Below are 72,089 nucleotides of genomic sequence, written 5' to 3'. Positions count from 1 at the left end.
GGTCCTTGAATCCTGAGCATACCTTGCTTAATGATTTGGACCGCACGTTCCGCCTGGCCATTGGAGGCCGGCTTGAACGGCGCAGTCCTGACGTAGTTGATGCCATTGTCTGACATAAACTCTCGGAATTCGTAGCTTGTGAAACATGGGCCATTATCACTAACCAGGATATCCGGCAAGCCATGGGTTGCAAAGATCGCACGTAGGCTTTCCACGATGGTGGATGACGTGCATGAATTCAGAATGGTGCACTCGATCCATTTCGAGTACGCATCTGCCACAATAAGGAACATCTTACCCATAAACAGGCCCGCGTAGTCAACATGAATGCGTGACCATGGCCTGGTGGGCCAGGGTCACGGGCTGAGCGGGGCCTCCCCGGGGACATTACTCAGCTGGACACACGTCGTGCACCTGCGAACAGTGTTCCAGGTCTGAATCAATTCCAGGCCCACAAACATGTGACCAGGCAATGGCCTTCATCAGCAAATGCCTGAGTACTTGCTGTGGAGTTCCTTGATGAATGCCTCCCTGCCCTTCTGGGGCATAACTACCCGGCTGCCCCATAGTAGGCAGTCGGCTTGGATGGAGAGCTCATCCATCCGTCTGTGGAATGGTCTGACCTCCTCAGAGCATGCTCCGTGTGCGGGCGCCCAATCCCCAGTTAGGATACATTTTTTAATCAGGGATAGGAGGGGATCTCTGTTTGTCCAGATTTTGATCTGGCGGGCTGTGATGGGGGAGCCTGCGCTGTCAAAGGCATCGACAGCCATGACCACCTCAGCGCTTTGCTCCGCTGCCCGCTCAGTGGTGGCCAGTGGAAGCCTGCTGAGCGCGTCAGCGCAATTTTCAGTGCCAGGCCGGTGCCGGATGGAGTAGTCATAAGCAGCCAGCGTGAGAGCCCATCACTGTATGTGAGCTGATGTGTTGGCATTGATAGCCTTGCTGTCTGACAACAGGGATGTTAATGGCTTGTGGTCCGTCTCTAATTCAAACTTCCTACCAAAGAGGTACTGATGAATTATTTTTTACACCATAGACACATGCAAGCGCTTCCTTCTCGACCATCCCATATCCCCGTTCTGCTTGAGAGAGTGACCTGGAGGCATAAGCCACAGGTTGTAGTTGACCCTCAGCATTGCCCTGTTGCAACACGCACCCAACTCCATAGGACGATGCATCACATGTCAGAACCAATTTTTTTCAGGGGTTGTACAGGGTCAACAACTTGTTTGAACACAGTAGGTTTCACGCCCGATCAAAAGCCCGTTCCTGACAGTCCCCCCAAAACCAATCGCAACCATTATGCAGGAGCACGTGTAGCGGCTCCAACAACGTGCTCAAGCTCGGCAGAAAGTTCCCGAAATAGTTCAACAGTCCCAGGAATGAACTCAACTCCGATGTGTTCTAGGGCCTGGGTGCTCGTCGAATCGTCTCTGTTTTGGATTCGGTGGGCCGAATCCCATCTGCAGCAACCCTCCTGCCCAGAAACTCAACCTCAGGAGCTAAGAACACACATTTAGACTTCTTGAGTCGCAGGCCTACCCGGTCCAGTCAGCGTAGCACCTCCTCCAGGTTTTGGAGGTGTTCCTCGGTGTCTCGACCCGTGATGAGGATGTCATCTTGGAATACGATCATTCCAGGAATGGATTTAAGCAGGCTTTCCATGTTTCGTTGAAAAATCACGGCCGCTGATCGAATGCCAAATGGGCACCTGTTATAAACGAACAGTCCCTTGTGCGTGGTGATGGTGGTCAGTAGTTTGGATTCGTCGGCCAATTCCTGGGTCATATCGGCTGAAGTGAGGTCCAACTTGGTGAACAGCATGCCGCCTGTCAGCATGGCGAAGAGGTCCTCTGCTCTCGGGAACGGTTATTGATCTTGTAGGGACACCCGATTGATGGTGGCCTTGTAGTCGCCACAGATCCTGACAGAGCCATCCGCTTTTAGGACGGGAACGATGGGGCTCGCCCAGTCGCTGAATTCAACAGGCAAGATGATGCCCTCTTTCAACAGCTGGTCCAATTCACTCTCGATTTTTTCCCGCATCACATACGGCACCTCTCTGGCTTTGTGGTGCACTGGCTTGGCGTCCGGGGTGATGTGTATCACTACTTTAGTGCCTTTGAAAGTCCTGACGCCAGGTTGGAATAGTGAATCCAATTGTTGTAAGACTTGTGAGCACGAACTTCGCTCCACAGATGACATTGCGTGAACATCCCCCCATTTCCAGTTCATCTCGGCTAACCAGCTCCTCCCCAACAGTGCGGGACCATTTCCTGGGACAATCCAGAGCAGCAGCCGATTCACTAACCCATTGTATGTGACAACCAACATTGCACTGCCTAGCACCGGAATGATTTCTTTAGTGTAAGTCTGTAATTGTTTCTCAAAACGTTCTAATTTGGGTCTACTGGTTTTAAGTGGCCATAGCTTCTCAAATTGCTGAACGCCCATGAGTGACTGGCTGGCCCCAGTGTCCAGCTCCATGCATACAGGGATACCGTTTAATAAAACCCTCATCATCATTGGTGGCGTTCTGGTGTATGAACTGTGAATATTCGGCACATGGACCCACTGAACCTCGGCGTCCATCGATTTGCCCCAAAAGTCATCCTGCCTCAAAAAACCCTCTTCTGGTCCATCCGCCTCATATCTTAGTCTGGTTGCAGACTTCCTGCACATTCGAGCTAAGTGGCCACTGAGATTGCAGCTCCTGCAGACAAACTGTTGAAATCTGCAAGATCTAGCTGAGTGTTTTCCCCCACACCTCCAGCATGAGTTAAAGTTTCCATTGTTGGGAACAAAGGGACTATGGCCAGGCATTCCGCGCTGACTGTCCCTTTGACTGCTCTTAAGTACCCTATTAGTGGGTGTCAATGGCCCCATCCCGGGCCGCATTGTCCACTGTGATGGCGTGAATGTCCGTTCAGCCTGCCATTGTCTCTGTTGAAGTCCTGCCTGGAGAATGTCAGACTGCCCCTGCCTGCCTGCGGGGCTCTGAGTCGCATTGATGATGTTGACTCCCTGATCCATCGCCGCATTAGAGGCAGAATTGCGCGCGTTTATTATTTTCGTCTCTTCCTCCCCCGCCATGAAAGTTTGAACCATCAACGCCGCCGCTTCCAAGGTTAATCCTTGGTCTCAATTAATTTGCAGAAAATTCCCGCTTGACCGATGCCCTCGATAAAGGTGAGTGGATGGAGTTAGGATACAAGTCAGCCGTGAGCTCATTGAATGGTGGAGGGGCTCGAGGGGCTGATCCTGGTCTTTCAGAGCAATGACATGATTGGGGGGGGCTAGCTGTAGATTCGAAACAGTAAAGGAAGAAAAAATGATTGTGGGAAATCACAGGCCAGGTGCCCCATGTTCTGATAAATTGTACAGACGCCCTCCTGTATGGCTCAGAGACGTGGGCCATATACAGTAGACACCTCAAATCGCTGGAGAAATACCAGCAACGTTGTCTCCGCAAGATCCTGCAAATCCCCTGGGAGGACAGGCACATCAATGTCAGTGTTCTCGATCAGGCCAACAACCCCAGCACCGAAGCACTGACCACACTCGACCAGCTCCGCTGGGCGGGCCACATTGTCCGCATGCCCGACACAAGACTCCCAAAGCAAGCGCTCTACTCGGAACTCCTACATGGCAAGTGAGCCCCAGGTGGGCAGAGGAAACGTTTCAAGGACACCCTCAAAGCCGCCTTGATAAAATGCAACATCCCCACCGATACCTGGGAGTCCCTGGCCAAAGACCGCCCTAAGTGGAAGAAGAGCATCCGGGAGGGCGCTGAGCACCTCGAGTCTCATCGCCGCTTGGTAGACTGACCAGTTGAACCAGTTTTCTGGCTTTCCCTCACTGCCGCGTGACAAAAACAAATTGTTTGTCCATCCAGCACGACTAACTAAATCAAATGTTCATTCTCGGGATGTGGGCGTCGCTGGCAAGGCTGGCATTTATTGCCCATTCCCCAAACTGCCCCGGAGAAGGTGGTGGTGAGCCGCCTTCTGCGCAATTGGCTGCCACGTTTCCTACATTACAACAGCGACGACACTTCAAAAGTAATTCATTGGCTGAAAAGTGCTTTGGGACGTCCTGTGGTCGTGAACGGCGCTATATAAATGCAAGCCTTTCTTTTTTTCTTTGATCCCTGATTTGATACAACTGAATGTATTGCTAGGCCACTACAGGGGGTAGTTAAGAGTCAACCACGTTGCTGTGGGTCTGGAGTCACAAATAGGCTCAGACCGAGTAAGGACATAACAACATAAGAAACAATAGCTGGTGTAGGCCATTCGGCCCCTCGAGCCTGCTCCACCATTCAATGAGAACATGGCTGATCCTCTACCTCAACTCCACCTTCCCGCCCGATCCCCATATCCCTTAATTCCCTTAGTTCCCAAAAATTTAGCGATCACTGTCTTAAATATACTCAAGGACTGAGCATCCACAGCCCTCTGAGGTAGAGAATTCCAAAGATTCACCACCCTCTGAGTGAAGAAATTTCTCCTCATCTCAGTCCTAAATGGACGACCCCTTATTCTTACTGCAGTTGTACAGGGCCTTGGTGAGGCCTCACCTGGAATATTGTGTTCAGTTTTGGTCTCCTAATCTGAGGAAGGACGTTCTTGCTCTTGAGGGAGTGTAGCGAAGGTTCACCAGACTGATTCCAAGGATGGCTGGACTGACATATGAGGAGAGACTGGATCGACTGGGCCTTTATTCACTGGAGTTTAGAAGGATGAGAGGGGATCTCATAGAAACATATAAGATTCTGACGGGACTGGACAGGTTAGATGCAGGAAGAATGTTCCCGGTGTTGGGGAAGTCCAGAACCAGGGGACCCAGTCTTAGGATAAGGGGCAGGCCATTTAGGACTGAGATGAGGAGAAACTTCTTCACTCAGAGAGTTGTTAACCTGTGGAATTCCCTACCACAGAGAGTTGTTGATGCTAGTTCATTGGATATATTCAAGAGGGAGTTAGATATGGCCCTTATGGCTAAAGGGATCAAGGGGTATGGAGAGAAAGCATGAAATGGGTACTGAGGTCAGCCATGATATTATTGAATGGTGGTGCAGGCTCGAAGGGCTGAATGGCCAGCTCCTGCACCTATTTTCTATGTTTCTATGTTTCTGAGACTGTGACCCCCGGTTCTAGACTCCCCAGCCAGGGGAAAGCATTTTCTCACCATTAACCCTATCAAGCCCCTTAAGAATTTTATGTTTCAATTAGATTACCTCTGATTCTTCTAAAATCTAAGGAGTATAGGCCTAGTCTGCTCAATCTCTCCTCATAGGACAATCCCCTCATCTTAGGAATCAGTCTGGTGAACCTTTGTTGCCCTTCCTCGGGTAAGACCAGAACTGTACACAGCACTCCAGGTGTGGCCTCACCAATGCCCTGTATAATTGTAGTAAGACTTCTTTACTCTTGTACTCTAATCCCTTTGTAACAAAAGCTAATCTACCATCTGCTTACCTAATTACTTGCTGTATCTGCATGTTACCTTTCTGTGATTCATGTACAAGGACACCCAGGTCCCTCTGAATGTAAACATTTCCCAGTCTCTCACCATACAAACAATATTCTGCTTTTTTGTTTTTGCTACCAAAGCGGATAACTTCACACTTCCTCACATTATATTCCATTTGCCATGTTCTTGCCGACTCAGTCAACCTGTCTATATCTCTCTGCAGCCTCCTTGTGTCCTCCTCACAGATTACTTTCCCACCTAACTTTGTATCGTCAGCAAACTTGGATATGTTACACTCAGTCCCTTCATCTAAATCATTAATATAGATTGTAAATAGTTGGGGCCCCAGCTCTAATCCCTGTGGTACCCCGATCGCTACAGCCTGCCAAGCTGAAAAAGATCCATTTATTCCTACTCTCTCTTTTCTGTCCGTTAACCAATCCTCAATCCATGCTAATATATTACCCCCAATCCCATGCATCCTAATTTTGTGTAATAACCTCTTATTGAATGCTTTTTGAAAATCCAAATACACCACATCCACTGGTTCCCCCTTATCCATCCTACTAGTCACATCTTCAAACAATTCTAATAGATTTGTCAAACACGATTTCCCTTTCATAAAGTGGGAGAGGGCAGGTTTCCTTCCCGAAGCGGCATTAATGAATCAGTTGTTCTTTTTAACAACACTCCGACAGTTTTATGGTCACTTTTACTGAATTTCCAAATTAAAAAATATATAAATTCAAATTCTCCCCCACACCCCCTCCACCTTCCCGTGCAAGTGCAGGAGATGCAACACCTGCCCTTTTACCTCCTCCCTTCCCACTGTCCAGGGCCCCAAATACTCCTTCCAGGTGAAACAGTGATTTACTTGTACTTCTCTCAATTTAGTATACTGTATTCGCTGCTCACGATGTCTCCTCTACATTGGGGAGACCAAGCGTAGATTGGGTGACCGCTTTGCGGAGCACCTCCGTTCAGTCCGCAAGTGTGACCCAGAGCTTCCGGTCGCCTGTCACTTTGATTCTCCGCTCCTCTCTGACCTTGGCCTCTTACACTGTTCCAAGGAGGCTTGAGGAACAGCACCTCATCCTTCGATTCGGCACTTTACAACCTTCTACACTCAACATCGAGTTCAACAATTTCAGATCATAACCTCTGCTCCTATTTTTTCAGACGACAGCTTTTGATGATTCTGCCATTCCCATTTACACCTCTTCTAAACTCATCTTTTGTTTCTTTGCTTGTCCCATTACCATCTCCTTTCACCCTGCACCATACCTTTTGTCATCTAATCACTCCTGTCTCATCATCATCATCATAGACAGTCCCTCGGAATCGAGGAAGACTTGCTTCCACTCCTGAAGTGAGTTCTTTGGTGACTGAACAGTCCGGCACGAGAGCCACAGACTCTAGTCGCAGGTGGGACAGACAGTCGTTGAGGGAAGGGGTGGGTGGGGAGTCTGGTTTGCCGCACGCTCCTTCCGCTGCCTGCGTTTGATTTCTGCATGCTCTCGGCGACGAGACTCGAGGTGCTCAGCGCCCTCCCGGATGCACTTCCTCCACTTAGGGCGGTCTTGGACCAGGGACTCCCGGGTGTCAGTGGGGATGTTGCACTTTATCAGGGAGGCTTTGAGGATGTCCTTGTAACGTTTCCGCTGCCCACCTTTGGCTCGTTTGGCTCCTGTCTACCACCCTAATCACACACTTTACTTCCCTGTCCCCTTTCCCTGCCTCTGCACTTACTTAAAACCAGTTATATCTCGAACTTTGTTCCAGTGCTGATGATGGGTCACCGATCTGAAATGTTAACTCTGTTTCTCCCTACACAGTGCTGCCTGACCCGCTGAGTATTTCCAGGGGTCACAGTCTAAGGATAATGGGTAAGCCATTTAGGACCGAGATGAGGAGAAACTTCTTCACCCAGAGAGTGGTGAACCTGTGGAATTCTCTACCACAGAAAGTAGTTGAGGCCAATTCACTAAATATATTCAAAATGGAGTTAGATATAATCCTTACTACTAGGGGGATCAAGGGGTATGACGAGAAAGCAGGAATGGAGTACTGAGGTTGCATGTTCAGCCATGAACTCATTGAATGGCGGTGCAGGCTCGAAGGGCCGAATGGCCTACTCCTGCACCTATTTTCTATGTTTCTATGTTTTCTATGTTTCCAGCATTTTCGGTGCTTATTTAAAATTCTCCAACTATTGTGGTGGGATTTGACCCCCTGCTCGTTTAGATTATTAGTCCCGGCCTCTGGTTTACTGGTCCAGTAAGATAACCACTCGGCTACCGTACCTTCAGCAAGTCAAATAAACATAAAAACATAAGAAATAGGAGCAGGAGTAGGCCATACGGCCCCTCGAGCCTGCTCCGCCATTCAATAAGATCATGGCTGATCTGATCATGGACTCAGGTCCACTTACCCGCTCGCTCCCCATAACCCCTTATCCACTTATCATTTAAGAAACTTTCTATCTCTGCCTTAAATTTATTCAATGACCCAGCTTCCACAGCTCCCTGAGGCAGCGAATTCCACAGATTTACAACCCTCTGAGAGAAGAATTTTCTCCTCATCTCTGTTTAAAATGGGCGCCCCCTTATTCAGCCATAGTCTTATTGAATGGCGGAGCAGGCTTGAGGGGCCGTATGGCCTACTCCTCCTCCGAGTTCTTATGTGCCATGGGATGTTTTACGTCCACTGGAGAGCAGACGGGACCTCAGTTTAACGTCTCATTCGAAAGATGGCACCTCGGTCTGAAGGTCGTGGGTACCACTCCAGAGACTTGTACACATAAATAAGGCTGACACTCCAGTGCACTCCCTCCGCACTGCACTGGAGTGTCAGCCTTGCTTATGTGTACAAGTCTCTGGAGTGGTACCCACGACCTTTAGACGCCAAGGTGAGAGCACTACCCACTGAGCCACGGCTTGTATTGAGTCGCTGCAGTCAGCCACTGGACTTCTGCTTTTTCTCAACACTTCAGTCTCCGTTCGAGCGGAATCTGCAGCGAAGTTGTGGTTTGGTGAGAGATATCGTACGATACGGCCCGCGTTAGGAAGGACTTCCTGCAGCTAACTGAAATTAAAAGTTGTCATAAAAAGTCTCTCCGCAGACACTCCAAAAAGTATTGTGGAAACTTTACAAATGCAAAAGGCTGTGTTTGCCATTTTTATTTTAGCAGCAGTCTCCTGAAGACAAGTGAAATTTTGCATTTTTTTAGCATCTTTAACTTAGTATCCCACTACGCCGCACTTAAAAGAGAATCAGCATCAAGCAATAGTAAGAATTAGAAGACATAACTAGAAGCATGGCCCAGACAATGGGCATTGAGAAGAGAAGTATCAAGGCAGAGGTACCAGAGATTTAGTACTTGGATGTGCACTTGAAGTGCCGTAACCTACAGGGCTACTACGGACCAAGAGCTGGAAAGTGGGATTAGGCTGGATAGCTCTTTTTTGGCTGGCGCGCACACGATGGGCTCCTTCCGTGTTGTAAATTGCTATGATCCCATGATTAAAGCCAATTTATCATTTAAAAACAAATTGGTTGATTATTTGGAAAGGAAGAGTATAAAGGGATATGGGGAAAGGATTCGAGTAGATAGCTTCAGTTGGAGTGGCCTGCTCCGTGCTGTATTTTCCATTACTGTAAGAACATTAACCTTTCGACTTATGATATAATTGGGATTACGGAGACATGGCTCCAGGGTGACCAAGGCTGGGAACTCAACATCCAGGGGTATTCAACATTCAGGAAGGATAGACAGAAAGGAAAAGGAGGTGGGGTAGCGTTGCTGGTTAAAGAGGAAATTAACGCAATAGTAAGGAAGGACATTAGCTTGGATGATGTGGAATCTGTATGGGTGGAGCTGCGGAATACCAAAGGGCAGGAAACGCTAGTGGGAGTTGTATACAGACCACAAAATATTAGTAGTGAAATATTAATACTGGGGACAGCATCAAACAAGAAATTAGGGATGCATGCAATAAGGGTACACAGCAGTTATCATGGGCGACTTTAATTTACATATAGATTGGGCTAACCAAACTGGTAGCAATACGGTGGAGGAGGATTTCCTGGAGTGTGTTAGGGATGGTTTTCAAGACCAATATGTCGAGGAACTGGCCATCCTAGACTGGGTGATGTATAACGAGAAAGGACTAATTAGCAATCTTGTTGTCGGCGGCAGTCGGGAGCAGCGTCGAGGAGGTCCGTTGGTGAGGCCTATAAAAGGCTGCCGGTGCAGCTACAGGGAGAAGGCAAAAAAGAAGTAGAAAGAAACAGAAGGGTGACGTCACAGCCAAGGGGGGTTAAGTCATGGCAGGACAGCTCGGTCACGTGTTATGCTCCTCCTGTACCATGTGGGAACTCAGGGACGACACCAGTGTTCCTGACGACTACGTGTGCGGGAAGTGTATCCGCCTCCAGCTCCTAATGGACCGCGTTGCAGAGTTGGAGCTGAGGGTGGATTCACTCTGGAGCATCCACGATGCTGAGAATGACGTGAATAGCACGTTTAGTGAGTTGGTCTTACCGCAGGTGAAGGGTCCACAGCCAGATAGGGAATGGAAGACCAGCAGGAAGAGCAGTGCAAGGAAGGTAGTGCAGGGGTCCCCTGTGGTCATCCCCCTGCAAAACAGATACACTGCTTTGGGTACTGTTGGGGGGATGACTCATCAGGGGAGGGCAGTAGCAGCCAAGTTCATGGCACCATGGCTGGCTCTGTTGCACAGGAGGGCAGGAAAAAGAGTGGGAGAGCGATAGTGATAGGGGATTCAATTGTAAGGGGAATAGATAGGCGTTTCTGCGGTCGCAACCGAGACTCCAGGATGGTATGTTGCCTCCCTGGTGCAAGGGTCAAGGATGTCTCGGAGCGGGTGCAGGACATTCTAAAAAGGGAGGGAGAACAGCCAGTTGTCGTGGTGCACATTGGTACCAACGACATAGGTAAAAAAAGGGATGAGGTCCTACGAAACGAATTTAAGGAGCTAGGAACTAAATTAAAAAGTAGGACCTCAAAAATAGTAATCTCGGGATTGCTACCAGTGCCACGTGCTAGTCAGAGTAGGAATCGCAGGATAGCGCAGATGAATACGTGGCTTGAGCAGTGATGCAGCAGGGAGGGATTCAAATTCCTGGGGCATTGGAACCGGTTCTGGGGGAGGTGGGACCAGTACAAACCGGACGGTCTGCACCTGGGCAGGACCGGAACCAGTGTCCTAGGGGGAGTGTTTGCTAGTGCTGTTGGGGAGGAGTTAAACTAATATGGCAGGGGGATGGGAACCAATGCAGGGAGACAGAGGGAAACAAAAAGGAGACAAAAGCAAAAGACAGAAAGGAGATGAGTAAAAGTGGAGGGCAGAGAAACCCAAGGCAAAGAACAAAAAGGGCCACTGTACAGCAAAATTCTAAAAGGACAAAGGGTGTTAAAAAAATTGCCTGAAGGCTTTGTGTCTTAATGCAAGGAGTATCTGTAATAAGGTGGATGAATTAACTGTGCATATAGATGTTAACAAATATGATGTGATTGGGATTACAGAGACGTGGCTCCAGGATGAACAGGGCTGGGAACTCAACATCCAGGGGTATTCAACATTCAGGAAGGATAGAATAAAAGGAAAAGGAGGTGGGGTAGCATTGCTGGTTAAGAAGGAGATTAATGCAATAGTTAGGAAGGACATTAGCTTGGATGATGTGGAATCTATATGGGTAGAGCTGCAGAACACCAAAGGGCAAAAAACGTTAGTGGGAGTTGTGTACAGACCTCCAAACAGCAGTAGTGATGTTGGGGAGGGCATCAAACAGGAAATTAGGGGTGCATGCAATAAAGGTACAGCAGTTATAATGGGTGACTTTAATATGCACATAGATTGGGCTAACCAAACTGGAAGCAATACGGTGGAGGAGGATTTCCTGGAGTGCATAAGGGATGGTTTTCTAGACCAATATGTTGAGGAACCAACTAGGGGGGAGGCCATCTTAGACTGGATGTTGTGTAATGAGAGAGGATTAATTAGCAATCTCATTGTGCGAGGCCCCTTGGGGAAGAGTGACCATAATATGGTGGAATTCTGCATTAGGATGGAGAATGAAACAGTTAATTTAGAGACCATGGTCCAGAACTTAAAGAAGGCTAACTTTGAAGGTATGAGGCGTGAATTGGCTAGGATAGATTGGCGAATGATACTTAAGGGGTTGACTGTGGATGGGCAATGGCAGACATTTAGAGACCTCATGGATGAACTACAACAATTGTACATTCCTGTCTGGCGTAAAAATAAAAAAGGGAAGGTGGCTCAACCGTGGCTATCAAGGGAAATCAGGGATAGTATTAAAGCCAAGGAAGTGGCATACAAATTGGTCAGAAATAGCAGTGAACCCGGGGACTGGGAGAAATTTAGAACTCAGCAGAGGAGGACAAAGGGTTTGATTAGGGCAGGGAAAATGGAGTAGGAGAAGAAGCTTGCAGGGAACATTAAGACGGATTGCAAAAGTTTCTATAGATATGTAAAGAGAAAAAGGTTAGTAAAGACAAACGTAGGTCCCCTGCAGTCAGAATCAGGGGAAGTCATAACAGGGAACAAAGAAATGGCGGACCAATTGAACAAGTACTTTGGTTCGGTATTCACTAAGGAGGACACAAACAACCTTCCGGATATAAAAGGGGTCAGAGGGTCTAGTAAGGAGGAGGAACTGAGGGAAATCCTTATTAGTCGGGAAATTGATGGGATTGAAGGCCGATAAATCCCCAGGGCCTGATGGACTGCATCCCAGAGTACTTAAGGAGGTGGCCTTGGAAATAGCGGATGCATTGACAGTCATTTTCCAACATTCCATTGACTCTGGATCAGTTCCTATCGAGTGGAGGGTAGCCAATGTAACCCCACTTTTTAAAAAAGGAGGGAGAGAGAAAACAGGGAATTATAGACCGGTCAGCCTGACATCGGTAGTGGGTAAAATGATGGAACCAATTATTAAGGATGTCATAGCAGCGCATTTGGAAAGAGGTGACATGATAGGTCCAAGTCAGCATGGATTTGTGAAAGGGAAATCATGCTTGACAAATCTTCTGGAATTTTTTGAGGATGTCTCCAGTAGAGTGGACAAGGGAGAACCAGTTGATGTGGTATATTTGGACTTTCAGAAGTCTTTCGACAAGGTCCCACACAAGAGATTAATGTGCAAAGTTAAAGCACTTGGGATTGGGGGAAGTGTGCTGACATGGATTGAGAACTGGTTGTCAGACAGGAAGCAAAGAGTAGGAGTAAATGGGTACTTTTCAGAATGGCAAGCAGTGACTAGTGGGGTACCGCAAGGTTCTGTGCTGGGGCCCCAGCTGTTTACACTGTACATTAATGATTTAGACGAGGGGATTAAATGTAGTATCTCCAAATTTGCGGATGACACTAAGTTGGGTGGCAGTGTGAGCTGCGAGGAGGATGCTATGAGGCTGCAGAGCGACTTGGATAGGCTAGGTGAGTGGGCAAATGCATTGCAGATGAAGTATAATGTGGATAAATGTGAGGTTATCCACTTTGGTGGTAAAAACAGAGACAGACTATTATCTGAATGGTGACAGATTAGGAAAAGGGGAGGTGCAACGAGACCTGGGTGTCATGGTACATCAGTCATTGAAGGTTGGCATGCAGGTACAGCAGGCGGTTAAGAAAGCAAATGGCATGTTGGCCTTCATAGCGAGGGGATTTGAGTACAGGGGCAGGGAGGTGTTGCTACAGTTGTACAGGGCCTTGGTGAGGCCACACCTGGAGTATTGTGTACAGTTTTGGTCTCCTAACCTGAGGAAGGACATTCTTGCTATTGAGGGAGTGCAGTGAAGATTCACCAGACTGATTCCCGGGATGGCGGGACTGACATATCAAGAAAGACTGGATCAACTGGGCTTGTATTCACTGGAGTTCAGAAGAATGAGAGGGGACCTCATAGAAACGTTTAAAATTCTGATGGGTTTAGACAGGTTAGATGCAGGAAGAATGTTCATAATGTTGGGGAAGTCCAGAACCAGGGGTCACAGTCTAAGGATAAGGGGTAAGCCATTTAGGACCGAGATGAGGAGAAACTTCTTCACCCAGTGAGTGGTGAACCTGTGGAATTCTCTACCACAGAAAGTTGTTGAGGCCAATTCACTAAATATATTCAAAAAGGAGTTAGGTGAAGTCCTTACTACTAGGGGGATCAAGGGGTATGGCGAGAAAGCAGGAATGGGGTACTGAAGTTGCATGTTCAGCCATGAACTCATTGAATGGCGGTGCAGGCTAGAAGGGCCAAATGGCCTACTCCTGCACCTATTTTCTATGTTTCTATGTTTTTATGAAAGGCCCCTTGGGGAAGAGTGACCATAATATGGTAGAATTCTTTATTAAGATGGAGATTGACACAGTTAATTCAGACACTAGGGGTCTGAACTTAAGGAAAGGTAACTTCAATGGTATGAGACGTGAATTGGCTAGAATAGACTGGCAAATGATACTTAAAGGGTTAACAGTGGATAAGCAACGGCAAACATTTAAAGATTACTTGGATGAACTTCAACAATTGTACATCCCTGTCTGGAGTGAAAATAAAATGGGGAAGGTGGATCAACCGTGGCTAACAAGGGAACTTAAGGATAGTGTTCCAAGGAAGAGGCATATAAATTGGCCAGAAAAAGAAGCAAACCTGAGGTCTAGGAGAAATTTAGAATTCAGCAGAGGAGGACAAAGGGTTTAATTAGGAGGGGGAAAATGTGAGGAAGCTTGCCAGGAACATAAAAACTGACTGCAAAAGCTTCTATAGATTTGTGAAGAGAAAAAGATTAGTGAAGACAAACGTAGGTCCCTTGCAGTCAGATTCAGGTGAATTTATAATGGGGAACAAAGAAATGGCAGACCAGTTGACCAAGTACTTTGGTTCTGTCTTCACGAAGGAAGACACAAATAACCTTACGGAAGTACAAGGGGACCAAGGGTCCAGTGAGGAGGAACTGAAGGATATCCTCATTAGGCGGGAAACTGTGTTAGGGAAATTGATGGGATTGAAGGCCGATAAATCCCCAGGGCCCAATAGTCTGCATTCCAGAGTATTAAAGGAAGTGGCCATAGAAATAGTGGATGCATTGATGATCATTTTCCAACAGTTTATTGACTCTGGATCAGTTCCTATGGACTGGAGGGTAGCTAATGTAACACCACTTTTTAAGAGGAGGGAGAGAGAAAGCGGGTAATTATAAACCGGTTAGCCTGACATCAGTAGTGGGGAAAATGTTGGAATTAATCATTAAAGATGAAATAGCAGCGCATTTGGAAAGCAGTGACAGGATCGGTCCAAGTCAGCATGGATTTATGAAAGGGAAATTATGCTTGACAAATCTTCTGGAATTTTTTGAGGATGTAACTAGTAGAATGGACAAGGGAGAACCAGTGGATGTGGTGTATTTGGACTTTCAAAATGCTTTTGACAAGGTTCCACACAAGAGATTGGTGTCCAAAATCAAAGCACATGGTATTGGGGGTAATGTACTGACGTAGGTAGAGAACTGGTTGGCAGACAGGAAGCAGAGAGTCGGGATAAATGGGTCCTTCTCAGAATGGCAGGCAGTGATTAGTGGGGTGCCGCAGGGCTCAGTGCTGGGACCCCAGCTATTTACAATATACATTAATGATTTAGATGAAGGAATTGAGTGTAATATCTCCAAGTTTGCAGATGACACTAAACTGGGTGGCGGTGTGAGCTGTGAGGAGGACGCTAAGAGGCTGCAGGGTGACTTGGACAGGTTAGGTGAGTGGGCAAATGCATGGCAGATGCAGTATAATGTAGATAAATGTGAGGTTATCCACTTTGGGGCAAAAACACAAAGGCAGACTATTATCTGAATGGCAGCAGATTAGGAAAAGGAGAGGTACAATGAGACCTGGGTGTCATGGTTCATCAGTCATTGAAAGTTGGCATGCAGGTACAGCAGGCAGCGAAGAAGGCAAATGGTATGTTGGCCTTCATAGCTAGGGGATTTGAGTATAGGAGCAGGGAGGTCTTACTGCAATTGTACAGGGCCTTGGTGAGGCCTCACCTGGAATATTGTGTTCAGTTTTGGTCTCCTAATCTGAGGAAGGACGTTCTTGCTATTGAGGGAGTGCAGCGAAGGTTCACCAGACTGATTCCCGGGATGGCAGGACTGACATATGAGGAGAGACTGGATCGACTGGGCCTTTATACACTGGAGTTTAGAAGGATGAGAGGGGATCTCATAGAAACATATAAGATTCTGACGGGACTGGACAGGTTAGATGCGGGAAGAATGTTCCTGATGTTGGGGAAGTCCAGAACCAGGGGACAATCTAAGGATAAGGGGTAGGCCATTTAGGATTCAGATGAGGAGAAACTTCTTCACTCAGAGAGTTGTTAACCTGTGGAATTCCCTACTGCAGTGAGTTGTTGATGCCAGTTCATTGGATATATTCAAGAGAGTTAGATATGGGCCTTACGGTTAAAGGGATCAAGGGGTATGGAGAGAAAGTGGGAAAGGGGTACTGAGGGAATGATCTGCCATGATCTTATTGAATGGTGGTGCAGGCTCGAAGGGCCGAATGGCCTACTCCTGCACCTATTTTCCACTGTTTCACTTCAGAGTGCAGAGTGACATGATTGGGTCCCAGGAGAGACGTGGGTTCGGGGCCCAGAAGAGCCGAGGGCCCGGGCCAGCACACACTGCGATATATGTGCGCACTAGGTCCGTGCAGCAGAGCTGGTCTCCAATAGTCTTGGTTAATTCTTGCCACTGGAACAAGACCTAGCTCTGTCAAGCCCGTGTGGTGACTGGTGTGCAACGGCCACCACACGTTAAAAAAATCCACACACAGGCATCTTCCACCTTTCAGGATGTAGTTCGGGACCTGGAATATTAGGTCCTTCATTGAAACACCTGTGAACTCATCCCTTTTTGGTATGGAAGCAAGTCATCCTCGATACAGAGGGACTGCCTACGATGATGATGACTCCACTGTACCCGATCCCAGACTCTTTGGGACCAAGAAGGGTGCCTATACAAATATCATGTCATCCCAACTCAATAAAATTGGCAATTTTTTCAATTGGCAAGCTAATTCTTTAATGTCCATTTTTACAGTTTTCCGTTGATTTTATTTATAGTGTTTAAAAAAAGGTGGAGAAAATCCAAGATTGAGGTTCCCAGGGAAATTCAAAGAAAAACAGTAAAAGTCAGTTTTTATTATGAACATTGTTAAAACTTAAGAAAACAAGCAAGGGATTTAAAAAAAAGGTAGTCAGGCTAAACTATAAACCACAATTATTGACATGGTTCAGAGTCTCACCATCAAACTCTCATTTTAATAGTTAAAAAAACTGAAAGATTAAAGAATCTGTTTATTGTAGTGTCTCCAGCCACCAGGATGGTGGAAAAAAAAATTGTTGGGAAATTACGCACTGGGAACATTTGTGATCTTGCTTTTATTGTTGATTGGTTTTGTGTGGAACCTTGGAGGCCTTTGATTGATGACCTCAGCAACAACTTGCGTTTATATAGCGCCTTTAACGTAGTACTGCTCACTATTCCGGGATCATTCTGCAATGCAAGGTAACCTCCAGCTACTATTAACCATCTTCTTAAACTCCTCTCCACCAAGTGTTTGTCTCACAGATTGAGACCATCCAATCAGCTGCCTCCCTTCCTTCCCCTAGCCCACAGGGCCAAACTTCCTCTGAGGCTACCCCCTGCCCTAGCCCTGAACTCGCATCTTTCTCCAGTTTCTCTCCGATCCCCCCTCTGGACCTTTTCATACTCTTCTTGTCCATGAGACCCACATGGTACATCAGTCATTGAAGGTAGGCATGCAGGTACAGCAGGCAGTGAAGGCGGCAAATGGCATGTTGGCCTTCATAGCGAGAGGATGAGTATAGGAGCAGGGAGGTCTTGCTGCAGTTGTACAGGGCCTTAGTGAGATCACACCTTGAGTATTGTGTGCAGTTCGGTCTCCTAATCTGAGGAAGGACATTCTTGCTATTGAGAGAGTGCAGCGAAGGTTCACCAGACTGATTCCTGGGACTGACAAATGAAGAAAGACTGGATCGACTAGGCTTATATTCACTGGAATTTAGAAGAATGAGAGGGGATCTCAGCAGCATATAAAATTCTGATGGGATTGGACAGGTTAGATGCAGGAAGAATGTTCCCAATGTTGGGGAAGTCCAGAACCAGGGGTCACAATCTAAGGATAAGGGGTAAGTCATATAGGACCGAGATGAGGAGAAACCTTTTCACCCAGAGAATTGTGAATCTATGAAATTCTCTACCACAGAAAGTTGTTGAGGCCAGTTCGTTGGATACATTCAAAAGGAAGTTAGATGTGGCCCTTACAGCTAAAGGGATCAGGGGGTATCGAGAGAAGGTAGGATTGGGCTACTGAAGTTCCATGATCAGCCATGCTCCTGCACCTATTTCCTATGTTTCCTGCTCCCTTGACCCTATTCTCACTAAACTGCTGACCACTCAACTTCCTTTCCTGGCTCCCACGTTAGCCAAAATTGTTAACGGTTCTCTCTCCTCAGGTACTACATAAGAAATAGGAGCAAGAATAGGCCATACGGCCCCTCGAGCCTGCTCCACCTTCAATAAGATCATGGCTGATATGATCATGGACTCAGCTCATTCCCTGCCCGCTCCCCATAACCCCTTATTCCCTTATCATATAAAGAAACTGTCTATTTCTGTCTTAAATCTATTCAATGTCCCAGCTTCCACAGCTCTCTGAGGCAGCAATTTCCACAGATTTACAACCCTCGAAGAAATTCCTCCTCAGCTCAGTTTTAAATGGGCGGCCCCTTATTCCAAGATCAGGCCCTCTAGTTCTAGTCTCCCCATCAGTGGAAACATCCTCTCTGCATCCACCTTGTCAAGCCCCCTCATAATCTTATACGTTTCGATAAGATCACCCCTCATTCTTCTGAATTCCAATGAGTAGAGGCCCAACCTACTCAACCTTTCCTCATAAGTCAACCCCCTCATTCCTGGAATCAACCTAGTGAACCTTCTCTCAACTGCCTCCAAAGCAAGTATATCGTTTTGTAAATATGGAAACCAAAACTGCACACAGTATTCTAGGTGTGGCCTCACCAATACCTTGAAGAGCTGTAGCAAGACTTCCCTGCTTTTATACACCATCCCCTTTGCAATAAAGGCCAAGATACCATTGGCCTTCCTGATCACTTGCTGTACCTGCATACTATCCTTTTGTGTTTCATGCACAAGTACCCCCAGGTCCCGCTGTACTGCAGCACTTTGCAATCTTTCTCTATTTAAATAATAACTTGCTCTTTAATTTACTGTCCCCCCCTCTCCTTCAAATCTGCCGACATCACCCCTCACCTTAAAAAACCCACCCTTTATCCCAACCTCCCTTTCCACTCCAAAGTCCTCGAACGTGTTGTTGCCTCCCAAATCCACGGCCATCTATCCCAGAACTCCATGTCGGAAAACCCTTCAATCAGGTTTCCTGCCACAGTACTGAACCAGCGCTCATTAAAGTCACATATGACATCTTTTGTGACTGTGACAAAGGTAAACTATCCCTCCTCATCCTGTCTGAAGCCTTTGACACGGTTGAACACTCCATCCTCCTCCAACGCCTCTCCACCATCGTCCAGCTGGGTGGGACTGCACTCGCCTGGTTCCATTCTTATCTATCTAATCGTAGCCAGAGAATCACCTGCAATGGCTTCTCTTCCCACTCCCGCATCGTTACCTCTGGTGTCCCCCAAGGATCTGTCCTTGGCCCCCTTCCTGTTTCTCATCTATATACTGCCCCTTGGCGATATCATCTGAAAACACGGTGTCAGTTTCCACATGTATGCTGACGATACCCAGCTCTGCCTCACCACTTCTCGACCCCTCCACGGTCTCTAAATTGTCAGACTGCTTGACGGACATCCAATTCTTGAACGAGCAGAAATTTTCTCCAATTAAATATTGGAAAGACCGAAGCCATTGTCTTTGGACCCCACCATAAACTGCATTCCCTAGCCACCAACTCCATCCCTCTCCCTAGCATCTGCCGGAGGCTGAACCAGACTATTCGCAACCTAGGATTCATATCTGATCCTGAAATTAGCTTCTGCCCACATATCCGTGGCATAACCAAAACTACCTATTTGCACCTCCGTAACATCGCCCATCTCCGTCCCTGCCTCAGTTCATCTGCTGCTGAAACCCTCATGCCTTTGATACCTCTAGACTTGACCACTCCAAACACACTTCTGGCTGGCCTCCCACATAAAACTTGAGGCCATCCAAAACTCAGCAGCCTGTGTCCTAACTCGCACCAAGTCCCGCTCACCCATCATCCTTGTGCTCGCTGACATACATTGGCTCCCGGTTGAGCTACTCCTCGATTTCAAAATCATCCTGGTTTACAAATCCCTCCATGGCCTTGCCCCTCCCTTTCTCTGTAATCTCCGACAGCCTCACAACCACCCAAGATCTCTGTGCTCCTCAAATTCTATCCTCGAGCATTCCTGATTATAATCGCTCAACCATTGGTGGCCGTGCCTTCAGCTGCCAAGCCCCAAAGCTCTGGAACTCCCTCCCTAAACCTCTCCGCCTGTCTTTCTTCCTTTAAGATGCTCCTTAAAATCTACCTCTTTGCCAAGCTTTTGGTCATCTGCTGTAATTTCTTCTGATGTGGCTGTCAAATTTATTTTGTGTGTCTTATAACTCTTCTGTGAAGCACCTTGGGACGTTGTACTACGTTAAAGGCGCTATATAAATACAAGTTGTTGTTGTTGCCACCAAGTACGACATTCCAAGGCGCATCATTGAGCCAGGAGATATTAGGACTTTTGATCAAAGAGATAGGTTTCAAGGAGCATCTTAAAAGGAGGAGAGGCAGAGAAGTTTAGGAGGGAGTTCCAGAGCTTGGGGCCCAGGCAGAAGGCACAGCCACCGATGGTGGAGCGATTAAAATTGGCCGTGCGCATGATGCCAGAACTTGAGGAGCGGAGAGATCTCAAAAGGTGTTGCTGGGCTGGAGGAGGTTACTGAGATAGGGAGGGGGCAAGACCATAACAAAAAGGTGAAAACGTTTAAAACGAGGCATTGTCAGACCAGGAGCCAATGTAGGTCAGTGAGCATGGGGGGGGGGGGGGGGGGGGGGGGGAAAAGAGATGGGTTACCTCAGTCTGCAGGGGATTATCGGTGTGCTAACTGTCAGGGCCCAACTCCCTATCGAGGAATGAGGGGCAGATGTTGCCGTAAATAAAAATACTCCTCACTGCAGGACCCAAGGATGATCATGTTCGTTCCCCCTTCAAACAAAACCCGCACCTCTTTAGTGCTGCATGTTGTTCCCAAAGATGAGTGCAGGGAGATTAGTACGGTCCGTATAGCACGCGCCAAGTGCCAAGAGCATGGATGAAAAGCGTTTCATCGCCGGGACTGGTCTATTTTTGGGGTATTTCAGTGGTTGGAGAGACGGGGGAAGCGAGGTGGTGGTGGTTGGGGGAGAAGATGGGAAGGAGTCAGTTTTTATCCACACACTACACAAAAACAATATCCAGGAATTAGCTGGTGGGAATCTGTAAAAAAAAAAAAACATTTTAGTGATTGCTACCAATTTAGGCTTGAAAAGTTAAGAGTTTTCAAACTGGACGTCCAATCAAATGAATGGGTAAGATAGTTGGAGGTAATCCACAACCAATCACAGAAGATACAGGTTTAAGATAATTGGCAAGAGAACCAGAGGCGAGATAAGGAGACTTTTATTTATTACGCAGCGAGTTATGATCGGGAACGCGCTGCCTGAAAGGGCGGTGGAAGCAGATTCAACAGCAACTTTCAAAAGCAAAATGGATATAGATTTGGAGAAAAATTTGCAGCATTGTGGGGAAAGAACATGGGGGGGGGGGGGGGGGGGGGGAAAGAGATTAATTGAATCGCTCTTTCAGAGCTGGCACAAGCACGATGGGCCGAATGGCCTCCCCCTGCGCTGCAGGATTCAATGTACTCTCCCATCCACTATTTTATGCTGCCCCCCCCCCAGCATTCAATTCCCAAACTTGAACACAAGTCACTGCACAGAATATTTGGCCAGTCAGAGGTTTTATGCCACGATAAAACATTTAGTTTTATTTTAGAAAAATGATCTACTCCGACTCTCTTGTCCCATGTTAAATTGAACACTCACGGCATTTAAAGACAAAAAAACCCCAAAAGAATCACACACTCCTACTTTGATTTTGAAGTTTAACAGCTAGTGATCAGCCATGATCTTATTGAATGGTGGTGCAGGCTCGAAGGGCCGAATGGCCTACTCCTGCACCTATTTTCTGTTTCTAGATTAAGTAAAGTAAGCTCATTAACCTCGAAGGCATCCCTCAGCCAAAGCGTAACCGGTCTCCAAGAACAAACCTCCGTTCGAAGAAAGTTATGTTTTATTAGTGTTTGATATGATCACAAACAGGAAGTTAATACAAACAAAAAGGACAACTTTTCCTGATGCAGAAAATATCAACCCTTTCCATTAAAAGAGACCAGTTAAACAGTAAAGTTAATCCAATGCAGAAAAACCCACCCACATAAATACAAATGAATTTAAAAAAACGGAGTGAATGGAGAATTCTGTGGAATAAGTGGTTCTTGTACAATATATATTATAAGACCTCTGGGGTGGGGGAAATCGTAGCCGCGGTCATTGCAGTCTCTTGCAGTAGGTAGAAATGAACCAAACAAGATTTTTCACTGTCTACACTTCAAGGCTTCAACCAACCTGAAGAAAGAAAAGTGCCAAATTAATGTATTAGAAATCTTACAGCTCCGCGCACAACCGGATCAACTTTTCCTCGTTCATAAACCCCCACGTCCACACTTACAATGGAAACTGGCTACGCTGGAACACAATTCCTGCTTAGGGAGGGTGGCTGCAGTGCCACCACTGGCAGGAACATGCAATGACAGTGTGACATGTTTACATACAGTTTATCATAAATATGGACATAGGAATTTAAGATGCAAATGTAAAAATAAGACAGACTTTATGCATCTTTAAATGGGGGCTGAATTTTGTCTGCAAAATCTGCCCCAATTGCCCACCTGCATCTTCTAACCCATTTTACTCGATTATTACAGAGCAACACACACATCCTACGAATTAATAAAAAAATGCTGGAGGTGCCGTCTTTCCAATGAAATATTAAACCGAGGCCTTGTCTGCTCTCAGGTATACATAAAAGATCCCACGGCACTACTTCGAAGCACAGGAGAGTTATCCCTGGTGTCCTTGCCAATATTTATCCCTCAATCAAAAATCATTAAAAAACAGATTATCTGGCCATCATATTGCTGTTCGTGGGAGCTTGCTGTGCGCAAATTGGCTGTCGCATTTCCTACATTACAAAGGTGCTTTGGGACATCCTGAGGTGGTGAAAGGCGCTATAGAAATGCAAGTTCTTTCTTTAATTGGCTGAAAAACTGTGTCAATGCATCAGATCTTGAAAAAGTTTAATCTGTTTCCAACATTGGGGGTGGCAGGGTCAAACCTACGTTTTTACTGACTAGAGTTGACCCACACCTGGAAGTGTGAATGGCCAGACTGAAGTGATCAGTTGCTGGGTGCCAAAAGGACCTCTCTTCAGATCTTCAGCTGGAGAGTGATAATGCGGCTTAAATAGCTCGGGGGTGCGAGGGCAGGTCACAGTATGGCTCACACAAACCGCTGTGACAGTTCTCCCCACGTACAATGGTCCATCATTGCTGCAATAGGCCGGTCCACCCTTTACTGGCTGCTGGATCTTTCCCCGAATAAAATCACTGACGTTTGCATTTCTGCAATACCTCTCGCGTCTTAGCCAATTAATTGTGTGTGTGTGAAACGTAGGTACTGTGGTTTTGTAGCATAAATGTCTAGATAATCTACTTTAGTGGTGCTGGTTATAAGAACAAGAGTGGGCCATTCAGCCCCTCGAGCCTGTTCTGTCATTCAATTGGATCATGAATGATCTGCATCTCAACTAATCCACCTGCCTTGGTTCCGTAACCCTCAATAAAAATCCACCAATCGCAGTTTTGAAATTTTCAATCGGAGGGGGGTGGGAAGAGGAGGGCGGTGGGCAGATTCCGGATTTCCATCACCCTGTGTGTGAAGAAGTGTTTCCAACAGTCTGGCTCTAATTTTAAGGTTCTGCTCCCTTGTTCTGGACTGCCCCCACCAGAGGAAAGTTTCTCTCTATCTACCTTATCGAATCCTTTAATCATCTTAAGCATATCAATTAAATCATCCCATAATCGTCCACTCTCTCAGGAATACAAGTCTAGTCTTGCAATCTATCCTCAAATTTAACCCTTTTAGCACCAGCATCAGGCTCCCCCCTTCAGACCAGTATCTTCTTCCTGAGGTGCAGTTACGGCAGATGAGGTCTCGCCAAAGCTTTTTATATATATAGTTGAGGGATAAATATTGAGAAGACCGCAGGCCATTCACGCAATATTTTATGTCCAACTGAACAGGTAGACGAAGCCTCAGACAGTGCCACACTCCCTCGGTGCCGCACTGGGAGCGCCGGAGCTCAAATCCTGCAGCTTAAACCCATGACCTTTTGACTCAAGAGGCGAGAATGGCACCCTCTGAGCCAGTGCCACTGAAAGGTTTCCTCGTGTGTCCCTGTATTAATTCAATTACCAGTCCATAGCCTCGTCCAGTCCAACACCTTTCGTTGCAGATGTCTTGAATATCTGCCACTTCCGATCCTTCATAGCTGGCAGACCGAGTGCGTTGGCGACCTCTGTGGGAGTCATGGCCAGTTCCATATCCTGCTTATTCGCAAAGACAACGAGAACTGCCTTCTTTAGCTCCTCCTCCTGCAAGCAAACACATCGTCCATGATCAACTACACCTTTTAACGGTCGTGGGGAGAAAAAAAAAAGGCAAATTTCATGGAGGGAAGGATGGTTAAATGTAGCAGAGTAAAACAAAAAGCTACTTCAGTGCTTAGATTCTGAAACAAGGCCAAGTGGTCCTGAACATTTTCAAGGAACTGCTACCTTTCCATGGTTTATGGACCACGGCTATTTGGCACAGCATGATCTGTACGCCCAATGCTGTAGAATGCCTGATGAGAACAAGGTATTCCTAAAGTTCAAGTACCCAAACACCCTCCTCTCAGAGAGAGACACACAGAGAGAGAGAGAGAGAGAGAGAGAGAGAGAGAGAGAGAGAGAGAGAGAGAGAGAGGGAGGAGAGACACACACACACACACACACCAATTTAGCAGGCTCGAAGGGCCGAATGGCCTACTCCTGCACCTATTTTCTATGACACACACACACACACACACACACACACACACACACACACACACAGAGAGAGACAGAGACGAGTTAGAAACATAGAAAATAGGTGCAGGAGTAGGCCATTCGGCCCTTCGAGCCTGCACCGCCATTCAATGAGTTCATGGCTGAACATGCAACTTCAGTACCCCATTCCTGCTTTCTCACCATATCCCTTGATCCCCCTAGTAGTAAGGACTACATCTAACTCCTTTTTGAATATATTTAGTGAATTGGCCTCAACAACTTTCTGTGGTAGAGAATTCCACAGGTTCACCACTCTCTGGGTGAAGAAGTTTCTCCTCATCTCGGTCCTAAATGGCTTACCCTTTAACCCACAAGAACAGGACGCTTTGGTCTGTGGCCATGGTTCCCATTTCATTGGCCAAACAGTTGAAGTGTTAGACCTGTTCTGGGATTCTGACCGTCTATCTTGTTGCAAAATTTGGTAGATTGATTTCGTTTTTAAAACAACTCCAAAATCACATCCGACCCCAGAATTTTGAATTCAGCCAATTAAATCAGCTCACAACAGGAGGTTGGTGGGTCACAGAATCAAGGCAAGACAGCGATCAGCCAGAGTGAAGTTAGAGATCGCCCACTAAAAAACCAGAGTTCCCGATAAGACTTTAAATTCAAAGAATTGCCCAAAATAACCTTTAACGCCAGGCTGACATACATTGTCGATTAATAAATTGGTGCATTGAAAACAATCTGCCAATCTTTTGAAGAGCACAAGATTCTTGCAGTATTAAATAGGGATGGGATTTTCTTTAAAAGTGGGGCAGTTTGTCACAAAGAACGAACTTACTAACTTGCATTTATATAATGCTATTTAAGACCTCAGAATGTCCCAAAGCGATTTACAGCCAATTAAGTACTTTTTGGGAAGTGTAGTCACTGTTGTAATGTAGGAATGCAGCAGCCAATTTGCACACAGCAAACTCCCACAAAATCATCATCATCATAGGCAGTCCCTCAAATCGAGAATGACTTGTTTCCACGTCAAAAAGTTCACAGGTGTTTCAATGAAGGACCTAAAATTCCAGATCCCGAACTAAATCCTGAAGGGTGGAAGATGCCTGTGCGTGGATTTTTTTAATGTGGGGTGACCGTTACACACCAGTCACCACACGGGCTCGACAGAGCTAGGTCTTGGTCCAGTGGCAAGGATTAACCAAGACGACTGGAGACCAGCTCTGCTGCACGGGCCTAGTGCGCACACATATTGCAGTGTGGGCTGGCCCGTGCTGCTCCTGAGCTCTCGCCTCTTCTGGGCCCCGAACTCCCAGTGCAGTGCTGAGGGAACGCCGCACTGCATGAGGTGCCGTCTTTCGGATGGGACGTTAAGCCAATGCTCTCTCGGGTGGATGTAAAAGATCCCATGGCCACTATTTCGAAGAAGAGCAGGGAAGTTTATCCCTGGTGTCCTGGGCCAATATTTATCCCTCAATCAACATAACAAAAAAACATTATCTGTTCATTATCACATTGCTGTTTGTGGGAGCTTGCTGTGCACAAATTGGCTGCTACATTTCCTACATTACAACAGTGACTACATTTCAAAAAGTACTTCATTGGCTGTAAAGCACTTTGGGACATTCAGTGGTTGTGAAAGGCATTATATAAATGCAAGTCTTTTTGTTCTATTGCCAGGCAACTGAAAGTTTCAGCTCCGGGACTCTGCAAACATCCCTCATCAACAGCAATACACCCTCAAGATATTACTTGAGGGGAGATAGAATCGTAGATGATACAACACAGGAGACCATTTGGCCCATGATTTTGAACACCTCTATCAAATCTCCTCATTCTTTTCTGCTCTAAGGAGAACAACCCCAGCTTCTCCACATAGCTGAAGTCCTTCAGCCCTGGTACCGTTTTAGTAAATCTCCTCTGCACCCTCTCCAAGGCCTTGACACCTTCCTAAAAAGGAGTAGAGGAGAATTTTATTTTTCACAGTGAGTTGTTGTGATCTGGAATGAACGACCTGAAAGGGCGGTGGGAGCAGATTCAATAGCAACTTTCCAAAGGGAATTGGATAAATACTTGGAGGGAAAAATTTGAAGGGCTCTGGGGAAAGCGCACGGGTGGGTGGGGTGAAGGGAGTGGGACTAATTGGATCGCTCTTTCAGAGAGCTGTTACAGGCACGATGCGCTGAATGGCCTCCTTCCATGCTGTATCAACTACAACAATTGTACATTCCTGTCTGGCATAAAAATAAAAAAGCAAAGGTGGCTCAACCGTGGCTATCAAGGGAAATCAGGGATAGTATTAAAGCCAAGGAAGTGGCACACAAATTGGTCAGAAATAGCAGCGAACCCAGGGACTGGGAGAAATTTAGAACTCAGCAGAGGAGGACATAGGGTTTGATTAGGGCAGGGAAAATGGTGTACGAGAAGAAGCTTGCAGGGAACATTAAGACGGATTGCAAAAGTTTCTATAGATATGTAAAGAGAAAAAGGTTAGTAAAGACAAATGTAGGTCCCCTGCAGTCAGAATCAGGAGAAGTCATAACTGGAACAAAGAAATGGCGGACCAATTGAACAAGTACTTTGGTTCGGTATTCACTAAGGAGGACACTAACAACATTCCGGATATAAGGGTCAGAGGGTCTAGTAAGGAGGAGGAACTGAGAGAAATCCTTATTAGTCGGGAAATTGTGTTGGGGAAATTGATGGGATTGAAGGCCGATAAATCTCCAGGGCCTGATGGACTGTATCCCAGAGTACTTAAGGAGGTGGCCTTGGAAATAGCGGATGCATTGACAGTCATTTTCCAACATTCCATTGACTCTGGATCAGTTCCTATCGAGTGGAGGGTAGCCAATGTAACCCCACTTTTTAAAAAAGAAGGGAGAGAGATAACAGGGAATTATAGACCGGTCAGCCCGACATCGGTAGTGGGCAAGATCATGGAATCAATTATTAAGGATGTCATAGCAGTACATTTGGAAAGAGGTGACATGATAGGTCCAAGTCAGCATGGATTTGTGAAAGGGAAATCATGCTTGACAAATCTTCTGGAATTTTTTGAGGATGTTTCCAGTAGAGTGGACAAGGGAGAACCATTTGATGTGGTATATTTGGACTTTCAGAAGGCTTTCGACAAGGTTCCACACAAGAGATTAATGTGCAAAGTTAAAGCACATGGGATTGGGGGTAGTGTGCTGACATGGATTGAGAAATGGTTGTCAGACAGGAAGCAAAGAGTAGGAGTAAATGGGTACTTTTCAGAATGGCAGGCGGTGAGTAGTGAGGTACCGCAAGGTTCTGTGCTGGGGCCCCAGCTGTTTACACTGTATATTAATGATTTAGACGAGGGGATTAAATGTAGTATCTCCAAATTTGCGGATGACACTAAGTTAGGTGGCAGTGTGAGCTGCGAGGAGGATGCTATGAGGCTGCAGAGCGACTTGGATAGGTTAGGCGAGTGGGCAAATGCATGGCAGATGAAGTATAATGTGGATAAATGTGAGGTTGTCCACTTTGTTGGTAAAAACAGAGAGACAGACTATTATCTGAATGGTGACAGATTAGGAAAAGGGGAGGTGCAACGAGACCTGGGTGTCATGGTACATCAGTCATTGAAGGTTGGCATGCAGGTACAGCAGGCGGTTAAGAAAGCAAATGGCATGTTGGCCTTCATAGCGAGGGGATTTGAGTACAGGGGCAGGGAGATGTTGCTACAGTTGTACAAGGCCTTGGTGAGGCCACAGCTGGAGTATTGTGTACAGTTTTGGTCTCCTAACCTGAGGAAGGACATTCTTGTTATTGAGGGAGTGCAGCGAAGGTTCACCAGACTGATTCCCGGGATGGCGGGACTGACCTATCAAGAAAGACTGGATCAACTGGGCTTGTATTCACTGGAGTTCAGAAGAATGAGAGGGGACCTTATAGAAACGTTTAAAATTATGATGGGTTTAGACAGGTTAGATGCAGGAAGAATGTTCACAATGTTGGGGAAGTCCAGAACCAGGGGTCACAGTCTAAGGATAAGGGGGAAGCCATTTAGGACCAAGATGAGGAGAAACTTCTTCACCCAGAGAGTGGTGAACCTGTGGAATTCTCTACCACAGAAAGTTGTTGAGGCCAATTCACTAAATATATTCAAAAAGGAGTTAGATGTAGTCCTTACTACTAAGGGGATCAAGGGGTATGGCAAGAAAGCAGGAATGGGGTACTGAAGTTGCATGTTCAGCCATGAATTCATTGAATGGCGGTGCAGGCTAGAAGGGCCGACTGGCCTACTCCTGCACCTATTTTCTATGTTTCTATCATTCTTCAAGTGCCTTTTGACATTCTGAAGCACGGTAAACACTTTATATATTGAGGTCTATAGCACTTACGAACAATAATCTCCCACAGGTGAAAGCTTTTTAAAAAAATATATTTTACAGCGGGTTTTATATTTGCACATTGAGGGTAGGAAGGCTTCTCAACACAAGATAATGCGGGGGTTATATTTATATATGCAGGGATTTACATAATGTAAAAGCGTGGGTTTAGTCGAAGGACAGGCCGTTCAATAAATCAGCCCACTGTTCTGATAAATTCTGCAGGAGTCGACTACCATTTAAAAAAAAAACTTGCTAATTAAAGTGTAGCTGGACAGGGTAACTGATATATCAAGAGAAATGTTTGCTGAATTCTCCAAGGGGGCCAAACTGTTCACAATAAGGATAGAACGCTTGCATTTATACAGCACATTGTGCAAAAATATCTCAAAATGCTTGAAGTGACGAATTACTCCCTGCTCCTTTCCGAGAAATGATTGCAATTATACCGACATAGCAAGTTTCTATATCAACAATTTTTGATCACCATGCTAAAAATACACCAGCCGGTCAGTCAGTATCTGCAATGGGGGGAAAACACAAATCCATGACCTCCACCACCAAAAAGGACCAGGGCAGCAGGCACGTGGGAACACCATCACCTCAGAGTCACATACCATCCTGACTTGGAAATATATCGGCCGTTCCTTCATTGTCGCTGGGTCAAAATCCTGAAACTCCCTCCCGAACAGCACTGTGGGAGCACCTTCACCACACGGACTGCAGCGGTTCAAGGAGGCGGCTCACCACCACCTTCTCAAGGGGCAATTAGTGATTGGCAATAAATGCCGGCCTTGCCAACATCCCATGAACGAATAAAAAGACTTCGGAGTATAACCCACCATCAGTAATATTAACCTGTCTGTTCCCTTTATATATGCTGATAGCCTGGCTGTGTGTATTCTCAGCATTTTAACTTTATGGGTGACCTTTGCACTTGTGCCCTCTAATAACACACATGTATCCACGTTACTACTACAGATCAGTCCTTTGCGTTGCTTAAATACCTTTTAATGAACCATGAACTAATTTACAGATTTTTCGATGAGTCTTCAGGACAGTTTCCCTTACCTCCAGCATGGCAACAAGCTCGGACTTTGAGATTCCCATTCTGTCTTTGTCACAACTGTCCACTACATAGATGACTGCATCGGTGTTGGAGTAGTAACAACGCCAATAAGGCCTGAAAAAGAGAGAGAGCGCAAGAGAGAGAGAAAGAGAGAAAATTTACTTTACAAAACAGAGGTGAAATAATGCCGTCAGTTTTCTAACACAATGGGGTTACTGTACAGGTCCCAGAAATATTTTAAACAATTGACTGCATTCATGGTTTATGCAAACATAATATAAACACTATACCAGGGAGGGGAAAGGAGAGCGAGCAAGAGGGAGGAGGAGATGAGAGCAAGAGGGGGAGAGAACATAATAGGAGGAGTAGGCCATTTGGTCCCTTGAGCCTGCTCTGCCATTCAATAAGATCATGGCTGATCTGATCATGAACTCCGCTCCACTTGCCTGCCCGCTCCCTATAACCCTTATCGCTCAAAAATCTGTCTATCTCCGCCTTAAATATATTCAATGACAATGCCTCCCCTTATTCTGAGCCTATGCACCCTAGCTTTAGTTTCCCCTATGAGTGGAAGTATCCTCTCTGCATCCACCTTGTCGAGCCCCCTCATTATCTTATGTTTCGATAAGACCACCTATCATTCTTCTGAACTCCAATGAATATAGGACCAACCTATCTTCATAAGTCAACCCCCTCATCTCCGGAATCAACCTAGTGAACTTTCTCTGAACAGCCTCCAATGCAAGTATATCCTTCCTTAAATACGGAATCCAAAACTGTACGCAGTATTCTAGGTGTGGTCTCACCAATATCCTGTACAGTTGTAGCTGAACTTCTCTGCTTTTATACTCTATCCCCCTTGCAATAAAGGCCAACATTCCATTTGCCTTCTTGATTACTTGCTGTACCTGCATACTAACTTTGTCTCTCATACACAAGGACCCCCAGGTCCCTCTGTACTGCAGCCCTTTTAAATTATAATTTGCTTTTTTATTTTTCCTGCCAAAGTGGATAACCTCACATTTTCCCACATTATACTCCATCCACCAACTTTTTGCCCACTCACTTAGCCTGTCTATATCCCTTTGCAGATTTTTTGTGTCCTCCTCACAACTTGCTTTCCCACCCATCTTTGTATCAGCAAACTTGGCTACATTACACTCAGTCCCTTCATCCAAGCATTGATATAGATTGTAAATAGTTGAGGCCCCTGCAGCGATCCCTGTGGCACCCCACCAGTTAGTGTGCGAACCGGATAATGGCCCATTAATCCTGACTCTGTGGGGGGGGGTGGGGGGGGGGGGGGGAGGAAGAGAGAGCGAGCGAGCGCAAGAATGCCCCAAAATGTTCTGCAGCCAATGAAGTACTTTTGACGTGTAGTCACTGTTGTAATTTAGGAAATGCAGCAGTCAATTTGCGCACAGCAAATTCCCACAAACAGCAATGTGATAATGACCAGATTATCTGTTTTAATGTTGGTCGAGGGATAAATATTAACCAAGGAAGAAAAAGTGGAGAGAGAGAAGGGGAGGAGGAAGCGGGAAAGGAAAAGCGAGTGAGGAGAGGGAGGGATAGGAAGGGGGAAAGAGAGGGTAGTCGACAGGTAGAAATCTCCATTTCAGGAGGTGACTGAAGATAGCGTGTGGGGGGGTTCTATTAAGGATAAATTAAACCACGTTAAACATGTAATTTAATTTTCAAATTGTCAATAGTTTCAAAAGACTTAAAAACTCACCCAATACTTACCCTTAGCAACAAAGCGAGGAGCCACTCGGTGGCGAGTGTGGAACTGCAAGCTGATGCAAACCAGGCTTCACAAAGGGAACTTGTCGTGACAGATTTGTGTAACTGAAGGGCTGAGCTCTGTACACAGGGAAACCTCACAACAGCCCCACCTACAGGTGACACAGGCTATCACACATAAAAAGGAAGACGTATTTATACAGCGTCTTTCACGACCACCGGATGTCCCAAAGCGCTTTACAGCCAATGAAGCACTTTTGAAGTGTGGTCACTGTTGTAATATAGGAACGTTCGCACAGCAAACTCCCACAAACAGCAATCTGATAATGACCAGATAATCTGTTTTCTTGATTTTGATTGAGGGATAAATATTGGCCCAGGACACCAGGAATAACTCCCCCGCTCCTCTTTGAAACAGTGCCACGGGATCTTTTACATCCACCTGAGGGGGCAGACGGGGCCTCGGTTTGTCTTATCAGAAAGACGCCACCTCCGACAGTGCGGCGCTCCCTCAGCACTGCACTGGGAGTGTCAGCCTAGATTTTTGTGCTCAAGTCTCTGGAGTAGGACTTGAACCCACGACCTTCTGACTCGGGCGAGAGCAGCCCACTGAGCCACGGCACAACAGGGCGTGAACACAATTAACACAGAAATTTCCAGGAGGAATACCGAGAGGGGACAGATTATAATATGCAGATGTATACATTTTTGGAGAAATACCACCAACGATGTCTCCGAAAGATCCTACAAATCCCCTGGGACGCACCAACATCAGCGTCCTCGACCAGCGTCCAACATCCCCAGCATTGAAGCACTGACCACACTTGGATCAGCTCCGCTGGGCAGGCCACACAGTCCGCATGCCAGGCACGAGACTCCCAAAGCAAGCGCTCTACTCGGAGCTCCTTCACGGCAAACGAGCCAAAGGTGGGCAGAGGAAACGTTACAAGGACACCCGCAAAGCCTCCCTGATAAAGTGCAACATCCCCAACGACACCTGGGAGTCCCTGGCCAAAGACCGCCCTAAGTGGAGGAAGAGCATCCCGGAGGGCACTGAGCTCCTCGAGTCTCATCACCGAGAGCATGCAGAAATCAAGCGCAGGCAGCGGAAGGAGCGTGCGGCAAACCAGTCCCACCCTCCCTTTCCCTCAACATCTTTCCCACCTATGACGGAGACTGTGGCTCTCATATTGGACTGTTCAGCCACCTTAGGACTCATTTTAAGAGTGGAAGCAAGTCTTCCTCAATTCCAAGGGACTGCCTATGATGTACATTTTTAGCAGGAAATAATCATACACAAAATCTTGACCCGGAAGGGTAAAAAAAATTAACTTCATTTGTCCTATTATGGTACAGAAGGGTTAGAGCGAAAATTTCATAAGTAACCCGAGAGATTTGTGCCCATTTCTCTCTCTCTCTCTCACAAAGCTTCTTCACTATGCCCCAAGTTGCACAGGGTAATTTTTTAAAAACTGAACACAACATTTCTTGACTGTATGGAGTACGCGATCGGACAAGTGTTACTCGCACCTAGCACCGCAGATTTTGTCGAGATAGTTTCTATTTTCGAACTCGGCAAAATGTACCGTGGTGCACGGAATAATCCTATCGAGTGGTTTGAAATCGGCAAGTAGTTAAGAGGTGTTAAGCCAGATTCGCAGAGCATTGGGGCCAGCAGTTTATCTTTAAAAATGTGTTCCAGGATGTGGGCATCGCTGGCACACCCGGCATTTATTGCCCATCCCTACTAGCCCTCGACAAGGTGGTGGTGAGCCACTGCCTAGCACCGCTGCAGTCCGTGTGGTGAAGGTATTATTGTTTCTCATGGTGGGTTTTTCCAACTGTGGCTTGCTCAGCCATTTCAAGGGGCAGTTAAGAGTCAGAATCAACCACTTTGCTGTGTGGGTCTGGAGTCACATATAGGCCCAAACCAGGTAAGGACAGCAGATTTCCTTCCCTTAAAAAGGACCAGATGGGGTTTTTATGGCAATCCGGTAGTTTCACGGTCACCAGTACTGATACTAGCTTTTTATTCCAGATTTTATTTAATGAACTGAATTTAAATTCCCCAGCTACGTACTGAAGCTCAGCGTTTGGATCTTTGATGCTGGCTGTTTACTGTAGAGACGCGTTATGCTTTCAAATGGCAAAATATCCTGATCATGCCCGTGCTTTGAGCGAGGAACACACACTCAAAAACATCTACATATTCCCTTACAGGAAAGGCTTTTCATAGTGACAGGACTAACGAGTCACGTGGTCCATTTACCCATCTAATTTGGTGCTATTTTACGTAGTATTTACAGCTCAAACAGGCCATTTGCCCAATGGGTCCGTGCCAGTGTTTATACTCCACACCTACCTCCCCCACCATATTCTTCTATTCCTTTCTCCCTCGTGTGCTTATCTAGCTTCCCCTTAAATGCATCGATACTATCCGCCTCAACCACTCCCTGTGGCAGCGAGTTCCACATTCTCACCACTCTCTGGGTAAAGAAGTTTCTTCTGAATTCCCTATTGGATTTATTAGTGACTATCTTATATTGATGGCCCCTAGTTCTGGTCTCCCCCACAAGTGGAAATATCCCAACATCTACCCAACCAAATCCTCCCAATCTTAAAGACCCCTCCCCGCCCCCCCGCTCAGGTTACCAACAGCCTGCTCTGTTCTAGGGAAAAGAGCCCCAGTCTATTCAATCTTTCATTCTAGTACATTTTTTTGTACCTTTGCCAGTGCCTCTGTATTCTTTTTATAATATGGAGACCAGAACTGTTGACAGTACTCAAAGTGTGGTCTAACTAACCAAGGTTCTATACAAGTTTAGCATAACTTCTCTGCTCTTTAATTCTAACCTCTAGAAATGAACCCAGGTGCTTTGTTTGGTTTTTGTTTTAAATGGCGTCGCTACTTGGTGATTTGTGTATCTATACCCCCCTCCAGATCCTGCTGTGCCTCGACCCCATTTAAGACACAAATTTTCGAAGGAGTATGTGGCAATCTTATTCTTCCTACCAAAATGTAGCACCTGACACTTTCTATATTGAAGCTCGTTTGCCAATCAGCTGCCCATTCTGCAGGTTTATTAATGTCTTCCTGTGTTTTGTTGAAGTCCTCCTCTGTATTAACTATACCCCCACGCCCAATTTGGTATTGTCTGCAAATTGTGAATTTGTCCTTCCGATTCCAAATCATGTGTTTAAATCGTGAGCATTGGTCCCGGCACCGATCACTGTGGAACACCACATCCCACCTTTTGCCAGTCTGAGTAACTACCTGCAACAATAATGCGTATTTATATAGCACCTTTAACATAGTGAAACACCCCAAGGTGCTTCACAGGAGTGATAAAAATTTGAGACCGAGCCGCACAAGAAAAAATTAGGGCAGGTGACCAACAGCTTGGTCAAAGAGGTGGGTTTTAAGGAGCATCTTGAAGGAGGAAAGAGAGGTAGAGGCGCAGAGAGGTTTAGGCCCCGAGTTCCAGAGCTTGGGGCCTAGGCGACAGAAGGCACGGCCACCAATGGTTGAGCAGTTATAATCAGGGATGCTCAGGAGGGCAGCATTAGAGGAGCGCAGACAACCCCTACCATCTGTTGCCAGCTTGCTATCCATTCTGCTACTTGTCCTGAAGGAGCAGTGTGGCGGCCCGGCCCAGCAGTCTGCGCGAATCCCGGCCTGCGAGCACCATTGGAGCAGGCCGGGGAGCGAAGGAGCAGCGTGGCGGCGTACCACTCCAGGGAGCAGCGCGTGCTGGAGCAGGAGAGCAACGGCAGTGAAAAGGGACGTCACCAAGGTTTAGGTCAGTGATTGGAGCGCGGGCATATACACAACAGGAGTGGGCGAGGTCAGGGCGAAGGAGCGGCGATCGGAGCCCAGGAAAGGTGCGAGTTTGGGGCCCAGAAGAGGAGCGGGCCCAGGGGCAGCATGGGCCAGCCCACACTGCAATATGTGCGCGCATTAGGTCCATGCAGCAGAACTGGTCTCCAGTCGTCTTGGTTAACCCTTGCTACTGGACCAAGACCAAGTTCTGTCAAGCCCGTGTGGTGGCTGGTGTGCAACGGCCACCACACGTTAAAAAAATCCACGCACAGGCATCTCCCACCCTTCAACATGTAGTTCGAGTCCTGGAATTTTAGGTCCTTCATTGAAACACCTGCGAACTTTTTGATGTGGATCCTTGATTCGAGGGACTGCCTATGATGTCCCCTGACTCCATGTGTTATAAACTGAATCTCGAGGCTACTATCCCGAACCTTATCGAAGGTACTTACTCACAAGTAGACCGCGTGTCTTGTCACAGACCAAAGCTCTTGTTTTTGATCAAGTTTAATTTACAGAACTGTTGATAATACTCAAAATGAACATTTTCATACCGTATACTGGTCTGTCCACCTAAATCCCACACTTGAAACTTAAGGTTCTTGTAGGTCACTGTTTCAACATTGAAACCAATTGCTGTAAAACACAAAATGATTTCACATTCAATGCAATTAATGCAAAAACAGACATCAGCGACTGCAAAGGGAAAGATTTCTGTCCGTTTTCTTTAACCTGATGTTTGTATTCTACTAATATATGATACAAAAAAGGTCAAACAGTTGTCGGACCTACGCATTGGTTTTCGCGACTCGTCAAATTCCCACTCTTACACCCAACATAAAAGCTGGTTTGTAGCATAATTAGCATTTATAAAACAACTTATATTTATATAGCATCTTAAACATAGTAAAACATCTTGGGGCGCTTCACAGTAGCGATTATCAAACAAAATTTGCCTCATAAGGAGACATTAGGACAGGTGACCAAAAGCTTAAGCAGCATCTTTAAAAAGAGGAGAGAGACGGAGAGGTTTAGAGAGGGAATTCCAGAGCTTCAAGCCCAGGAAGCTGAAGGCACGGCCACCAGTGGTGGAGTGATTTAAACTGGGGATGCGCAAGAGGTCAGAATTGGAGGAGTGCAGAGTGACAAAATAGTTCTTAAAAATAATTGCTTAGCATGCCCACTATCGAGCAATGTGCCACTGCTGTAACATGCTGTGCACAGTCACCCTCAGTGAAAAGCAGTTTCATTGTCAAAATTGATACAGAAAAATGTGCAATACTTACTGGTTTCTTTGTTCAGTAGTTACCTTCAAATAATACATTTTTAATTGAAAGGATTTGAGGTAAACTATTTCCTCTGGGGGTGGGGGTTCAGAACAAGGGGACAGAACCTTCAAATTAGAGCTATAATATTTAGGAGTGAAATCAGTAAGCACTAGCTTTTTTAATTCCAGATTTATTTAACGGAATTTAAATTCCCCAGCTGCCGTGGTGGGATTTGAACTCGTGTCCCTGGATCATTAGTCCAGGCCTCTGGATTACTAGTCCAGTAACATAGGGCTCAAGTTTCAGCCTGAGTTGCTCCTATTTTATTGCAGCAACTAGTTTAGAATGGAGCATCTTAGAAATTGCAATTCTCGGCATTTAATTTGTTCCAGTTCTCGTCAGTTAGAATAGTTTCATTTTAGAACAGATTTTTTTCCCCAAAAGGGGGCGTGTCCAGCTACTTTCACCTGTTTTGCAAGTTTAGGTAGCGAAAACGTACTCCAAACTAACTTAGAATGGAGTAAGTGTAGATTTTTATACGCTCAGAAAAAAACTTGCCTAAATTTTATAAAATAGGCATAGGGAACGAGAGATGGGGGTGGGGGAGGGGAAAGGGAAGTTTACAAGCATTAAAATTTTCACTTTTACAAATAGAGACCTCATCAACAATAAATGATAAACAAATCAATAAATCAACCAATAATTTAAAAAAAAAATCAATAAATAATTAAGTTTCTACTCACCTACTGCAGCACCGGGAGCCCTCCAACAGCGTGCTGGGACGGCTCCCCCCCCCCGCAAGGAGATGCCGGTCAGGTGGGCCCCGCCCCCAGCGAGATGCCGGGCAGGCGGGGCCCTGCCGCCAAGGGGACATAACCCCAGTCAATAGCCCCAGCAGAATGTGCAGCTGGACATAATACTTACTGGGTATGGTGGTGACGACTTCACCCACTTGTAGTTTGTAGAGTATTGTGGTCTTGCCTGCTCCATCCAGACCCAGGATCAATATTCTCATTTCCCGTGTCCCGAACAAGCCAGAAACCAAAGTGGACAACCACCCACCTGCAGGAATCAAAAGGTGGCATCAGTACGAGGCGACTCATTCGGTACTCGCGGACGGACAAGCAATACAACTTTAAACGGAGAACTAACTTCTGTAACCAACATCGGGTTCAACAATTTCAGATCGTAACCACTGCTCCTGTTTTTTCCAGACAGCAGGCAGTGGCAACGATTAGGATTAGGCTGGATAGCTCTGTTGGTCGGCATGGACACGATGGGCCAAAATGGCCTCCTTCCGTGCTGTATATTTCTATGATTCAGCTGTTGCCATTTAAGCCTCCTCTAAACCCATCCTTTCTTGTCCCATAACTACCCCTTTAATTATTTAATCACCCCTGACCTTCCTCCCTAACTCAGATTCCCTTTTGTTCTTTCCCAGTCTCTACACTTTAAAACCTGTTGTATCGCTCACATTTTCCAGTTCAGACAAAAGGTCGTCGACATGAAACGTCAACTCAGTTTCTCTCTCCACAGGTGCTGCCCGATCTGCTGCTTATTTTTCCGTAACCAACTTCATTCAAGTTTTCAAACAGCTTTAATTTTTAAACTTTGCGCGTAGTACTAAGACAGTGTTTCATTGCACAAGGATTGCAGCCTATGAATTATAGAATTGCGTACATTAGATGTAATAAATCCAATTTCACTGCACCTTCCCTCAATAATGTTGATTTCAAAATTTGCTCAGTGCAAAAGAGCTCCTAATGAAACCAAACATATTTGAATGTATTTCCTCAAAAGCTTATTTTTGAAAAACAAAGAATTTCCATTTCTTCAGCGCCTTTCGTGACCTCAGGACGTCCCAAAGTGCTTTTTAGACAATGAAGTACTTTTGAAACTTTGTCACTGTCACTAAGAAACACGGTGGCCAATTTGTGCACAGCAAGCTTCTTAAAAACAGCAATGTGATAAAGACCAGATAAACTCTTTGTGTTATGTTGGTTAAGGGATAAATATTGGCCAGGAGGCTGGGGATAACTCCCCTGCTCTTTTTGATAATAGTACCATGGGATGTTTACATCCGCCCGAGGGCAGACAGCCTATCGTGCCTGTGCCGGCAATAGAAATGGAGGCTGACCCAACTCAATTCCACCCATGGCAGGGTTTAAACTCGCAACCTTAGGGTGGGAATTCCGACACCTTAGCCACTACACTACTGCACGCCCCTAACCCACTTTTCTGTTTCTCTAAATATTGGGCCTGAAGTTATGGTGCCGATTGCAGCGTACACACAGCCGACACCGTCGGAAGCCTTGTAAAAAGGCCCTGCAAGCTCCAGGTTTCCACACGCACTGCACGAAAGACCAGAACTTGTGAAAGGTCACGGATCGCCTCGATGGATCGTCCACATGTGCCCAAAAACACTGCCAGAGAGTTGGGCTATTTGTCCAACTACTGCCCAACAAATGCCGCGAAACCTTAACGCCCGATAAAAGTAGGAGTAGGCCCAGCTTTTACCGGTGTAAGGGTTAAAATAAATGTTAAATTTTTTAAAAAGTCAATAATTAAAACATACAAAAACATTTAAAATTAGATTATGTAAATTTTGACTGATTAAAATTCTTTTCCAAAAATTAAAAATGTTATTTTAAGTGCTTAATTAAAGGCACTTTTTAATTAATTTTGAACATGGAAACATTATTTTTATTTCAGTTGTGGTCATTATTTTATTCCGGGGATTCCTCATAAGCTTATGGGAATACCGCTCGTAAATGGAATCCCATAAGCTCATGAGAAATCCCCCTTTCTAATTGGTTGTCCAGGCCCACATGATCCCCTGGACGTTTCCGAAGCACCTGCGCCCCTGGAATGTGGGGGTCTTTACGTAGGCCAGGGACCAGAAGTTGCCGAAGGTTTGGATTTCCCCCCCTGGGTCGGAGGTGTACTTTGGAGATACGCCTCCGACCGCAGATTTCACCCCACTAATGTAGTTTAGAGTTATACAAGCGTCACTCAAATGACTAATAGACAAGAGAACAGCTAGCATCTCATATTTGTACATACAGTCTAAATGCCCAAGGAGCCAGTGTGGAAAGATTTGAGGGTCATTTCCCCCATTGAAGGTCCAGAAAATAAGTGTCAGTGGCTAGCACTCTCGCCTCTGAGTCAGAAGGTTGTGGGTTCAAGTCCCACTCCAGACACGCGAGCACAAAAAATCTAGGCTGACACTTCAGTGCAGTGCTGCACTGTCAGAGGTGCCGTCTTTTGGATGAGACGTTAAACCGAGGCCCCGCCAGCCTTCACAGGTGGACGTAAAAGATCCCATGGCACGATTTCAAAGAAGAGCAGGAGAGTTCTCCCCGGTGTTCTGGCTAAAAGTTATCCCTCAAATCAACATCAGTAAAACAGATGATGTGGTCATTATCACACTGCTGTTTGTAGGGGCTTGCTGTGCGCAAATTGGCTGCTGCATTTCCTACATTACAACAGTGACTGCACTTCAAAAGTACCTCATTGGCTGTAAAACACTTTGGGAAGTCCAACTGTCCTGAAAGGCGCTATATAAATGCAAGTCTTTCTTTTAACAATGCTTTTTATATCCAAGTTTCTCAAGATAATAACCTTTATCAAAACACCATTATTTATAACCTAGTCATGTAGACCATATTGGAACTATATGGTTTTTGAAACTACAATGCACTTTGCTGAAAAATATATTTATTTTAGTTAACAAATGACAACTTACATTATCACTGGGTCAAGGTACAATATTTAGCAATATATTTAGTTTATGCTAGAGCAGATTTTATGGATTTGGTTAAAGCAATAGGCAATTTGCAATAGGTACCAAAATAATGCCATTACCTCAGCTTGGTCCAGCAAATGTGCGCCACTACTGCTGGTCTCTGTGCAGTTAACCACAATATAAATGTTAAGCATTACCAAATTACTGATTAGAAGCGGTTAAAACACTAGGTGCAGTTCTGAGCGCCCTATTTTAGGAAGGATGTCAAGGCCACGGAAAGGGTGCAGAGAGATTCATCGACACACAGGGATGACAGGCTTTGGTGTGAGGAGAGACAAGACAAATTGGGGCTCTTTTCATTAGGGACAAAGAATGTTAAGAGAAGATCGGATACAGTTGTTCAGATGAAGGAGCGGTCTTGATTAGATGAATTTAGAAAAACTATTTTGACTTATCAGAGTATGTAACTAAAGGGGCATTGGTTTAGCACCAAAAGAGGGTGTAGGAAACACGGCAGCCATTTGCACACAGCAAGATCCCATAGACAGCAATGTGATAATGATCAGATATTCTGCTTTTAGTCATTTTGATTGAGGGATAATTATTGGCCAGAACACCGGAGAGAACTCCCCTGCTCTTCTGCGATATAGCGCCATGGGATCTTTTACGTCCCCAGAGGAGGCAGACGGGGCCTCGGTTTAACTTCTCATCCGAAAGACGGCACTTCCGACAGTGCAGCGCTCCCTCAGCCCTGCACTGGAGTGTCAGCCTAGATTTTTGTGCTCAAGTCTCTGGAATGGGACTTGAACCCACAGCCTTCTGACTCAGAGGCGAGAGAGAGTGCCACCCAGTGAATTTTTAAAGAATGAAATGATTTGATATAAAATTAAAATGTTTTAAAAAAAATGGAAAGTGAATGGGATGGGAATTAATCAATCGTTTGACTGTACCAAATTTATTTTCAAACTACTTATTTCTAACCATTAAATGCCTTTATCACAACATTAAAAACTTTCAAGTAAGACATGATTCCCAAATTTTGAAATGTTCCCTGTGGGAAATAGCAGGCTTGAAACTTCCAACCCCCCCCCCCCCCCCCCCACGATCCTAATGAGGCCAAAGGTCCAATTTACCACGGGTGAGAACACTAGCGGCAGGTCGGGGCCATAAAAGGAGCGGAGGTACAGCAGCCCGGGAGCAGCGCGGAGGCCACTTCAGGAAGCAGTGCGAGTTGGCGCAGGAGGGCGACGGCAGCGAAGAGTGACTTCATCAAGGTCCAGGTCAGTGATTGGAGAATAGGCAGATACAGCAGAAGCGGCGAGAGACTGTGGAGGAATGTGATCGGGGTCTAGGAGAGGCGCGAGTTCAGGCCCAGGGGCAGCACGGGCCAGCCCACGCCGTGATGTGTGCGCACTAGGTCCGTGCAGCAGAGCTGATCTCCAGTCGACTTGGATAACCCTTGCCACTGGACCAAGACCTAGCTCTGTCAAGCCCCGTGTGGTGGCTGGTGTGCAACGGCCACCACACGTTAACAAAATCCACGCACAGGCATCTTCCACCCTTCAGGATGGAGTTCGGGACCTGGAAATTAGGCCCTTCATTGAAACACCTGTGAACTCATCCCTTTTTGGCATGGAAGCACGTCATCCTCGTTTCGAGGGACTGCCTATGATGATGATTACCACGGGTCTAGCCGCCAGCCTAATTAGGCACGTCACCATTGCCTCGGAGTCAACAAGCAGCACGGAACTGGAGTCGCGTGTAGGCCTGTGGGTGACCCAGTCGGGCTGTTGAGACAATCCGGCAGCTTTCACGGTTATCTTTGTTCTGGTGCCAGCCCACAAGTGACCAGATTTATTGAATTCAGTTCCACAACATGCCCTGGTAGGATTTAAGCTCCCAATGGCATAACCAACACCACCCGTGCCCTGGTAATGTAGGAAAAAATACCAGGGTCCGTCAAATTCACCTTCTCCCATCCCGGTAGTCACATGATCCAATGATAAGAACGTAAGAAATAAGAGCAGGAATAGGCCCATATGGCCCCTCGAGCCTGCTCCGCCATTTAATACGATCATGGCTGATCCGATCAGGGACTCTGGTCCACTTCCCCGCCCACTCCTCAAACCCTTAATGGTTAAGATAATAGAAACATAGAAAATAGGTGCAGCAGGCCATTCAGCCCTTCGAGCCTGCACCACCATTCAATATGATCATGGCGGAACGTTTTTGCAACTTTAGTATCCCATTCCTGCTTTCTCTCCATACCCCTTGATCCCTTTCGTCGTAAGGACCACATTTAACTCCCTTTTGAATATATCTAACGAACTGGCCTCAACAGCTTTCTGTGGTAGAGAATTCCACAGGTTCACAATTCTCTGAGTGAAGAAGTTTCTCCTCATCTCGGTCCTATATGGCTTACCCCTTATCCTTAGGCTGTGACCCCTGGTTCTGCACTTCCAACATCAGGAACATTCTTCCTGCATCTAACCTGTCCAATCCCTTCAGAATTTTATGTTTCTATGAGATCCCCTCATATTCTTCTAAATTCCAGTGAATATAAGCCTAGTCGATCCAGTCTTTCTTCATGTCAGTCCTGCCATCCCGGGAATCAGTCTGGTGAATCTTCGCTTCACTCCCTCAATAGCAAGAATGTCCTTCCTCAGATTAGGAGACCAAAACTATACACAATATTCAAGGTGTGGCATCACCAAGGCCCTGTACAACAATCACAATCTACAATAGACCCAGACAGGTGAGGAAAACCCTCAGTGGGGGGGGGGGGGGGGAGAGCTTTGGGAACCATCGGTCCAAAGTCCCCTGTTCCCCCAGAGCTCGCTGTACTCACCACACGGCACGTCTCCAATTACACAACTACTGTGTCCCAAAATGGCAATTCTATAGAAGCTTCCACCGTCTCCCTGGGGAGCCTAAATCATTCTAAACTTTGCATTGAGTGAGAGAAGTTGAAAAGGGGCCCTACACCCCACCCATCTCACCTTCATAGGTTAACACAAGAGACAGCAAAATATCATACAGACCATAATGGCACATGTACAGCAGTGGGTTCCTGTGTCAGCAATGATACAACAGTTAGTCATCAAACTAATTTTGTACAAATCATTCTTGAGCAATGAACAATTACTGAAAAAATGAACTTGGTGCAAGTTTTCTTAAACTGGAATGACCTCAAGGATCCACCAAAAGATAAGATTATTACATTGATCAGCAGGCTGAGGGAAGTCGATCAACTTATCTTTATTTATATAGAAAGTCTCAGGCAAAAGAATGTCTTTAAGCACATCACAGGGAAGAGAGGGGAGTATCAAGCTGGAAGTAAAGGAATCGAGGAAGAGTGCAAGACTGAAGGCACAATGAAAGAAATGCATTTTAGCGCACTTCTAAAAAGTTAGGGAGAGCGCAGCCAGGTGATGCCAATCCTCTTCTTAATCTTCCTCGCTGCAATGCTCCATCATCATCATAGGCAGTCCCTTGGAATCGAGGAAGACTTGCTTCCTTTCTTAAAATGAGTCCTTAGGTGGCTGAACAGTCCAATACGAGAGTCACAGACCCTGTCACAGGTGGGACAGATAGTCGTTGAGGGCAAGGGAGGGTGGGACAGGTTTGCCGCATGCTCTTTCCGCTGCCTGCGCTTGATTTCTGCATGCTCTCAGCGATGAGACTCCTGGATACACTTCCTCCACTTAGGGCGGTCTTTGGCCAGGGACTCCCAGGTGTCAGTGGGGATGTTGCACTTTATCAGGGAGGTTTAGAGGGTGTCCTTGTAACGTTTCCTCTGCCCACCTTTGGCTCGTTTGCCGTGAAGGAGTTCCGAGTAGAGCGCTTGCTTTGGGAGTCTCGTGTCTGGCATGCAGACAACGTGGCCTACCCAGTAGAGCTGATCAAGTGTGGTCAGTGCTTCGATGCTGGGGGTGTTGGCCTGGTCGAGGACACCAATGTTGGTGCGTCTGTCCTCCCAGAGGATTTGTAGGATCTTGCGGAGACATCGTTGGTGCTATTTCTTCAGCGTCTACTGTATATGGTCCATGTCTCGGAGCCATACAGGAGGGCGGGTATTACTACAGCCCTGTAGACCATGACCACCTCACACTCAACAAGCTCCCCGCTGGAGTGGAACTAAACTACAGAACCAGTGGGAACCTGTTCAACCTTTGTCATCTCCAGGCCAGATCCAAGATCGTCCCAACCTGTCATCGAGCTACAGTACGCGGATGACATCTGCGTCTACGCACAGAGACTGAACTCCAAATCATAGTCAACATCTTCACTAAGGCGGACGAAAGCATGGACCTTATTACTAAACATCTGTAAGACAAAGGTCCTCCACCAACCTGGCCCCACCAGTCATCAAGATCCACGGTGCGGCCCTAGACAACGTGGACCATTTTCTATACCTCGGGAGCCTATTATCAACAAGGGCAGACATAGACGGAGAGGTTCAACACCGCCTCCAGTGGGCTGGCGCAGCCTTCGGCCGCCTGAGGAAAAGAATGTTCGAAGATCAGGTCCTCAAATCTGGCACCAAGCTTATGGTCTACAGGGCTGTAGTGATACCTGCCCTCCTATATGGCTCAGAGACGTGGACCATGTACAGTAGACACCTCAAATCATTGGAGAAATATCACCAACGATGTCTCCGCAAAATCCTGCAAATCACCTGGGAGGACAGACGCACCAACGGTAGCGTCCTTTACCAGGTCAACATCCCCAGCATCGAAGCACTGACCACACTTGACTAGCTCCGTTGGGTGGGCCACATTGTTCATATGCTTGACACAATACCCCCAAAGCAAGCACTCTACTCGAAACTCCTACACAGCAAGCGAGCCCCAGGTGGGCAGAGGAAACGTTTCAAGGACACCCTCAAAGCCTCTTTGATAAAATGCAACATCCTCACCGACGCCTGGGAGTCCCTGGCCAAAGACCGCCCTAAGTGGAGGAAGAGCATCCGGGAGAGCGCTGAGCACCTCGAGTCTCATCACCGAGAACATGCAGAAACCAAACGCAGACAGTGGAAGGAGTGTGCGGCAAACCAGTCCCACCCACTCTTTCCCTCAATGACTGCCTGTCCCACCTGTGACAGGGACTATAATTCCCGTATTGGACTGTTCAATCACTTTTAGAGTGGAAGCAAGTCTTCCTCGATTTCGAGGGACTGCCTATGATGATGATGTTGTTGCTGTGGGAAGACAAAAGATCATTGACCCGAAACGTTAACTCTGTTTCTCTCTCCACAGATGCTGCCTGACCTGTTGAGAGTTGAGCATTTTCTGTTTTTATTTCAGATTTCCAGCATCCGCAGTATTTTGATTTTGTTATGGGAAGAAGTGGACATGACTTGAGAGATCTGCCTCCAATGGCGAACCACAGGAGACATGCAGCAATCCAGAGTCGAGGATCAGAGGATGGAAAGGCCAGAAAGGATTTCCCAAATAGAGTGCAGCAAGGCCATGCAAGAATTTGAAAGCAAGTGTGGGCATTCTGAAAGGAATTTGCTCGGGGACAGGGTGTAAGTGGAGCCGAGCCAGAACAAGGGTACTGAATGGTGTGGGAAAGGACTCAGAGTTCTGGATCTGTTTAAGTTTGTGAAGGATGGAAATGGAGAGGCTGGTGAGGAGAAGATTACAGAAATCAATCTTCAAGGTGATGACGACACAGATGAAGGCTTTAGTCGTGATAGAAGCCAGACATGATAGAAAGCAATATTCTAACTGTATCCGAACTTGCGTCTTTTATACATTCAATGTATAAGTAAGGATACAGTTCTAGTCTCCATATTATAAAAAGGATATCGAGGCACTGGAGTTGTTGCAAAAAAAAATTCACAAAGATGATACCAGAACTGAGAGCAGCAACTAATCAGGAAAGGCTGAACAGGCTGGGGTTCTTTTCTCTAGAAAACAGAAAGCCGAGGGGTGACTTGATAGAGGTCTTTAAAATTATGAAGGGATTCGATAGGGTAAACAGAGAAAAAGTTTTCACTTGTGGGCGAGTCCAAAACTAGACACCATAAATATCAGATAGTCACTAATAATCCAATAGGGAATTCAGGAGAAACTGCTTAACCCAGAGAATGGTGAGAATGTGGAACTCACTGCCACAGGGAGTGGCTGAGGTGAATAGCAGAGATGCATTCAAGGGGAAGCTAGATAAACACAAGAGGGAGAAAGGAATAGAAGCACATATTGATAGCGAGAGATGAAGTAGGATGGGAGGAGGCTCGAGTGGAGCATAAACACTGGCATGGGCCAAATGGCTTGTTTCTGTGCTGTAGATCTGATGCAACAGTTGGAATATTGCATTCAAATCCTGGCCCATTACAGGAAGAATATTAAATCCTGGGAAAGAGTCGAGCAAAGATCCACAAGAATTATACCATAAGGGAGGTTCTGCAGAAAGGCTTGAAAAATTGAGCTTTATTCCACTGGAATAGAGATGGGGAATCAAAGACGGATTTTAAACGGTCTGAAATGTTTTGATTGTAAACAGTGAAAGCTTATTTTGCACTGGATAACAGGGAATCTGCATTGCCACTAAAACAAAGGGGGCCGGAAGAACTTTATTCTTTACAAGAGCATAATTAGAACAGACTTTAGCACAGGTGGATATTAAGATTAAAAAGCTAACATTATTTAAATGGTCTAAATATTTGAAAAGAATACAAAAAAATGACACGGGGAAATGGGATTAAAGACGATGGCACCAATAAAAGAGTTTGCATCAATGAGGGGCTCCATCTGCACAGTACTTTCCACAATCATCCTAAAGCTCTTTACATACAAGGACATTACGTGAGTAAATGCAGCAGTCAATTCATGCATGGCAAAATCCCACAAACAGCGACAAAATGAATGAGCAGTTAATCTGGTGGGGGTTTATTTTTCGTGATGTTGGTTGAGGGGATAACGTTGATCAGTACACCGGGAGAATTTGCTGCTCTTATTCCAACAGTACCATAGAATCGGTTTAACATCTCTCCTGGAAGATGGCACTTGTGGGAATGCAGCACTGCAGCGGATGAACAAGGAGCATAATAGTCATCTCAGTTATTCCACTCCCGCCTCCTCTCACCCACTTAGTGCCGGTGTCCACGGTGTGCAGGGTTATGTCCCAGGGCCCCCTTCTCCCCCAGTCATCATCATAGGCAGTTTCTCTGTGTAGGGCATGAGGTGTAGGGGCCAGGCTCTCTCGCTCGCTCTTTAAGGGATACATGGAGTTAGGCTGCAGATCAGCCATTGAACAGCAGAATAGGCTCGAGGGGCTGAATGGTCTCCTGTTGCCGTGTTCCTCGCTCTCACTCACCCATCCTCTCCTCACTGGGTGTGAGCCCGGGGGCTATGTGTCGGAGGGTGGGTGAGAGCCCGGGAGCTGTGTGTGTGAGAGGGTGGGCGTGAGCCCGGGAGCTGTGTGTGTGAGGGGGTGGGCGTGAGCCCGGGAGCTGTGTGTGTGAGGGGGTGGGCGTGAGCCCGGTGGGGGTGGGTGTATGAGGGGTGGGCGTGAGCCCGGGGGCTGTGTGTGTGAGGGGGTGGGCGTGAGCCCGGTGGGGGTGGGTGTGAGCCCGGGAGCTGTGCATGAGAGCCCAGGGGCTGTGTGTGTGAGGGGGTGGGTGTGAGATGTGTCACTCACTTCCCCCCGCCTCTCTCTCTCGGTGGGGGTGTGTGTAGGAGGCTGTCTCTCTCTGTCTGTGGGCTGGGGGTGTGTGTGAGGGGGGGGCGGGGGTGTGTGTGAGGGGGGGGCGGGGGTGTGTGTGTGCAGGAGGCTGTCTCTCTCTGTCCCAGGGCTGTGTGTGAGGGGGGGGGGGGCGGGGGTGTGTGTGTGTAGGAGGCTGTCTCTCTCTGTCTCTGTGCCCGGGGCTGTGTGTGAGGGGGAGGGCGGGGGTGTGTAGGAGGCTCTCTCTCGCTGCCCGGGGCTGTGTGTGAGGGGGGGGGGGGTGTGTGTGTAGGAGGCTGTCTCTCTCTGTCTCTGGGCCGGGGCTGTGTGTGTGGGGGGGGGGGGGGGGGGGGGGTGTAGGAGGCTGTCTCTCTCTGTCCCAGGGCTGTGTGTGAGGGGGGGGGGGGCGGGGCTGGGCTGTGTGAGGGGGGGTGTGTGTAGGAGGCTGTCTCTCTCTGTCTCTGTGCCCGGGGCTGTGTGTGAGGGGGGGGGCGGGGGGGGGGGGGGGGGCGGGGGTGTGTAGGAGGCTGTCTCTCTCTGTCTCTCGGCCCGGGGCTGTGTGTGAGGGGGGGGGGGGGGGGTGTGTGTGTGTAGGAGGCTGTCTCTCTCTGTCTCTGGGCCAGGGCTGTGTGTGAGGGGTGGGGGGGGTGTGTGTGTAGGAGGCTGTCTCTCTCTGTCTCTGGGCCAGGGCTGTGTGTGAGGGGTGGGGGGGGGTGTGTGTGTGTAGGAGGCTGTCTCTCTCTGTCTCTGGGCCGGGGCTGTGTGTGAGGGGAGGGGGGGGGGGGGGGGGGGGTGGTGTGTGTGCAGGAGGCTGTCTCTCTCTGGGCCGGGGCTGTGTGTGAGGGGAGGGGGGGGGGGGGTGTGTAGGAGGCTGTCTCTCTCTGTCTCTGTGCCCGGGGCTGTGTGTGAGGGAGGGGGGGGGGGGGGTGTGTAGGAGGCTGTCTCTCTCTGTCTCTGTGCCCGGGGCTGTGTGTGAGGGAGGGGGGGGGGGGTGTGTAGGAGGCTGTCTCTCTCTCTCTGTCTCTGTCTCTGTGCCCGGGGCTGTGTGTGAGGGAGGGGGGGGGTGTGTAGGAGGCTGTCTCTCTCTCTCTGTCTCTGTGCCCGGGGCTGTGTGTGTGTGTAGGAGGCTGTCTCTCTCTGTCTCTGGGCCGGGGCTGTGTGAGGGGGGCGGGTGTGTGTGTGTGTAGGAGGCTGTCTCTCTCTGGGCCGGGGCTGTGTGTGAGGGGAGGGGGGGGAGGGGGGGGGGGGGTGGTGTGTGTGCAGGAGGCTGTCTCTCTCTGTCTCTGTGCCCGGGGCTGTGTGTGAGGGAGGGGGGGGGGGGGGGGTGTAGGAGGCTGTCTCTCTCTGTCTCTGTCTCTGTCTCTGGGCCCAGGCTGTGTGTGTGTGTGTGTGTGTTGTCCGGGGGTGAGTTGTGAGCCGGGTCTCTCTCTCAGTGTGAGCCGTGGAGTGGGCTGGTGAGCTGTGCCCGGGGGCTCGGGGAGTCTCTCACTCACCCATCTCTCCCGCTCCTGTGTCCCCGATCTCGCTCGCTGCGGGGGCCCAGTCCCGGGCTGTGTCCCTCACTCGGTGAGGCCTTGTCTCTCGCTGAGGTCCGGTGTGCGAGGCCGTGTCCCAGTGTGTCAGGGCCGGCTCTCTCGGTGTCCCGGGCTGTGAGATGAGGCCACGGGCTCTGTGTCTCCGGTATTTCTCCACCGACGTGGCCGGCTGCGCGCGCACCCCGCACCCCCTGAGCGGCAGATTCGCCTCACCATCCACCCCGGCGGGAAACACCTGGACAACCCGCTTTTCACTTTCAACCCCCTATATAAATATCCGTCATTTTCTTCTCCAAAGCCCGACCTTCACTTCCATTTACGTGGTCTCACGGGGGAGGGAGTTTTTTTGAGTCAGTCATCAGCCGATTCGGCATTGCCGGGCCGTCACGTGATCCGGGCACGCTTTGCCGCACCTTCCGATTCCGGCCGCAGGGGGGCGCTGCTCCAACCCGTGCTCGCGGCTGGCGGACCGCCCGCGGCGTGGCTCACATCCGAGTGAAGTGAACAAAGCGCGATTAATATGGGAACAGCACCGTACAACAGGAAGAGTAAAGAAAGATTTGCGTTTATATATGAAGAAGATGCTGGAATTACTCAGCAGGTCAAGCAGCATCTGCACAGAGAGAAATATAGAAACGTAGAAAATAGGTGCAGGAGTAGGCCATTCGGCCCTTCGAGCCTGCACCACCATTCAATAAGATCATGGCTGATCATTCACCTCAGTACCCCTTTCCTGCTTTCTCTCCATACCCCTTGATCCCTTTAGCCATAAGGGCCATATCCAACTCCCTCTTGAATACATCTAACAAACTGGCATCAACAACTCTCTGCGGTAGAGAATTCCACAGGTTAACAACTCTCTGAGTGAAATAATTTCTCCTCATCTCGGTCCTAAATGGCCTACCCCTTATCCTGAGACTGTGTCCCCTGGTTCTGGACTTCCCCAACATCAGGAACGTTCTTCCCGCATCTGACCTGTCCCGTCCCGTCAGAATTTTATATGTTTCTATGAGATCCCCTCTCATCCTTCTAAACTCCAGTGAATACAGGCTCAGTCGTTCCAGTCTCTCCTCATATTTCAGTCCTGCCAACCCGGGAATCAATCTTGTTAACCTTTGCTGCACGCCCTCAATAGCAAGAACCTCTTTCCTCAGATTAGGATGACCAAAACTGAACACAATATTCCAAGTGAGGCCTCACTAAGGCCCTGTACAACTGTATTAAGACCTCCCTGCTCCTGTACTCAAATCCCCTAGCTATGAAGGCCAACATGCCATTTGCCTTCTTCACCCGCCTGCTGTACCTGCATGCCAACTTTCAATGACTGATGTACCATGACACCCAGGTTTCGTTGCACCTCCCCTTCTCCTAATCTGTCGCCATTCAGATAATATTCTGCCTTTCTGTTTTTGCCACCAAAGTGGATAACCTCACATTTATCTACGTTATACTGCATCTGCCATGCATTTTCCCACTCACCTAACCTGTCCAAGTCACCCTGTAGCCTTTTAGCATCCTCCTCACAGCTCACACCACCACCCAGTTTAGTGTCATCTGCAAACTTGGTGATATTACACTCAATTCCTTCATCTATATCATTGATGTATATTGTAAATAGCTGGGGTCCCAGCACTGAGCCTTGCGGCACCCCACTAGTCACTGCCTGCCATTCTGAAAAGGATCCATTTATCCTGACTCTCTGCTTCCTGTCTGCCAACCAGTTCTCTATCCACGTCAATACATTACCCCCAATACCATGTGCTTTAATTTTGAACACCAATCTCTTGTGTGGGACCTGGTCAAATGCCTTTTGAAAGTCCAAATACACCACATCCACTGGTTCTCCCTTGTCCACTCTACTAGTTACATCCTCAAAAAATTCCAGAAGATTTGTCAAGCATGATTTCCCTTTCATAAATCCATGCTGACTTGGACCGATCCTGTCACTGCTTTCCAAATGTGCTGCTATTTCATCTTTAATAATTGATTCCAACATTTTCCCCACTACCGATGTCAGGCTAACCGGTCTATAATTCCCCGTTTTCTCTCTCCCTCCTTTTTTAAAAAGTGGTGTTACATTAGCTACCATAGGAACTGATCCAGAGTCGATAGAATGTTGGAAAATGATCACCAATGCATCCACTATTTCTAGGGCCACTTCCTTAAGTACTCTGGGATGCAGACTATCAGGCTCTGGGGACTTATCGGCCTTCAATCCCATCACTTTCCCTAACACAATTTCCTGACTAATAAGGATTTCCTTCAGTTCCTCCTTCTTGCTAGACCCTCAGTCCCCTAGTTAACGTTTCAGGGTGATGACCTTTCCTCAGCCAGTCATTTTGATGAAGAACATAAGAATAAGAACATAAGAAATAGGAGCAGGAGTTAGTCATTTGGCCCCTCGAGCCTGCCCTGACATTTAATAAGATCATGGCTGATCTGATCATGGACTCAGCTCCACTTCCCTGTCTGCTCCCCATAATCCTTTATTCCTTTATCACTCAAAAATATGTCCATTTCAAATATATTCAGATGTGTCTACTGTACATGGTCCATGTCTCTAAGCCGTACAGGAGGGCAGGTATTACTACAGCCCTGTAGACCATGAGCTTGGTGGCAGATTTAAGGGCCTGGTCTTCAAACACTCTTTTCCTCAGGCAGCCGAAGGCTGCATTGGCGCACTGGAGGCAGTGTTGAATCTCGTCGTCGATGTCTGCTCTCGCTGATAAGAGGCTCCCGAGTTATGGGAAATGGTCCATGTTGTCCGATGTCCAATAGACAAGTCGCTGGAGAAATATCATCAACGATGCCTCCGCAAGGTCCTGCAAATGCCCTGGGAGGACAGACGCACCAACATTAGCGTCCTTGACCAGGCCAACATCCCCAGCATTGAAGCACTGATCACACTTGATCAGCTCTGCTGGGCAGGCCACACTGTTCGCATGCCAGATACGAGACTCCCAAAGCTAGCGCTCTACTCAGAACTCCTTCACAGCAAATGAGCCAAAGGTAGGCAGAGGAATGTAAGGGGTTTTCTCAGGGAGTATTGTTGTGCCTTGGGTGTCTCTCTCTGGGCTTCTGCCCTCACAGCTTATGCCTGGCCTGTGAGGTACCCTGAGTGCTGCAAGAGCACCCCTGGAGAGACTGTGTCCACAGCTTATGAAGGGGGTTTTGAGACTCGTGCGTCCCCACAGCTTATGCCTAGCCTGTGAGGCACCTGTGAGTGTCAAACACTCCTAACCCCTTCTTCCCTAGCCTGTGACACACAGTTGAGCGTTTTCGAGGCACTCCTAGCTTCCTTTACACTGTTCTGACATAAGACTCACGATCAGGAGATGTAATGCAATAGAACTGAGACAAGGTGATTCCAAGAGGAACTTTAGGCTTCCAATTTATTTGGCAAGGTGTATCTCAACAAACAGCAATACACCAACAAAACAATCCCCCTAAATCCCACTAAACGGACACAACGAAAATCTTTACACAAGTTTAGCAGTACAATGCCCAACCTCCCACCTTTTCTGGCCTAACTGAGTTGGGAGTTCTGGGGACCAGAGGTTATACTCACTACTGTGCCTTCTGCAGTCTAGTGGTTTGTTTCTTCTATCTTCGGTGTCTTCGGACACTGGTTTTCCTTCAGTGTCGAGAGTCTTGTTGGTTGTTGGATGACGAGGGCAGGGATCCAACAACCAGCAAGCGTCAGAAACCCCTTTTTATAGCTAGATTATCCAGTCCGCCTCTCCTGCTGAAATCGATTCTTCCCATTGGTGGGCTTTGTGATTTTGAAAAAAGCAGCAGTTTTAGATTATTGCGGGTTTTTTCCACTGATGTTAACCTACTCAAGGTTTGAGTGGTTGTTGATTGCGTTGGCCTCCTATAGCCATTGTGTAGGCCCTTGGGTTGTTTTGGGTTCCCTGGTTTCTAAAGGTCTGCATAATTTTCCTTCAATTCAGTTTTTCTAACCTACTCAAGGTTTGAGTAGGTGTTAATTGGGTTGGCCTCCTGTAGCCATTGTGTAGGTCCTTGGTTTGTTTTGGGTTCCCTAGTTTTCTGAAGATCTGCATAATTTCCTTCCATAGTGTAAACATGGGGAAGACAATAGTCCGATAATGGCTGTGAGTCAGTCCCACAGTTTTCGAGCAAGTGCTTGAAAGCCCCATGCTTCGGGCTGACTCTGTCTCACCATTGGCCCTCCAGTGTCCTCCCCCGTCCAATCACTGCTCTGCCAAGGTCAAACTGTTATCGGTTTCAATTCACAGCACAGACTGATCCCACAGCCCTTTTCCTTCTGGGTAAAATGAGGGGGTTTTCGTCCTCCCCTACATAATCCCCCATCTGACACAGTCAGACACCACTCGAGTGTGTCAAAGTTCAGGGTGCTGAGAAAACCCTAGGTCTCCCAAATTGCCCAACTTTCCCCAGTTTAACTCTAAACTGATCCCGTCGATATATATCGTAATTCCTTTTAACGCGGTACAAAACACAGAATCCAACAGGTTACAATATACGACAGCAATATACATATATGTACTTAAGGTTACAGCAGCAATTGCACATTGAGTCTCATTTCAGTCTTAACCGTAAAACAAAAAAACCTGCCCTGCCAGGGGCCATGTATGAAAACGCAGTCATCCCTGGGAATAACAAAACCGCCTAAGTGTCGCGGTCAAGCTTTGTTTACACGCCTTGAGTGTTTAGCAACGGCTCTCCTGTCTGTGTAGTAGCCTGAGGAACTGCTTTCTTTTTCTTTTTCTCCTGAGCGTACAGCTTGTAACTAGCAGATAAGCTACAATCAGGAGTTTGCCGATTACTAAGGCATGCGATCCCACCCGGATCCATGCAGGTATGTCTGCCCGTATTCCCAAATCCCACCATGCTGGGGGTTTAATCTGGGCAATCTCCCCCGCTAGAATTTCAGTTTTCTGCTCCATGGTGTAAAAATGTTTTTGAGCCAAATTCACTGCCTGGAGGAGGGCTGTAAGTTTCTCAGGTAGTGGGGCAATGGGATAGACAAACTGGGCGACATACTCTTGTAGATGGCTGAGGTTGTTTTGTACCGTGAGGTGAATCGTGGAAGGTTCACGGATGGGTGTGATTCTGGTGTGTGCCACTTGAACCTCTGCCCTGGGTTTAAAGCAAAAGCTGCTGTACGGTATTGGACACCACCTTCCCGGTCCGTGTTCATACTATTGGGCACTTGTGGTGACACAATATGTCCCACCGCCTACATATGCTACCTGTGGAGGCATGTGGTTAGGGGCCATTACCTCCATTGTGCAATTGATAGGCTCTGCCCCAGCAGTGCTGAACCCGCATTGTGGCCTTGCAAAAGCGTTCAAGTGCTGGGGGCACAGGATTACCTGTGCTCCCCTGCTCCGACAACCCGAGAGGTCTGTACCTGTCACATTGTGACATAAGGTGGGACCTCTTGGAATCGAACATGCACCCCTCCACGAATGACTCCCACATTCTCCACTCGGTACAGGGGTGCTGGTCATGGGGACGCCCCCATTACGGGCATCCTGACCACCACACCCATGATGGTATGGTTTGACTTTCCACAGTCCACCGGTACCGGGTAGGCTTCCGATGCTACACGAAGTTGGCAAGGACTCAAAACATTATCATAAGGGTGCAGTGCTGCTGATCCAAGAAGGGACCTATCCCTGTCTCAGATCCTCGAGGTTACTCCGTCCCTCTCCTACCAACCAGGCCCCATAGAGCACGCACACCTCATTTTGGGCGGCTTGATCGGAGGCGTTTCTATCCTCCCGAATCAAGGCATTTACAGCCCTGGCCTGTGCCTCCAATTGAGAGATAATCTCCTTTAAGTGAACTGTCATTGCCACCTCTTCGTGGAGCGCGGATCTCACTACGGTATTCTCGTCCCCCAGGATTTTGCGCAGCTGATTCTTTAGCCGATTTATCTGGAGGGCCAGCTGCATGTTATCCAAACTGTTTATGGCGGACGCCCCGGTGTTAAACCCCGTGAAAATGTCATTTAAAGTGCCACGCCTCTGCCTGCCCGGTTCGGCCCTATCCCACTGTTTATACAAGTCTGTCACTCTCACTCTGGAAGTGGCCACAGTGATCTCCGGGCAGGGGATGGAGGTCTCTCCGTAGGTAAAGTCCTTATGGTTGGAGTACTTGGTGGAGTTCGATCCCAACCACCCAGGCCATCTCCCCTCGTGGGAGTAGGTGACCCGGCCATCCGCCGCCGGAGTCCCTTCTCCTGTGGTCACTGTCGGCGCTCTGCCCCCGGAGCATCCGAAAACCAGGGAGTCCTCGGTGTCCCCTCGGTGCCCGGTGCAGATCCTTAGCAATACCAGCATCACTAACGTCCAGTAGGGAGGTGTTGACATCTGAAAGGCAAGAAGAACATGGCCTTGCCTTGAGAGACCTCTCCTGGCTCGGCCCACGTAACATGTTCCGAACATAAAATGCTGTACCCAACCGTCACTGCCTTACCTAAACACATATGCACACAACACAAAGTAACAAAACAGGAAGGGAAAATATACACACCGCCACCCGTCCCCGGGTGGCCAGGCTACATCCTGTCACTGTACAGGCGTCGTCGACCACTCGGCTGACCGTACCCTGGGGACCAGGATGCCCTCCGCTGAGGGGCTCGTATAGTCCCCCTTAATGAGTCTTGTGCTGCCCTCCAAGGCCGTCCCGAGCCCCAGATAATCGGTGGGAGACCCTTGCTAGCGCAACAGAGAACCCTCCCTGTTGTCTTTCGCCTACTCGGTCTGGGGCGGGGAGCTAAGTAAACAGGGGACCACGGCGCCCTGGGCTGTGGCACTCTGTCACTCCTCCTTACTGTCGGTGCAGAGTCCCACGTTATGGGCTGCAATGCTATCTCCTCCACCTCTTGGGCTAGCCCCAGCTGATCCACCATGGGAGGTTCAGCTTCCCCTTGGAGCTTGCTAATGGTAGAGCCTTTCTCCCTACTTCTGTTAGTGGGCTGGGAACCTCTACCCAGTGGTGGGATAGCCTTACAGGAGCAATGAACCAGCCCCGGCTGTAGAGCTTCGGGGCCCGCTGCCTCCTCCGGAGCCTCCAAATCCACCGGGGCCTGTTCTTCCCCCAGTGCCTGATTCCCTTCCCTTGCTCGTCCCCTCTGTTTTTTTACCTCTTTTGGGGTCAAACAATTTAGACTGATTAATGTGATACCACTTCACCCGGCGAGGCAGTCGAACCACATAGACCACAGGGCTGGCCTTGTCGACGATGCTGTATGGTCCCATATACAGTGGTTCAAATACCCCGACCCGGGCGAAGCTGCTCACCATCACCTGGTCGCCCACCTCCCAATCATGGTGACTGTGGGGTTCCAGCAGCAGCCGATTGGCACGGTGCTGTTTACCCGTGTTGTTGGCCGCCTGCCAGTGAATCTGTTGAAGCTGTTCAAACAGATTCCTGACGAAGCGGTCCCGGTTCACCTCTCGGAGCTGCCCTTCGGTGAGAACCGGCGCCAACACATGCACTGGGGTTCTCATGATCCGGCCCGTCATCAGCTCATGGGGTGAGTACCCTGTGCTCTTTGACTGACTGGCCCGGATTCCCATGAGGACCAACGGTAAGACCTCCACCCACTTGTTCGGTGAGTCTCCCGTCTCCTTGCTCAGCCTTTCCTTTAGGGTCCGGTTCAGGCGTTCTATGGGGCCTGAGGACTGAGGGTTGTAGGCGACATGTCATTTGGCTCTTATCCCCAGCACCTTTAGGGTGGCCTGCATCACCTGGCCGGTGAAGTGGCTTCCCCGGTCGGACTCCACGATTTGAGGTAGACCCCACCGAGAGAACACCTCCCTCACCAGGATTTTTGCAGTCCCCACCGCGGTAGCTGTTCGGCAAGGGAAGGCTTCCACCCACTTGGAAAACACATCCACCAGGACGAGGCAATGTTTATAACCTCCCTGGGCGGCCGGTAGGGGTCCGATGTAGTCGATCTGGATCGACTGCCACGGTCCCTCTACCCGCCTGACGTGTCCCATAGACACCTTCCTTTTCTGGGGGTCCGGGTTGTTTGCAGCGCAAACCAGACAGCCCGCACAGAAGTTGCAGATGTCTTCCCAGAGGCATGGCCACCACCCTGCCTTTTCTACCCGTTGCCAGGTAGATTCCGGCCCAGGGTGTCCCGCACCTGGACCCTCATGGGCCAGCTGAAGGAATTCCCTCCGGTGTTGTGGCGGCACGACCCATTTGTCCCCTTTAAACAACATGCCTTCCCTCACAGCAATATCTGCAGCACTGTATGGGCCCTCAGCCTTTTCCCCCTTTTTGATAGCAGCCAAGGCAGCCTTCAGGACCGGATCCTGCATCTGGACTACTTTAAGGTCCGGGGCCGCAGCCGCCTCTACGCTCCCTTGTGTCCCTGGCTTGCTTCTTGTTGCTGCTATCCTGCCTGCCTCGTATGGGTCCCATGGGTGACCTGTACGAGCACCTTTCCTTGCCAGCAGGTCTGCCTGCTGGTTACCTTCCCCCCGTGGCTCAGTTTTGGAGTGGGCCTTTACCTTATGGATATATACATCCCCGGTTTCTCCCACTGCAGCCACGATCTTTTCTAGCAGGGGTTTGGTCACAAGGGGCTTCCCATCCGCAGAGGTGTACCCCCGGCGTGACCAAATCGCCAGATACTCTGTACACCAATTGCAAGTGAACATGCTGTCCGAGCAAATCATGTATGGGGTAGGGAATTCCTCGGGGTGTGTGACCACATACATCACCGCCGAGAGTTCCGCCTGCTGGGCGCTCAGGGTGCATGGGAGTTTAAGAGCCAAGGCAATCCCTGCCTTGGGATCCCAAACTCCACAGCCCATGAGTCTTGTACCCGCAGACACTGAACTGGAGCTATCAACGTAGATCTAGCGGCCTGTGGGGTGTATCCCTGTCCGAAATCCAAAGTTAATGTCCCATACCCCCTCCACAGAGCATCGATGTGGCTGCCCTGGATAGATTAAATTTGCTGCGAGCCTGGGCTCGCAGAGGCCCTTGATCTTTAAAGTCATTTGGGAGAGGAGGAGGGTCCAGCGAGTGATTCTAGCACTGCTCACTGTCCCGTCCTTAATCCTCCCGTCCAACAGCATCTGCGTCGGGGTATGATGGGTGAGGAGTGTAATGGGGGATATTCCGGTAAAGATCTGAGCTCTCTTTATTGCCCAGTGGGTGGCAAGCAAGTGCCTCTCACAATTGGAGTATCCCTTTTCTACTTCCGTGAGGACCCTGGAGGAGTACACCACTGGTCTCAGCTGACCGTTTCGCCCCTGGAGCAACACTGCACTTAAGCTGTCACCACTGGCTGCCACCTCCAGGAAGAATTCCTCCCCCCCATCAATTGCCCCTAGGGCTGGTGCTACCTGCAGGTCTCTCTTAAGACGGACAAATGCTGCCTCACAGCCCTTGTCCCATTCCCACTCGACCCCCTTATGTAGGAGTCTGAGCAGAGGGGCGGCAGTGGCTGCATAGTCCTCGATGAAGTCCCTACAGTAGCCAGTGATTCCCAGGAAAGACCTTACCCCTGACACATCCCTAGGGACAGGGAGTTCCTGCCCTGCCTTTCTTCTAGCCTCATCAATGGCCCTTTCTCCTGCCCTTATCGTCAGGCCCAGGAATTTTACCTCTCCTAGACCTATCTGGGCTTTCTTGGGGTTAACTTTAAAACCCCCTTCCTTCAGTAAGACCAGCAGTTCGGCCAGCAGTGGACCGTGTTCCTCACTGCTGTCTGTGAACAACAACAGGTCGTCCACATACTGGACCAGCTGGTGTGGCTGGCTGAAGCCTTTTAAGCAGTTCGCCATGCATTGGTGAAAGATGCTGGGACTATTATGAAAGCCCTGTGGGAGGCAGCTCCATGTATACTGCTGTTCCCGGAAGGTGAAGGCAAACTTGTACTGGTCTTCCCTCCGTACAGGGATAGACCAGAACCCGTTGGATATGTCCAACACTGTGAACGTGGTTACAGATGCAGGGATTTCCCCGATCAGATCTGCAACCGCCGCTACTGTGGGAGCACAAGCTGGGATGTTTTTATTGAGCACCCTATAATCTACCGTAGCCCTCCAAGAATTGTCCTGTTTCCTAACCAAAGCAGGGCGTTGACATGGGTGGCTATGGGTCTCAAAACACCCTGCTCGACAAGCGAGCTTAAAGCTGTCTCCAAGTCTGCTTCTGCCTCTCGGGGAAAGCCATACTGCTTTTGCGGGCGGGACATGGGATCCCCATCTATTCTAACCTCCACTCCTGTGACTCTCCCACAATCGTGTTTATGGGTGGCAAATGCTGCAAGATTTGCTTGCACATAGGCCCGGTACTCGGCCGGGGTGTTACCGACCAGAACCTCCAGGCCATAACCCACTTTTGGCTTCATTGTACACAGAGTCCCTTTTCCCTGTTTCTTATCAATCACCATGACTTCTCCCTCTGCTCCCGTGCCCACAGTGCCCCATAGACAGTAATTCCTCAAGTCTACTAGGATCTGGCGAGCGATGATGAAATCAGCTCCCAAGATCCCTTTTCCCACCTGCTCCCAGTTCATCAGGACGCACTTCCATTGTGTTTGGAGTGCTCCTAAACGAACTGCGAGCGGGACTGAGACAAACCCAGCCTTCTCATTTCCTGTGAACCCAACTAGTTGATACGGCACCCCGTTTGATAGAGGTGAGGTTGCGGGGTCCTCCGAATGGACTATCGTGCTGGAAGCACCAGTGTCCAAAAGGTAAGTACCCAATACACCCTCAACCTCCATCTTGACCCAGGGTCATCCCCAGGGGTCGTATTCTAGTGGGCACAGGTATGCAGGCTGGGTCTGGGCTAGTCACGGCCTCTGTACTGGCAGGGTTGCTGGTGCTTCCCTGCCTGTTGCCGTGGCTACCTTCCCAGTCCCCTCCAGTGCTGTCCTCACTGCAGCTACTATCTGGTCAAGGGATGGTGAGGAGTTCGCTCCACTTCCCCCACTCTGAGCGGCTCCTAATGAACTTCTCCCTCCATATCTCTTTACATGACTCCTGCAATCCCTTTTAAAATGCCCAGCTTTCCCGCACCCGTAGCACACTCCCTCCTTATCAATCGAGCAGTCACCCTCCTGGTGCCATTCCCTTTTGGGAATCGAGTAGGGTTTTACTTCATTTACCCGACCTTTGGAGGTTTTCTCCTCCTCCCCTCCTCCTTTCCATTGGACCAGTGCCAGTTGCCTGACCACTGCTTCCTCGGTGAGGTTGGGGTCCCGGGAATCGAACCACAGTTCTGCCCTGGCCTTGAGCCGGGGCAAGCAGTTTGCCACCAGCATCTTCAGCCAGCGGCCAGTCTGTACCGCGGAAATATTCGCCCGGTCGAGGAGCTCCCCAAAGGCTGCGTGGTATACCACCCACAGCCTGTCCGCAAACGCCTGCGGGGTTTCCCCTTAGAGCTGCCTTGTCCTTTCTATGTTTCTATGTTTCTATCAAAAAGGAGTTAGATGAGGTCCTTACTGCTAGGGGGATCAAGGGGTATGGCGAGAAAGCAGGAATGGGGTACTGAAGTTGAATGTTCAGCCATGAACTCATTGAATGGCGGTGCAGGCTAGAAGGGCCGAATGGCCTACTCCTGCACCTATTTTCTATGTTTCTATGTTTCTATGACCCGTTCGAAAGGACTGCCGTCATCGAAGCCCATAGCCTCAAGGACGGCCCTCTGGACCTCAGTAAATGTACGCTGTCCCCTCCGGCATTCTGCCGGTAGGGTCTGGTACAATTTGCTGTCCAGAGAGAAGAGCAGCAGCTTGGCTGTCTCTTCCTCGTCGCACCCATTAATTTCCCCTGCCTGCATCACCTCCATGAAGCGGATAGACGGGTCCCCACTGCGAGTGAGTTTGGCCAAATGGGCCACCATGGCCCTGAGTGATTGAACTCCATGGGGAATAATAAAGTCGCTCTCCAGCGCTCCCTGACCTTGGCCACCTCCCTGTGGAGGACCGTACTTGCGCTGCCTGACCCGGCACATCCGCCCTTGTTCAGGATCTTTCTGCGCTGGTCCCTCTACCTCCGGCTGTCCCACCATACCCGGTGCAGCAGACAGTGCCTGGTCGCCTGATCCAGCCTTTAACTGACCCTTGGCTGGAGCCTCACATCCCTGCTGCCGAGTGGGACACATTGGTCCTGCCCCCAGCCCTGGGTATGCTACTATCTGCGTGCCCCTCTCCTCCTGGTACCCCACCGGACAAACCACCGGTGCCTCAGGAGGTGGTCGGGCGTCTCTTGCCTTTGGATTCTCCTCTACCCCCCAATACTCTCCTTTGTCCCCTGTGGACCCTCCGGGTCCTATCAGGGCGACCATCCCCTTTGCCTGGGATAGAGCGTGGGTGAGAGTTTTAATCCTCTCCTGGCAGGGACCGTGATCTGCAAACTCACTGCTACTGGCCACTTTATAGGCTGCCTGTACATCTTTTAATTTATTCTCTAGTTCCCAAATTTTCTGGGTGTACCGAGAGTTCTGTTCCCGGAGGGACCCCTCACTACCCTTGGCCTCAGTGACCTGACACTGAAGATAGTCCGGCTATTTCGGAAGGTCTCCTCCAACTGCCGGTTCCTTTGCTGCTCCCCAGCTAATTCGGCCAGCAGGTTGTCCCCAACCACAGCCCGGATAGCAGAGAGCTCCTCTGATTTCTGAAGACTCTGTTCCAAGTCCTTCACCCGCTGGTTGAGCTTTCAGACTTGGCGGGTGAGGCAGATAAGCCAGGTGGCCTTTTCCACCCTGCGGTTGTGGTCCTTCCCTGCTGTCCACTGAGCAGCAGCATCCACTGGGCGCTCTGCCCGAGTGAGGGCTTGCACCCAAGGTTTGGTGAGGTTCACCTTGCCAAAAATGTATGAGGAAATTCTCTCCTCCATTTTAGTTTCCTCTCTTATCACCTCATCTGTTATATTAACATCTCCTGTTTGCTTATGTCCTGCAGCGGTCACCATGTTCTGTAAGGGGTTTTCAGGGAGTGTTGTTGTGCCTTGGGTGTCTCTCTCTGGGCTTCTGCCCTCACAGCTTATGCCTGGCCTGTGAGGTACCCTGAGTGCTGCAAGAGCACCCCTGGAGAGACTGTGTCCACAGCTTATGAAGGGGCTTTTGAGACTTGTGCGTCCCCACAGCTTATGCCTAGCCTGTGAGGCACTTTTGAGTGTCAAACACTCCTAACCCCTTCTTCCCTAGCCTGTGACACACAGTTGAGCGTTTTAGAAACATAGAAACATAGAAAATAGGTGCAGGAGCAGGCCATTCAGCCCTTCTAGCCTGCACCGCCATTCAATGAGTTCATGGCTGAACATGAAACTTCAGTACCCACTTCCTGCTTTCACGCCATACCCCTTGATCCCCCGAGTAGTAAGGACTTCATCTAACTCCCTTTTGAATATATTTAGTGAATTGGCCTCAACTACTTCCTGTGGTAGAGAATTCCACAGGTTCACCACTCTCTGGGTGAAGAAGTTTCTCCTTATCTCGGTCCTAAATGGCTTACACCTTATCCTTAGACTGTGACCCCTGGTTCTGGACTTCCCCAACATTGGGAACATTCTTCCTGCATCCAACCTGTCCAAACCCGTCAGAATTTTAAACGTTTCTATGAGGTCCCCTCTCACTCTTCTGAACTCCAGTGAATACAAGCCCAGTTGATCCAGTCTTTCTTGATAGGTCAGTCCCACCATCCCGGGAATCAGTCTGGTGAATCTTCGCTGCACTCCCTCAATAGCAAGAATGTCCTTCCTCAAGTTAGGAGACCAAAACTGTACACAATACTCCAGGTGTGGCCTCACCAAGGCCCTGTACAACTGTAGCAACACCTCCCTGCCCCTGTACTCAAATCCCCTCGCTATGAAGGCCAACATGCCATTTGCTTTCTTAACCGCCTGCTGTACCTGCATGCCAACCTTCAATGACTGATGTACCATGACACCCAGGTCTCGTTGCACCTTCCCTTTTCCTAATCTGTCACCATTCAGATAATAGTCTGTCTCTCTGTTTTTACCACCAAAGTGGATAACCTCACATTTATCCACATTATACTTCATCTGCCACGCATTTGCCCACTCACCTAACCTATCCAAGTCACTCTGTAGCCTCATAGCATCCTCCTCGCAGCTCACACTGCCACCCAACTTAGTGTCATCCGCAAATTTGGAGATACTACATTTAATCCCCTCGTCTAAATCATTAATGTACAATGTAAACAGCTGGGGCCCCAGCACAGAACCCTGTGGTACCCCACTAGTCACTGCCTGCCATTCCGAAAAGTACCCATTTACTCCTACTCTTTGCTTCCTGTCTGACAACCAGTTCTCAATCCACGTCAGCACACTACCCCCAATCCCATGTGCTTTAACTTTGCACATTAATCTCCTGTGTGGGACCTTGTCGAAAGCCTTCTGAAAGTCCAAATATACTACATCAACTGGTACTCCTTTGTCCACTTTATTGGAAACATCCTCAAAAAATTCCAGAAGATTTGTCAAGCATGATCTCCCTTTCACAAATCCATGCTGACTTGGACCTATCATGTCACCATTTTCCAAATGCGCTGCTATGACATCCTTAACAATTGATTCCATCATTTTACCCACTACTGAGGTCAGGCTGACCGGTCTATAATTCCCTGCTTTCTCTCTCCCTCCTTTTTTAAAAAGTGGGGTTACATTGGCTACCCTCCACTCGATAGGAACTGATCCAGAGTCAATAGAATGTTGGAAAATGACTGTCAATGCATCCGCTATTTCCAAGGCCACCTCCTTAAGTACTCTGGGATGCAGTCCATCAGGCCCTGGGGATTTATCGGCCTTCAATCCCATCAATTTCCCCAACACAATTTCCCGACTAATAAAGATTTCCCTCAGTTCCTCCTCCTTAATAGACCCTCTGACCACTTTTATATCCGGAAGGTTGTTTGTGTCCTCCTTAGTGAATACTGAACCAAAGTACTTGTTCAATTGGTCTGCCATTTCTTTGTTCCCCGTTATGACTTCCCCTGATTCTGACTGCAGGGGACCTACGTTTGTCTTTACTAACCTTTTTCTCTTTACATACCTATAGAAACTTTTGCAATCCGCCTTAATGTTCCCTGCAAGCTTCTTCTCGTACTCCATTTTCCCTGCCCTAATCAAACCCTTTGTCCTCCTCTGCTGAGTTCTAAATTTCTCCCAGTCCCCAGGTTCGCTGCTATTTCTGGCCAATTTGTATGCCATTTCCTTGGCTTTAATACTATCCCTGATTTCCCTAGATAGCCACGGTTGAGCCACCTTCCCTTTTTTATTTTTACGCCAGACAGGAATGTACAATTGTTGTAGTTCATCCATGCGGTCTCTAAATGTCTGCCATTGCCCATCCACAGTCAACCCCTTCAGTATCATTCGCCAATCTATCCTAGCCAATTCACGCCTCATACCTTCAAAGTTACTCTTCTTTAAGTTCTGGACCATGGTCTCTGAATTAACTGTTTCATTCTCCATCCTAATGCAGAATTCCACCATATTATGGTCACTCTTCCCCAAGGGGCCTCGCACAATGAGATTGCTAATTAATCCTCTCTCATTACACAACACCCAGTCTAAGATGGCCTCCCCCCTAGTTGGTTCCTCGACATATTGGTCTAGAAAACCATCCCTTATGCATTCCAGGAAATCCTCCTCCACCGTATTGCTTCCAGTTTGGCTAGCCCAATCTATGTGCATATTAAAGTCACCCATTATAACTGCTGCACCTTTATTGCATGCACTCCTAATTTCCTGTTTGATGCCCTCTCCAACATCACTACTACTGTTTGGAGGTCTGTGCACAACTCCCACTAACGATTTTTGCCCTTTAGTGTTCTGCAGCTCTACCCATATAGATTCCACATCATCCAAGCTAATGTCTTTCCTAACTATTGCATTAATCTCCTCTTTAACCAGCAATGCTACCCCACCTCCTTTTCCTTTTATTCTATCCTTCCTGAATGTTGAATACCCCTGGATGTTGAGTTCCCAGCCCTGATCATCCTGGAGCCACGTCTCCGTAATCCCAATCACATCATATTTGTTAACATCTATTTGCACAGTTAATTCATCCACCTTATTGCGGATACTCCTTGCATTAAGACACAAAGCCTTCAGGCTTGCTTTTTTAACACCCTTTGTCCTTCTAGAATTTTGCTGTACAGTGGCCCTTTTTGTTCTTTGCCTTGGGTTTCTCTGCCCTCCACTTTTCCTCATCTCCTTTCTGTCTTTTGCTTTTGCCTCATTTTTGTCTCCCTCTGTCTCCCTGCATAGGTTCCCATCCCCCTGCAATATTAGTTTAACTCCTCCCCAACAGCACTAGCAAACACTCCCCCTAGGACATTGGTTCCGGATCTGCCCAGGTGCAGACCGTCCGGTTTGTACTGGTCCCACCTCCCCCAGAACCGGTTCCAATGCCCTAAGAATTTGAATCCCTCCCTGCTGCACCACTGCTCAAGCCATGTATTCATCTGCGCTATCCTGCGATTCCTACTCTGACTAGCACGTGGTACTGGTAGCAATCCCGAGATTACTACTTTTGAGGTCCTACTTTTTAATTTAGCTCCTAGCTCCTTAAATTCTTTTCGTAGGACCTCATCCCTTTTTTTACCTATGTCGTTGGTACCAATGTGCACCACGACAACTGGCTGTTCTCCCTCCCATTTCAGAATGTCCTGCACCCGCTCCAAGACATCCTTGACCCTTGCACCAGGGAGGCAACATACCATCCTGGAGTCTCGGTTGCGTCCGCAGAAACGCCTATCTATTCCCCTCACCATCGAATCCCCTATCACTATCGCGCTCCCACTCTTTTTCCTGCCCTCCTTTGCAGCAGAGCCACCTACGGTGCCATGAACTTGGCTGCTGCTGCCCTCCCCTGATGAGTCATCCTCCCCAACAGTACTCAAAGCAGTGTATCTGTTTTGCAGGGGGATGACCACAGGGGACCCCTGCACTATCTTTCTTGCACTGCTCTTCCTGCTGGTCTTCCATTCCCTATCTGGCTGTGGACCCTTCTCCTGCGGTAAGACCAACTCACTACACGAGATACTCACATCATTCTCAGCATCGTGGATGCTCCAGAGTGAATCCACCCTCAGCTCCAATTCCGCAACGCGGACCGTCAAGAGCTCGAGGCGGATACACTTCCCACACACGTAGCGCCCAGGGACACCGGAAGTGTCCCCGAGTTCCCACATGGTACAGGAGGAGAATATCACATGGCCGAGCTCTCCTGCCATGTCTTAACCTTAGATACCCTTAAATTGGTAATAACAATGTTGCAGTTCACTTACTGATATAAAAAAGAAAAGAAAAGCTACTCACCAATCACCAGCCATTCACTTACCCCATTGGCTGTGACGTCACTTTTTGATTACTTTCTACTTCTATTTTGCTTTCTCTCCCGCTGTAGCTGCACCGGTACGCTGGCTCTCGATCTCCCGCTGGGCTTTTGATAGGTCGCTCCCCTCTCACCAACTGCTGCTGGCTCTCGATCTCCCGCTGGGCTTTTGACAGGTCGCTCCCCTCTCACCAACTGCCGCTGGCTCTCGATCTCCCGCTGGGCTTTTGATAGGTCGCTCCCCTCTCACCAACTGCCGCTGGCTCTCGATCTCCCGCTGGGCTTTTGACAGGTCGCTCCCCTCTCACCAACGAGGCGCTCCTAGCTTCCCTTACACTGTTCTGACATAAGACTCACGATCAGGAGATGTAATACAATAGAACTGAGACAAGGTGATTCCAAGAGGAACTTTAGGCTTCCAATTAATTTGACAAGGTGTATCTCAACAAACAGCAATACACCAACAAAACAATCTCCCTAAATCCCACTAAACGGATACAACGAAAATCTATACACAGTTTAGCAGTACAATGCCCAACCTCCCACCTTTTCTGGCCTAACTGAGTTGGGAGTTCTGGGGACCAGAGATTATACTCACTACTGTGCCTTCTGCAGTCTAGTGGTTTGTTTCTTCTATCTTCGGTGTCTTCGGACACTGGTTTTCCTTCAGTGTCGAGAGTCTTGTTGGTTGTTGGATGACGAGGGCAGGGAACCACCCAAACTACGTCACAAACCCCTTTTTATAGCCAGATTATCCAGTCCGCCTCTCCTGCTGAAATCGATTCTTCCCATTGGTGGGCTTTGTGATTTTGAAAAATGCAGCAGTTTTAGATTATTGCGGGTTTTTTCCACTGATGTTAACCTACTCAAGGTTTGAGTGGGGTGTTGATTGCGTTGGCCTCCTGTAGCCATTGTGTAGGCCCTTGGGTTGTTTTGGGTTCCCTGGTTTCTAAAGGTCTGCATAATTTTCCTTCAATTCAGTTTTTCTAACCTACTCAAGGTTTGAGTAGGTGTTAATTGGGTTGGCCTCCTGTAGCCATTGTGTAGGTCCTTGGTTTGTTTTGGGTTCCCTAGTTTTCTGAAGATCTGCATAATTTCCTTCCATAGTGTAAACATGGGGAAGACAATAGTCCGATAATGGCTGTGAGTCAGTCCCACAGTTTTCGAGCAAGTGCTCTCCCATTGGCTTGAAAGCCCTATGCTTCGGGCTGACTCTATCTCATCATTGGCCCTCCGGTGTCCTCCCCTGTCCAATCACTGCTCTGCCAAGGTCAAACTGTTATCGGTTTCAATTCACAGCACAGACTGATCCCACAGCCCTTTTCCTTCTGGGTAAAATGAGGGTTTTTTCGTCCTCCCCTACAGGAAACATTATCAAAATCTCCCTGATAAAGTACAACATCCCCACTGACACCTGGGAGTCCCTGGCCAAAGACCACCCTAAGTGGAGGAAGTGCATCTGGGAGGGCGCTGAGCACCTCGAGTCTCATCGCCGAGAGCATGCAGAAATCAAGCGCAGGCAGCGGAAAGAGTGTGCGGCAAACCAGTCCCACCCACCCCTTCCCTCAACGACTGTCTGTCCCACCTGTGACAGGGACTGTGGTTCTCATATTGGACTGTTCAGTCACCTAAGGACTCATTTTTAGAGTGGAAACAAGTCTTCCTCGATTCTGAGGGACTGCCTATGATGATGATGATGGAATATATTCAATGACCCAGACTCCACAGCTCTCTGGGGCAGAGAATTCCACAGATTTACAACCCTCTGAGAGAAGAAATTTCTCCTCATCTCAGTTTTAAATGGCCGGCCCCTTATTCTGAGACGATGTCCCCTAGTCTTAGTTTCCCCTATGAGTGGAAATATCCTCTCTGCATCCACCTTGTTGAGCCCTCTCATTATGTTATAAGTTTAATAAGATCATCTCTCATTCTTCTGAACTCCAACCTACTCAACTTATCCTCATAAGTCAACCCCCTCATCTCCGGAATCAACCTGGTGAACCTTCTCTGAACAGCCTCCAATGCAAGTATATCCTTCCTTAAATACAGAGACCAAAACTGTACGCAGTACTTCAAGTGTGGTCTCACCAATACGCTATACAGTTGTAGCAGGACTTCTCTGTTTTTATACTCTATCCCCCTTGCAATAAAGGCCAACATTCCATTTGCCTTCCTGATTACTTGCTGTACCTGCATACTAACTTTTTGTGTTTCATGCACATGAACCCCCAGGTCTCACTACACTGTAGCACTTTGCAATGTTTCTCCATTTAAATTATAATTTGCTTTTCTATTATTTCTGCCAAAGTGATTAACCTCACATTTTCCCACATTGTACTCCATCTGCCAAATGGTTGCCCACTCATTTAGCCTGTCTATATCCCTTTGCAGATTTTTTGTGTCCTCCTCACAATTTAATTTCCCACCCATCTTTGTATCTTCAGCAAGCATGGCTACATTATACTCGGTCCCTTGATCCAAGTCATTAATATAGATTGTAAATAGTTGAGGACCCAGCACCGATCCCTGTGGCACCCCACTAGTCACTGTTTGCCAACCGGAAAATGACCCATTTATCCCGACCCTCTGTTTTCTCTATCCATGCTAATATATTACCCCCAACCCCGTGAGCTTTTATCTTGTGCAGTAACCTTTTATGTGGCACCTTATCGAATGCCTTCTGGAAATCCAAATACACCACATCCACTGGTTCCCCCTTATCCACCCAATCGTTACATCCTCAAAGAGCTCCAGCAAATTTGTCAAACATGATTTCCCTTTCATAAAACCATACTGACTCTGCTTGATTGAATCATGCTTTTCCAAATTTCCTGCCATTGTTTCCTTAATAATGGACTCCAGCATTTTCCCTCCGACAGATGTTAGACTAACTGGTCTATAGTTTCCTGCTTTTAGTTTGCCTCCTTTTTAAAATAGGGACGTTACATTTGCAGTTTTCCAATCTGCTGCGACCGTCCCAGAATCCAGGGATTTTTGGTAGATTACAACCAATGCGTCCACTATCTCTGCAGCCACTTCTCTTAAGACCCTAGGATGTCATCGACCTGAAACGTTAATTCTGTTTCTCTCTCAGATGCTGTCTGACCTGCTGAGTGTAATGTATTTAACCTTTTGTAACCTGTATGACACCTGACAACCAGAGGGCCCACCTGTTGGAGTCCCAAGGGATCCCAGCATCCCTTGAGAGCACAGTATATCAGCAGGCTACCCATGAGGTACCTGCACTCTGGAGTTTTATTAAAGGAGCTAAGGTCACACTTGCTCATTGTACACAGTACTCAGTTTCATCCTTTGTTATGGGTGTACCACTGAGTATTTCCAACGCTTTCTGTTTCATCTCAGATTTCCAGCATCTGCAGTATTTTGCTTTTGTACTTGAATTGATATAGTGCCTTTCACAACCATCGGACATCCTGTACAGCTAATGAAGCATTTTTGAAGTGTTGTAATGTAGGAATTCAGTCCTCCTTTGTACAATCTAACATTCAGATCATGTCTGTTATAAAGAACATAAGAACATAAGAATTAGGAGCAGGAGTAGGTCATTTGGCCCCTCGAGCCTACTCTGCCACATGGCTGATCTTCTACCTCAACTCCACTGTCCTGCACTATCTCTTCATCTCAGTCCTAAATGGCCGACCTCTTATTCTGAGACTGTGACTCCTGGTTCTAGACTCCCCAGCCAGGGGAGACATCCTCCTTGCATCTACCCTGTCAGAATTTTGTATGTTTCATTGAGATCACCTCTCATTCTTCTAAACTCTAGAGAATAAGGCCCTATGTCCACACAGAGTAGCACACTCGCCTCTGAGTCAGAAGATTATGGGTTCAAGCTCCACTCCAGGAACTTGAGGACATAAATCTAGGCTGACACTCCAGTGCAGTGCTGAGGGAGTGCTGCACTGTCGGAGGTGCCATTTCTTGGATGAAATGTTAAACCGAGGCTCCATCTGCCCTCTCAGCTGGACGTAAAAGATCCCATGGCAGTATTTCAAAAAAGAGCAGGGGAATTATCCTCAGTGTCCTGGCCAATATTTATCTCTCAATCAACATAACAAAAACAGATTATCTGGTCATTATCCCATTGCTGTGTGTGGGAGCTTGCTGTGCGCAAGTTGCCTGCCACGTTTCCCACATTACAACAGTGACTACACTCCAAAAATTACTTCATTGGCTGTAAAGCGTTTTGACACGTCTGGTGGCCGTGAAAGGCGCTACAGAAATTCAAGTCTTTTTTTCTTTATGCCCACATTTATAAAGTCAAAAGAAAATAACTTGCATTTACATAGAGCCTTTCATGACCTCAGGATGTCCCAAAGTGCTTTACAGCCAAAATGGAAACTGGCTGTGTAAGCTTGTCATGTTGTGATTCCACCATCTGTGCAGCCAACCTGGAAATTACAGGCGTGACAAGTTTACATAAGCATTATAAATGTGAAGATAGGAATTTATAATGGGAATAGTTGACATAAAGTAGAGCAGAAGTAAGATTTTTTTTTAACATATTATAAACAGATCATCATAGGCGGTCCCTCGAAACGAGGATGATTTGCTTCCACGCCAAAAAAAGGATGAGTTCACAGGTGTTTCAATGAAGGACCCGAACTATATGTTGAAGGGTGGAAGATGCCTGTGCGTGGATTTTTTTAACGCGGGGTGACCGTTGCACACCAGCCACCACATGGGCTTGACAGAGCTCGGTCTTGGTCCAGTGGCAAGGATTACCCAAGACAACTAG

At 47.9% G+C, this 72,089-nt stretch overlaps 1 protein-coding gene across 1 annotated transcript; it reads right to left on the bottom strand.

Moving 5' to 3' along the window:
- Positions 1 to 21,572: 21,572 nt before the first annotated feature.
- Positions 21,573 to 50,262, bottom strand: arl1 (ADP-ribosylation factor-like 1). Its single transcript, XM_070900142.1, has 6 exons — positions 49,958 to 50,262; positions 37,973 to 38,110; positions 36,335 to 36,416; positions 30,220 to 30,331; positions 24,165 to 24,343; positions 21,573 to 22,256 (listed from the first exon to the last, which is right to left on the bottom strand). Exons 1-6 carry the CDS (start codon positions 49,959 to 49,961, stop codon positions 22,226 to 22,228), a joined length of 546 nt encoding a protein of 181 aa, XP_070756243.1. The 5' UTR covers positions 49,962 to 50,262; the 3' UTR covers positions 21,573 to 22,225.
- Positions 50,263 to 72,089: the final 21,827 nt, after the last annotated feature.

The sequence above is a fragment of the Pristiophorus japonicus genome, chromosome 15 (genome assembly GCF_044704955.1).
Source record: "Pristiophorus japonicus isolate sPriJap1 chromosome 15, sPriJap1.hap1, whole genome shotgun sequence".
Classification (NCBI taxonomy): domain Eukaryota; kingdom Metazoa; phylum Chordata; class Chondrichthyes; family Pristiophoridae; genus Pristiophorus; species Pristiophorus japonicus.
Note: the sequence above shows the minus strand (reverse complement) of the source record. Positions and strands in the feature narration are given on the sequence as shown.

What these genes read in the sequence shown, in the direction of transcription:
- arl1 (XM_070900142.1), bottom strand. An exon ending in GGTGGACAGACCAGTATACG is followed by an intron (nt 30,332 to 36,334) that starts GTATGAAAATGT and finishes TCTCTTTTTCAG; the next exon opens with GCCTTATTGGCGTTGTTACT. An exon ending in AGCTTGTTGCCATGCTGGAG is followed by an intron (nt 24,344 to 30,219) that starts GTAAGGGAAACT and finishes GTTTGCTTGCAG; the next exon opens with GAGGAGGAGCTAAAGAAGGC.